At 38.4% G+C, this 72089-nt stretch overlaps 2 protein-coding genes across 11 annotated transcripts; one reads left to right on the top strand and one right to left on the bottom strand.

Annotated features, from left to right (window-relative positions):
- The first annotated feature begins 7633 nt into the window (after positions 1 to 7633).
- On the top strand, positions 7634 to 15042 carry LOC104094422 (probable inactive leucine-rich repeat receptor-like protein kinase At3g03770). Of its 5 annotated transcripts, none has more exons than XM_009600352.4 (9): positions 7647 to 7784; positions 7949 to 8060; positions 8517 to 9979; positions 10391 to 10524; positions 12225 to 12465; positions 12589 to 12794; positions 12907 to 12944; positions 13379 to 13490; positions 14509 to 15042. In XM_009600352.4, exons 3-9 carry the CDS (start codon positions 8644 to 8646, stop codon positions 14782 to 14784), a joined length of 2343 nt encoding a protein of 780 aa, XP_009598647.1. In that variant the 5' UTR covers positions 7647 to 7784; positions 7949 to 8060; positions 8517 to 8643; the 3' UTR covers positions 14785 to 15042. The 5 variants fall into 5 exon arrangements, 4 of the variants coding, with proteins under 4 accessions (XP_009598647.1, XP_009598649.1, XP_070047666.1 ...); XM_009600354.4 differs by having other exon boundaries at positions 7952 to 8060; XM_070191565.1 differs by having other exon boundaries at positions 7647 to 8060.
- A 2115-nt stretch (positions 15043 to 17157) lies between these two features.
- LOC104094423 (histone-lysine N-methyltransferase SUVR3) lies at positions 17158 to 22169 on the bottom strand. 6 transcript variants are annotated; one of them, XR_001968944.3, is made up of 3 exons: positions 21414 to 22169; positions 19052 to 19746; positions 17158 to 18933 (listed from the first exon to the last, which is right to left on the bottom strand). XR_001968944.3 is itself a non-coding variant. In XM_018770191.3 (3 exons), exons 1-2 carry the CDS (start codon positions 22012 to 22014, stop codon positions 19358 to 19360), a joined length of 990 nt encoding a protein of 329 aa, XP_018625707.1. In that variant the 5' UTR covers positions 22015 to 22169; the 3' UTR covers positions 17158 to 18933; positions 19354 to 19357. The 6 variants fall into 6 exon arrangements, 3 of the variants coding, with proteins under 3 accessions (XP_018625707.1, XP_018625706.1, XP_009598650.1); XR_685895.4 differs by having other exon boundaries at positions 17158 to 18062; positions 18358 to 19746; XR_685894.4 differs by having other exon boundaries at positions 17158 to 17817; positions 17855 to 19746.
- Between the last annotated feature and the right edge of the window lie 49920 nt (positions 22170 to 72089).

Below are 72089 nucleotides of genomic sequence, written 5' to 3' on the forward strand. Positions count from 1 at the left end.
AGTCTCCTGATCACAAGATATATTAACCTTGCTCTTCTGGAGAATCTTAGCTAATTCTATAGACTTCCCTGACAAAGTCCATATGTTCCAAGATTTAATTCTCAACCTAATGGCTCCCCTGTGCACCTTACACCCTTGCCCCCTGTCACACCCCCTGCCTAACCCCCGCCCCACCCGAGGACATGTCCTTAATCTACAATCATCAATCATAGACATTATAACCTACGTTTTCTAAGGGCCAGGAAGTAATAAAATAAGTTGTAACTACAAGATCATAATCATTCTAACAACTAAGCACACTAATAAATGCCTAAATTAACACGAAAACAGTTTAAATAACGCGAAATAGAGAAGTGTGTCAGCAAGTGGACAAGAGTTACCAACTCTCGATAATAGAACCTGGAATAGAGTCTTGGTATACATGACGTAGTTGCAGCACCTGACATGTTCACATCCAACTTCCCACTGGCCCTTGCCAACGCCCGCCCTGGCTGCTCTTTTGTGTTTGCGCATGTGCCTCCCACTCGTCTCCAATAGCCATTGAATATTACCTGAAAGACACAAAAAAACACCACGGGACCAAAAAATAGTAGGGGGTTGTCACCGCTACCACTGGTCTTTTGAAGCACTAAAAGGGAGCAAAGTAGTGAAAAAGAGTGGGGGAAGGGATCCAAGCAAGCTTGAACACAAGTACAAAAGAAGAAGAAGAAAAATGGGTCGTCAGACCTGGCTTGTTGGCAACAACCGCAGGTGCTAAAAATCGCACAAGGGAGAAAAAAGAAAAAAGAGGGGGGAGTGGGTTATGTCGACGCCGACCAATAATGAAGAAGAAGAAGAAGAAGAAGAAGAAGAAGAAGAAGAAGAAGAAGAATAAGAAGAAGAAAAAGGGGGAGGAGGGGAGAATAACTCATCACCAGCGGGACAGTAGTTGCCGAAAGTGGCAACTACTGTTAGGTTTAGGGGGGGTGGGAGAAGAGAAAGAAGGGAGAGAAGAGGGATGGGAGAAGACAGAGAAAGAGTATTAGGTGGATGGAATACTTACCCGGTAGGTATGGTGGTCGCCGGCGTCGGCGCTAATGATGTTACCGATCAAAAATCGATTGTCGAAGTCAAAGAGAGAGAAAGAAAGTCGAGGACAGAGGTTAAACGGTCAACGTGGCTTCAGCAAACGTAGTCACATAAGTCAATTAAATCATGAATCAAATGAGCACATAGTCAAAATAAGGCATAAAATATTCCAATTCTACATCGGTCATGATATAAACTCGATAAATGCATATTCGCTTGTCACCACATATATACACTACCCCCAAAATTTTAAACACATAGCAAACAAGTCAAATCCTAGAGGTTTTCCTCCTAACAGGGTTAGCGAAGAGACTTACCTCTTCTCGGGCTAGCTTCAATCATAAATCACGTCAACACTATGCTCTAGCCCTCTAATCATGCAAATACAAGCCAAATATCATCCAAGAAAGTCAAACAATACCATAGGAAGCGATCCCAATTCATAAAGGTTCGATCTTTAAAGAATTCCCAAAAAGTCAATCCGAAGCCGCATGCCCGAATGTATAATTTGTATCCAAATCTAGGTCCAAATGGACGATCAAAACCCCAAAAATATACTCTCTTAAAATGTAGACAAAAGTCCCAATTTTAATTTCGAAATTCCATGTTTTAGGTATAGAAATCCATGGGTAATCAAGATATAAAGACAAATCCAAGTAACAATTGCTTACCTCCAATGTAGTAGTGATATTGCTCTTCAAATTCTTCTCCTCTCGAAGTCTAGGGCTCAAAATATGAAATAATAGGCAAAATTATGAAGTATAACACTTCCTAGTTTGTTCCAGGTAAAACCTTTGATATCGTGTCTCTCCCCTAGCGATCGCGAAGACTAAACAGCCTCCCGTCCATAGTTACACTTCGTGAACGCGAAGCCTTCAGCACGAACGCGAGTCACCTGCTACTAACTCTACGCGAACGTATTACCCCGACCGCAAACGCGGAGCACCAAGCCCCATCCAAACTACACAGCTTCATGAATGCGAACCCAGTCACGCTAACACGACCTTCCTGATTATAACTCTACGCGAATACGAACTCTAGGTCGCGAACGCAATGAACAAAAACCCTGCTGCCTCAATTACCTTCCGCGATCTCAAGGCCACTCCACGATCGCTATGAACCACTGACACCAGCAACTTCAGCAGCTCCAAACTACACACCTGAAACCATGTGGATCACACCCGAGCCCCTCAGGACCCTGTCCAAATATGCCAACAAGTCCATATACATAATTCAAACTTATCCATAGGCTCAAAATAGCATAAATAACATTAAAATCAAGAATCGAAGACTAAATCATTCTTTTAACTTTCAAACATTCAAACTCCGCTTAACTCATCTGAATCACACCTAGACATATCGGATCGCAACCAAACTTTGCACACAAGTCCCAATCAACTAAATGAACCGTCCAAATTCCCGAAATATCAATCCAAGCCCGACAACACCAAAGTAAACTCCCGATCAAACTTATGAACTCACCGATTTTTTAACTTGCCAATTTTTGACAAATAGGGCCAAAATCTTTTAGGAACCTCCAAATCCAAATCGGAATACACTCTCAAGTCCAAAATCATCATAAGAACTTGTTGACCATCAAATCCCGATTCCGAGGTTATTTATTCAAAAGTCAAACCTTGGTCAATTCTTCCAACTTAAGGCTTCCGAATTGAGAATTATTCTTCTAAATCAACTCTGAACTTCTCTAAAATCAAACCCACGATACGCTCAATTCATAAGCATAAAGTGAAACTACTCAAAGTCTCAAATCGCCGAACGAAATGCTAGAGCTCAAAATGACCGATCGGGTCATTACAATTGCCTAACTCTTCGCTCTTCTTATCACAAGAACCAGGACCATCGGACACTAAAGCAAGGACAAGTCTGGGTGCCCGCCCAGCATAGTGATAGCATAGATTTTCAAAACCAGATAAGTTAACATGATACTTTGGCATGGATCACAAACACTCAGGATGACTATTCTTGATTGAAGGCTATAATAATCTATAACATAGATGCAGCCATATTAGGCGAGAATGAGTAGTGTTAAATTTGAGAATCCTTGTGCATCAGTGAGTATGACGATATATTTTGTCATGAGCATTTTTCTTTGTTCTTAAAAATCTAGGGTAAAAGTATTAAATTTCAATTTTTAGTGTGTGGCTTAACTCGCTTGTGTGAGCTAGCTCACCTTGCTAGTCCCAAGTCCAAATAAAGAAAAAGGGTTCAATAGGCTAGCAGCCGACGTAAAACTTGTCAATTCATGATAGATCCTCATATTATTGATATGAGTTGAGCTTAAATAAAGAGGTTAAGATTCATATAGCCGGTCGCAATTTTGGACTTAGGTATAGTTGTTGTAGTACGGTGTGGCTTCCCTGTACCTAAAATTAATACTTCTATGGTCCCGACCAATTATCATCAATGTTGACGATTGGAACGTATGGTTTTCACACACAGTCACACACATACCAAGATTTTATGCTGAAATTGAAAGTAATGGTTCCAGCTTACAAAAGAATAAGATTAACGTATCCTTTCAAGGTTATAGGCAAAATACACTCCGTTAGTACTTTTAGAAATTAGATAATCTGTCGTAGGGAGGGGAGAGTATATATGCATGGGCAAGAATTTGACATCTAAACAAAACTCAAGAAATAAAATACTTTTAATTGCTCCACGCGAAATTGCACACTCCATGAAAATATTTTAAGGTAAATTGAATATTATTTATGCCCAATGAATTCTAGCCATCCAGTGTGGCACCTTTTTCATCAAATTATTTTTTCAAAGACCAATCCAATCCCATGGTTATGTTATGGTTCTCCCTAATGACCTTCTTAAGATTGCATGGTCCAATGTCCTTGTTGTAAATGAGCATGATATTTTTGGGCATAAACGATCTCTTTAATTTGTCCCAAACAACCAGGTAGACATCTCAACCGAACCTACACTTCAAGTCTTTAATAATATAGGCCAACTAAGCATCCGACCTAGTCAGTCTACCTCGCGTGTAATTCACTTTTGGAAATGTACATTGCATGCCTACCTATCACAACGATAATAAACGATAATATATGCGTGAACTTTCAAAAATACCCTTGGTAAAATTTCTAATTTAAACCCCAAACCTGAACCCTAATATTTTTCGGTCAATCCCCACAAAGTTCTATCTCAATAGATCGATGTTTATAATAATGTGATTGCACCGTATGAGGTTCTTGTTGGAAGAAAAGAGCGAAAAGATCCACTACTGAATAGGTTAGTTGGAAGCTATTGTTCACATCTTGTCGCGATTGAAATTTAATTAAAGCCCGTTTTTGAAGAAGTACCGTCACCGAGAAAACAACATAGCAGGAAAACATGGAGATCGCCGAGAATTTTGTTGAAAGATCCAGATTAAAATTTTCTTCCTCTTTCTCTTTTTTTAATGGAGCTTCTTCTTCTTATTCGGATTCAAACCTAACATAGTTGCCGTAAAAAAACTATTGCTAGAGAGTGGGGCTTTTGGGAATCTTCTTTTCCAGCCAACTCCCCCACCCCCCCACCCTCCACCCCCAAACTCTCTCTCTCTCTCTCTCTCGTTGTTTTAGAACTTTGACTTTTCTATCGCCCACATGTCTAACACTAAATATGGTTTTTAAAATATATTCGAGAGTGTATCACACGCAGATGGACTGACTATGTGGGGTATTTAGTTGACCTACATTATTAAAGGTTTGACGTGTCGAACTAGAAATAGACTCAATTGAGATGTCTAACTGGTCGTTAGGGACAACTTAATGGGCCAATTTAGTGGCGTAGCCACATATAGTGAAGGGTGTTCAGTTGAATATCCTTTATTGTAAAATTATACTAAGTATATAATGAATTATACTATATATATATATATATATATATATATATATATATATATATATATATATAGGTTAAAATTACTTTTTATAAATATATATATTAAACCTAGAACACTTTTGCAAATTTTTTGACTTTGCCCAGTGAGGCTGTTTATGTATTTAGCCAAAGTTTTGAGTACATGTCTTCCTTCAATAATTCACATATTGCTTTAGAATAACAGCTAAATAAATGCTACTCCAAGAAGGAAAGGGAAAAAGGGAAAGTGGCAAAGGCAAACTAATAACTATCTGTAGAGGGCCACAAGCTAAGCTATAAGAGGACGATGCTAAAGGCTTAAAGCTCGAAAAGCCAAAGGTGGCCTGAGCTAGAAAGCGAAAGCTCACAGTGCATGGTACAACCTTCTGAGTTACGCTTTTTCTTTTTGTTAAAAAAAGAAAAAGAGAAAAAAAATGAAATAAAATATAAAAGAAAGGACCAAGGTTAATCCATGAGTTTTGTCTCTTTTCGTTTTCCAATGGTGAAAGGAAGTTATCGTTGACCAAAATTTGAAAGCATATCATCATATTGAAATCAAATTTTTTATTGTTTTTTATTACAAGGAAGAAGGAGAAGGGAAAACCACAAATATCGTCGACCAAAATTTGGAAGCATGTATAACAACTATATATTGTGTTAAAATCTATTTTGTATTCCAAAGATTGAGATTATTTTTCGTCCAATATCTTAAGCTTCAAAGAATATGTAAGACAGTCTCAAAAAGTGAAAACATAAATTAGAGTGAAATCCGTATAATTCTTCTTTTTTTTCCTTTTGGTTCGTCATTTTCCCTCTAAGTTAAGGACCATTTGTTCGTTAGCAAAAAGGATAATTTGTTCATCCCAAAGCCAAATAATTCTGAACAGATGTATTGCCAAATAATTCTGAACAGATGTATTGCGTTTATGTTAGGGAAAATGCTTACTTGCCCTTAGAAAGGGTGGTCATGGGGTTCATCTAATCTAATATTAAAACTAGTAAATGTGACATCTCATGTTCACTTGATAAAGTTGAGGGACATCAAATTTAACCTTCGTTTTATTTTACTCCCTCATTTGGTATTCCAATTTTAACCCTTCATGTTATTTTTGTGGAAATTGGTAAGCTTTTAACACATCATTTTTTGGATCATTTTCGAGAGTTTGATGTGACACTAAAGTAGGTGTCATGTAGTAATTATGCGAGGTGTAAGGTAAGATGTATAGAAAATATTTTGCTGATATATCTGAGTATTTAAGGTTAGCAGTATTGCATAAGGGTTGATTGAAACAAGTAAGATTGAATAAGTGTTAGGATATTAGTAGAAGAAGATGACTTCCAAGGAAATGACAGAAAACATTTTTCTCCATTTCCATAGAAAACATTTCCTGGTTCAAGGTAACCAAATGTTGGAAATTTGTGTTCCTTAACAAAAATATTCTTTAGGAAATTATTTTCTATCATACCAAACACACAGTCTTTGTTTGACTTAAGAAAAGTATATATGTATGTATGTATGTATGTATGTATTAAGTATATTTTATGTGTACACAAAATAATCTAAGAGTAAAATGTAATGAAAATTACATAATCAAAATAAATTTACTCCTTTTTAATTCGTTGGCTCCTCTGTGAAAACCGCAAATGCAAATAAAAAAAGGAAAAACAAGTACATGAATAAATAAGTAAATTTAAAGTCTAAAGCAGGCTATTGTTCCTTTAGGCACACAGTGGCAAGCACTAAAAGAGAATAAAGGGTTTCCTTCTGCATCTTTCTTTTTGTTTATTGCTTTACTTCAAAATCCTTTTTTTTTTGTAATGATGTTAGAAAATAATACCACAAATCTTGTACATCTGTTTCAAGCATCTAGTATTCAAGATTTGCTGACCGATTAATTCGGATTCGCACTGGATGGGGTCTTTTTTTTTTCAAGACTCGAGCCCTAAACATGGATAAACATATTTCATCCATGTCAGCACGTCCCTTGAGGGTCACATATCTCATACATAATATGGAAATAATAAGAAAAGAAGATGTGTTTAGGTCCCCATTTCATTCTTGTGTTTTATGTTCTATAATATTACTATATTTTATTGTGCTTTGAGAGTGAAACTGGGGACATCTCTTATAAGATATTGAGATAACACTAAGATGTATAAAATCATAAGAAAACAACACGATGGTGAATTCTAGACAGTGAAGTATTACTAAAAATTATTGAAAATATCCTTGTTCAAGTTATGAGATAAATTAATATATATGATGATGGCGGATCCAGGATTTAAATCTTATGAGTTCAATTTTAAGGTTTTTAACATTGAACCCATTATATTTTTAAAGTTATGGTTCATATCTATTATTTTTATAATTTTAATGAATTTTTACATATAAATTTTTACTCCGCGTCGAAAGTTATGAGTTCAATTGAACCAGTAAATTGTATACTACATCCGCCTCTGATGATGATCATTTAGTGAGAAACATTACTTTCTTTGGGCAATATTGTCTCTACTCACGTTTAGTTGTCATATTAGGCTTTCCGTAATCATTTGACTAGTTCTGACTGCAGTGTTGAACGTCAACTGTTTTGTTTATCAAGTAAAAAACTTACTTTTGAAATTATATGGAACAATAGAAAATTAATTTCTATGTTATGCAACTTGCAACACATATAGTTAAAAAGAAAGAGAATTGAAAAGCTACTTCCTTGAAGATTTGCCCAATATTATAAGATAATCATTTTTAAAAACATTGCGACCCGGCCTTAATCAAAAGAAGTTAAGTGTGGGCAAGAGGATGGCTTCTAACCAACTTTCTTGGTCTTTGAGCTCTGATTTTGTTGGTAATTATAATACAACTGACATTTCTTTTCTGCTTTCATATCTTTAGTCAAGATTCAGGGTGTTTCCCTTCCGTAAAAGCTATCAATATTCTATTTTGCACTACTTTATTCTTGATAAAAATGAAAAGAACTAACTACATAAATTTATTGGTCATTGTTTGAAGAAGACTAGTTGGTGTAAGCCTATGAATTTTTCTGTGAAGAAAAGTTGGTTTTTACTTCATTTGAAGGTTACCATGATTCCTTGAAGTTCCTCAAAGTTCTTCTGTAAAACAGGTAAAGCCTCCATTACTGTGAGCTTTTAAGAATCTCTACTCTTCTATACTAATCTACTACTATAAGTTAAAAGCAGAGATAGTTGTATTTATACTTTATGTAGTTATGTGTCTGATTATACAACTAAATGCAAAATCTTTGCAACATTCATTCATTATTTCTTTTTTCAATTTGGGATGATTATCTCACTATTTTCATATCATATGTTGCACCTCATTCCTTAATGTTGCACTTTGGATCAATTGCTGAAGAATTATCTCTAAGTTTTCCTCTATATGCAGGGTTTTTTTTTTTTTTTTGGGGGGGGGGGGGGGGGGGTTATTGTTTTTGCCACTTACATTTTTACTCCACTTTCTGAAGTGAATTTGCAGGATTTTAAGTTATTATTACTATTAAGTTTCTTATTCTTAACCTTTTAACCTCCTCCCTTTTTCTTTTCAAATTCTATGGATGCAGAGTTTGATTTTGTTGGATTACTGAGTTTGAGCTCTAGAGAGTATTTTACAAGTTCTGATGCAATTGCAGTGTTCTCCAGAAAATTCTCAGTTCTTTTTAAAAGAGTTGTTGAGCCAGTCTTGTGCTGATGGAAAAAGATTTGGGACTTGAAAAGCTACTGGTTTTGTTTTTGGTATTAATCTCAATCAGCTATTCAGAGCAATTACAATCTTCTCAAGTGCAAGGCCTTTTGAGAATTCGACGTCTTTTGAACTATCCAACAGCTTTGAATAGTTGGAACAATGACACTGATTTCTGTAAGATTGAGCCAACTTCAACTGTCACTGTTGTGTGCTATGAAGAAAGCATAACTCAGTTGCACATAATAGGGATAAAGGGGGGTTCCCCTTTACCCAAAAACTTCTCTGTTGGTTCATTCTTCACTGCCCTTGTCAAGCTTCCTAGCTTGAAAGTCCTTAGATTAGTTTCTCTTGGTTTATGGGGGCGCTTGCCTGGAAAACTTTCAAGACTGTCAGCACTGGAGATACTTGACTTAAACTCAAATTACTTTCACAGTGGCATACCCAAAACAATTTCATCATTAACTGACCTCCAAACCTTACTGCTCGATGGAAATAGGTTGACTGGCAGAATTCCGGATGGGCTTGGTTCGCTTTCTGTTTTGGCAGTTTTGAGTATGAAGAACAATTCATTAGATGGACCTTTGCCAGATACACTGCGAGATATGAAAAATCTTCGGATACTTTCACTTTCGAGGAATAATTTTAGTGGGGATGTGCCTGATCTTAGCAGTTTAGGAAACCTTCAAGTTTTAGAATTAGAGGACAACTCTTTTGGACCGAAATTTCCTCAAGTTGGAAGCAAAATAGAAAGCATTGCGCTGAGGAATAATAAGTTCACTGCAAGCATTCCAGAGAAAGTTCAGTCCTATTATCAGCTTGAACATTTTGATATTTCTTCCAACAGATTTATGGGGCCATTTCCTCCATCCTTGCTATCTTTCCCATCCATAACTTACCTGAATGTTGCAGGAAACAAGTTGACAGGAATGCTTTTTGAAGATAATCCATGCAACGCTGCATTAGACTTTGTTGATCTGTCTGCTAATCTGTTGACCGGAACATTACCTAGTTGCCTTCTCTCTAGTTCGAGGAATAGGATTGTGCATTTCTCTAATAACTGTTTAGCAACCGGAGACAGAACTCAACATCCATTTTCTTTCTGTCGAAATGAGGCTTTGGCTGTCGGCGTCTTACCTCATCATCAAAGACAAAAACCTGCTTCTAAAGTGGTTCTTGCCTTGATAATTTGTGGTAGCATCACCGGCGGAGGCATACTAGTATGCCTGACCATCTTGATTGTCAAATCTTTTCTTGCAAAGAAGGCTGCCCAGAAAACCCAATCCAGATTCATTTCAGAAGATGCATCATCCTCATATACCTCAAAGTTGTATACAGATGCAAGTAAGGTTCCTCTCTTCTGTTTCTGCCCATATTCTTTGTATTTCATATACTTTGAAACAAATTACACCTTCTTTCAACTTCCTATATCAATCGGTGGGAGGTGTTAGTCCTATACATTGTTTGTTACCAACACAGATAGAGAAGTTGGAAGCTAAAATATTCTCATATTTAGCTAATTAGGAAATTATGAACGTTTTGGTTGAATCTTCTTAAGTTTATAGTCTTGAGAGATTCTGAATTACAGACCCTTTGCCTCAATAACCAAGTTCCTGTTCAAGCTTGAAGCTTAGGTATATTTGCACCCTGTTTCCTATATGCATAAAGGAAGAAAAGAAAAATTCCCTCGCTCTCTTTGGTTTCCTTTAATTCCTGAGTATAGCTAACTTGATTCCTCGGTATTTCTTGTATAAGGATACATTACTCAAGCAATGAAGCTAGGAGCACTCAGTCTTCCATCTTATCGGACCTTCTCGTTAGAAGAACTTGAGGTGGCTACAAACAACTTTGATACAGAAACTTTTATGGGTGAAATGTCTAATGGCCAGGTATATATATATGAAGTCAGTAATTACTTCCGTCCTTCTTTCGTGCTGTAGCGAGGAAAAGCCGAAAACCATACATGATTTTTGGCTTTAGACTCAAAGTCATACATATTCTTTCACATGAAGCACTAATAGTACATTTACTTTAACAAAGTGGTGCACTTTTAGTCATAACACTGAGAAAAAGCCCAAAAACATACATTATCTTTGGCTTTAGACTCAAAGTCATACATATTCTTCCACATGGAGCACTAATAGTCCATTTACTTTAACAAAGTGGTGCACTTTTAGTCATAACACTAAACACATTTTAATTTTTAACAGAAATCTAAGATCTGACAAAATATCTGTTCCCTTTATTTTCTTGTTTACCGAAAGAAATAAAGATGACAGATTTATCTAGATAACAAATAGTAAATATACATAGAATTTATTTACTATTTATCTATTTACTATACGTAAAATATACATTTTACTAAGATATGTTAAACACCGTTAATTTTTATTTGCAATGATTTTTATCTAGATAACCTCAAATGTTAGCTAGATTTTTTATTATATACATAATATTTACTATACGTTGACATAAAATAAATATATGTAAAATCATTGCTGAGAGTAAATAAATATTTACTATACGTTGGCATAAAATAAATATATATTTATTAGATTTTTTTATTTTATGGGAGTCAACATATAGTAAATATACATAAAATAAAAATAAATATTATGTATATAATAAAAAATCTAGATAACATTTGAGGTTATCTAGATAAAAATCATTGCAAATAAAAATTAACGGTGTTTAACATTTCTTAGTAAAATGTATATTTTACGAATATTAAATAGATAAATAGTAAATAACTTCTATGTATATTTACTATTTGCTATCTAGATAAATCTGTCATCTTTATTTCTTTCGGTAAATAAGAAAATAAAGGGAACAGATATTTTGTCAGATCTTAGGATTTCTGTTAAAAATTAAAATGTGTTTAGCGTTATGACTAAAAGTGCACCCCTTTGTTAAAGTAAATGGACTATTAGTGTTCCATGTGGAAGAATATGTATGGCTTTGAGTCTAAAGCCAAAGATAATGTATGTTTTTGGGCTTTTTCTCAGTGTTATGACTAAAAGTGCACCACTTTGTTAAAGTAAATGTACTATTAGTGCTCCATGTGAAAGAATATGTATGACTTTGAGTCTAAAGCCAAAGATCATGTATGGTTTTGAGCTTTTCCTCTGCTGTAGCATTGATGTCTTTGAGTGTTATACTTGAGAGTTGGTGCTGACTTGTAGTAGTTTCATCCATTCTTTGTCGTTTTGGCACAAAAGAATGAGTGTAACTCTTGAAGTTTTTGACCCCGCCTCTTATTGCTTTAGAATTTTCAATAGATTCTGTTAATATCTTTATCCTAGTCTAAAATATTTTTCCGCACTTAGCTGCTGAGCTAGTTGCTGACCATGCAAAACGGTTTAGTAATTTGTATAGACGTAAGCGTGTCAAATGGTTATGGCATATGGATATAAGTACTCTGTATGGATCATTCAAAATACATCAAAACCCAACTAGAATTCTATGTATGCGTACCCCTATCTGAGAATCACGCCTGAGCTTTTAACAGCTTCCCAAGAGTAAACCCTACTAATATTAGCAGCTGTTTTGGAGGACAAGGGTTCACAAACTTACTCTGATTTGGTTTCAGATGTACAGAGGCCAGATGAGAGATGGTTTAAATGTTACCATTAGATGCCTGATAATGAAAAGAAGCAACACTACTCAAAATTTTATGCATCACATAGAGTTGATATCCAAGCTCAGATATTGTCATTTGGTCAGTGCTCTTGGACACTGCTTTGAGTGTTACTTGGATGATTCAAGTGTTAGCAGAATATTTCTCGTCTTTGAGTACGTACCTAATGGGACCCTAAGGAGCTGGATTTCAGGTAATTACTTAAGAAGCATCAACACTTCTACAGTGTTAGTTGTAATGTGATTAATTCAAATGCTTAGCTGGATTATATGTTTGGAAATTTGATGCTCTTTGTTCCTCACTATCCTATTTGCAGATAGACATGGTAGACAGAAACTAACTTGGACACAACGTATAGCAGCTGCAACAGGGGTAGCAAAGGGCCTACAGTTCTTGCATAATGGAATTGTCCCTGGTATCTTTTCAAATAACTTGAAGATAACAGATATCATGTTGGATCAGAACCTTGTTGCCAAAATTAGCAGCTACAATTTGCCTATTCTGTCGGAGAATGTAGGAAAGGTGTGATGACCAACTTCCCAAAGTTCTATGTTCATTCTTCCACTCACACTTACAAAAGAAGTTTATATATTGCCGTAATATCAATAATTGCCAACACTGTGCATATTTGCAGGAATACTGTCACACTTTTCCAGCTGGTTATAAGGAGAGGTGTGTACAAATTACTGTCAAATTGGAGCAGCATAGTTTAAACAACAAAATCACCTAAGCTTTGTGGTTTTCATGTCTATTATACAGTGGGATTGATTTCAGTTCTGGTTCAATTTTTCCCATGAACCTCTTAGATGCACACAAAGACGTAAACCAACGAAGAAATATAGTATTAGAATAGCTAAAGCAGTTAATTTTGAAATCGTAGTGTTTCCGCATAGCCTTTAGTTACTTAATTTGATTATTAAGCTTACAACTTTTTAATCAATCTGACATTTCAAAACTTATAATTAATTTAGTTGCTTAGCTCAGTAATACAAATATTTATAGGCATTTCCACTTTGTTCAGAACATATTGTATTATTGAATGTAAATAAGCTGTAAGCACGGACATACTTACACTTTGTTTTACTCTTACCTATATTGATTTATAGGGAAAAATATGAAGAGAAGTTGGATGTGTATGACTTTGGAGTTATACTGCTGGAAATCATAACAGGAAGGCAGATAAATACCAGAAATGATATTCTAGTTCTACATAATAAGGTATGACTAACACTTCATCATCTAGCTGTTTTTCATTTCAGATTTTCATTTTGAACTACCAATGAGGTAAAACGTAGTGTGAGTATATGTCTCTTGAAGAAAAAAGAAATAAGATTGAAGTTTATACATGTGTCACCATAATATATGTTAGTGAGAAATCCAGGTAAACCGTAGTCATTGTCCCCGATATTTTTGAAGATTGATATTTCATAATCTAGAAATTAATGACAATTTTGAGACACCCGTAACTTTTCCCACACAAATGCTCCCCCACCCCCAAAAAATGCTACTTATATATTAACTAAAAAAGGATACCCAACTTCTGCCCTATTTACATCAACTTTTTCTGTAAAGGTATATCCTATGGTGTGTTGTCATGTGAATATTGTCAGGTTTCTGTGCATCACCTGAGGATTTAATTTGGTGGGGGAAATGGCTACAAAATTTCAAAACTTTACCTAATTTAATGCTTTTTTACTTGAGTAATTCTCTTAAATTGTATCATTAAGTAATCTTTATTTTTTCACGTAGAATCTCAAGAAAGATGTCTTGGCATTATTTTCCAACATTTTGACTCATTGTAGAAGTATGACATTTTATAAATTACATCCTTCTATAAATGACGACCATATTTAGGCAAAAGTATTGTTAGTATCTAAAGTTAGTACAAGAGGTATATGCAAAAAGTTGGAAGCCACCAAACTTCCAATAGCATGAAGCGATAAGATCTAAAGGAAACTAGTAGCATACTCTGTTTATTGACCTCTCACAAGTATTGTAAGTACTCGTCCTCCATTTCCTCAAATAGACTAAACCATCTATGGAAAATGGATGATGTTAACTTGGGTTTTTAATGTTATTCTCCAGAGTGGCCCAGGATATTATAAACCCTTTTAGAAATCCTTACTCAATCGATGAGGGGCATTTCTCTGTTGCTCAATGAAGATGATATGGCTTCATAAACAAATAATGTAAGCCTTTTGGAAATCCACTCATTTTCTCTTGTTATATTGTATAGTTGCAAGTAAGCATAATGGGCAATGAAGCATCAAGAAGGAATGTGGTTGATCCAGCAATAAGAAGTTCATGCTCGGATGAATCATTGAAGACGATGATAGAGATCTGCTGCAGGTGTTTGTATGAAGATCCAGTGGGCAGGCCTTCGATGGAGGATGTTCTCTGGAATTTGCAGTTTGCAGCTCAAGTTCAGGATGAATGGAGAGATGATTCTTCCAGCAGTTACGGCTCTCCAATTTCGCCTCTACAACCTTCAGGCCAACTCGTCATTCAATAGAGATCATGTTAAATTTATTTCGGAAGATTTTGGCAATAAAATTCTTCAAGTACTCAAGTTGTATTTGTTAGATTTAACCATTATCAAACAAACACAACTTCAAAACTTGAAGGAATTTTTCGCCAAATTTTTTTCCCTCTGCTTTCACCCGTTCTCAGATTTTTCCCGAAGTACTAGTAACTATGATCTTTTACTAATTTCTTGTATCTGAATATACTGAACATTATCATTTGCAAATATTAAAATTATTTATGGCCACACGGGGTCTAAAATTGCTATACACAGAGAAGGGTCTACAATATAATTCTCAAATTCAACCGAACTTAGTAGCTTAAGCTCACCTCGTATATGTGTTAAAAACACATTACACGTAGAAATAATATGTTCTAAACACAGAAAGTCAAATGAAAAGTGTGCTTGACTTACTATTTTCTTGTGTCTTTGTTTCCACTACTAGCTAAGTTGGAGAAAAGGCTGAACAAGTTGAGGAGGGACCTTTTATGGCAAAGGAACAGGAGGAAAAAACATTTCACTTAGTAAAGTGGTCCACAACAACAATTAACATAAAAAGGAAGTGGGCCCAGGAATAAGACCCGAAGAAACACAAGAGTAGTTTGATGATGAAATGTGATAAGTCGTGGTTCTAATGATTTGTCAAACTTCGTGGAAGAACCATATATGAACTTGATACGATCAGTTCTCTTGTGCTTATTGTAACATACTCAGTTGTCTGGTTTAATTCTCAAGGAAATCATATAAGAGAACTGCAAAGGGAACAAATAGGATCAGGTCTTCAAGTCATTGCGCAAGTCAACTATATAGTTGTTAAAGCTGTTGCACTGTACTTGCAATAATACATCATCACAGTTGTAGTTTGCTAGAATGGGAAATGCCCTTGTATCTTCTCTCTTGATCTCACATATATAAACAACATGATACAAGGTTTTGACCTAAAACTTGCAAACCCAAAAAACACATATTCTCCCAAGTGTGCAGCCGCCTCTGTTTTCCTCAAGGGCATTGAAGAACAAATCTGCTACAAACCAAGGACCACATCCCAACATTGAATATGTCTTGAGTCATTTAGTTTGTTGTGTCTTTGTCTTTTGTTATTACTTGTATTCCTACACGGCATTTTAGAAGTATTTAGTAGGACATCATTTAATCATTATTGCTTTGGTTGTTTGACTAGAGTTAGTCAAGAATGTGGCTTTGTAATAGAATTATTACAAAGAGCTTAGAATAGAGTTATTGTAAGAGGTGGAGGATTAAGAGTTTAATTCCTAGATTGCAATAGGTTGTAATACGAAGTTATGCTAAAATAAAAATGAATATAATATAAAAGTACTAAGTCGTGCTAAAATAAGTACGACTAACAAGTATTATTAATTGCATAACTAAACACTAAAGAAAAATAAAAATAGGTTATGTATTTTTATCTAGATCATTGCAAAACTAAAAAATAGATGTCCAATACATTATCATTCCTAGTCTTGAATTGAATGTCTTTGGTTAGCATTACTATTGATTTGATTTTGGTTTGAACTTTTGTTAGCATTATTTGAGTTACTAACATTTATGGGCTATAAAACTTATTGGAGCATTCAAAAGTTCTAAGTTCAACCTTGAAATAATAGGTTAAAAGATAAAACTATGAAAAAGATAAGAAATATTTATAAATTACATTACAATAAGTATTTTTATGTATTAGATATATTTGAAATTTCTATACATGTAACGTCGGGTTAGTTTGGTTTCGGTTTAACTTTTTTTAGTTAAAACCAAATCAAACCAATTATGGTTGGATTTTTTTTTTCAACACCAAACCAAATCAAACTGAATCATAGTCGGATTTTTTTCTCGATTTAACTCGGTTATCGACTTGGTGCGATTTATCGGTTTGCTTTCTAGCTACTGCTAGAAGGTGAATTTCCGTAGTGGTAATCAATTTTATTTTTAGTTGATAGTATGTGCTCTTGGCTTGCACGCAACTTGAGGTCTTGGGTTTGATATATCGTTAATTGCTAGTTGGTTCCATATCGTTAATTGCTAGTTGGTTCCATATCTTGGATATAAGCTCCTTATTTGCCTTTTTGTTCTTGTTATTTCATCTTTATTGCGGTAATATCAAACTCTCTATAACAACTACTTTGGTATTTCCTATCTTTCACTCTTAAATCTAATCTTGAGTTGAATTATTCGTAGGTGTTGGTTTCCGCATTAGTAAAGGAAGTCTGGACTTCAACAGTTAGGTTCCTGCATCCTCTGCCTTTGTTTTTATATAAAAACAAAAGAAAAAGATGAGAAATATTAAGATGATGCTATGTGTTGCATGATAACCTAATGTCTGGAGGTTTGACCTTCTTATTACAGTAACTCAAAATTAAACGGATATATTAGAATTGTTCTTTCATCGCTATTACAATCTGAAAATAAAAGTCAAGAGACAATTTTGTTAGAAGTCAAATAAATACTCTTTCTTTTGACAGGGAATAGAGACATTTGCAGAGGTAAAAGAACATTTACACAAAAGCTCTTACAAGTACAAATAATTGTAAAAGAGAGATCGATCAAAGCAAAACTAACCATACACCCAAAAGAATCATCCTTAAGCAATCAATTTTTAACCCTCAAAACAATTCCTTGCTGTTGCTCTATGTCATGCTGGGATTCATTCTTCAGATTTCCACTAGTAAATTTTAGGCAATGTCCTTGTTTTCTCCTTCCAGGTCTTTGATCTTTCTTCTTCTCTTTAGCACTAACTTTTCCCCAATCTAAAGGACCAGAACTGGTTACTTCTTTTGCTTTCTCTTTGTCTAATCTGAATTCCCAAGTGATATGTTTAAAACTACACAAGCTCCACCAGTTAGTCCCTTCCAGAATGTGCTTCAATGTATTCCTCCACTTATTTGAGTCAGCAGTTGTAATTGGTCAAACACTTCCATGAACTCCAATCAAAGAATGCTTAAACAACACCAGCATATTTTTTCAGCTTCGGAGGCATGTGCCAAATGGTTCCTGCTTCACAATCACCTCTACATGTGCCAAATGGTTCCTGCTTCACAATCACCTCTACATGTACCCTTTTAGCTTTCTTCTTTATTATCATAATCATCTGCTTAGAAGTGTCTATTTTTTCTTCAACTATTCAATCAACTATTTCTAGTGACTCCTCTTGGCATCACTTCTTTGATAAGGTCCTCTTGGCATCACTTCTTGTTGACTTGCAAAACCAAGGAGAATGCTATTATTCCTTTCCCCAACTTTATCTCCCTCAGCTGTAGAATTTAGCAAGTATAATAGCTAACAGCAGCAAATACTTATATTAAAATCGAATTAATCAACAGAGACCCTAGTCAACCACCATAAGTTTGGTTTCTGTCATGCTTCGGATTTTGAATAAAAGTCGGTAAATTCAAGAAATTCTCAAAATTCTTGTCAAGTTCATGTTTGTTTTACCACAAAATGGATTTTTTTCTTTTACTTGATCCAACCACAGAAGATGCTTTTCTTTCCTTCTTTATTTCATGTATGAAGAACCTGTTGGAATTGAATCTGAATTTCGATAGTTACCTTCTCAGTGGTCCCTTAATTTCTGAATATTCGCAAATCATTAGCATTGTCTCTTTCTTTGTCCATTAGAGTTCAACTTTGGGTAGCTGCCATTCTTCAAATCTTCCAACGACGAAGTCCACATTGAGACGGATAATACCATTTCAACAAGTAAAATAGCCAAATAAGTCTTTTCCTAGCAATTGTGTCAGACCTTTTTATATGGTTTACATCTGCATCGGTGTAATGCAATACCCTGTCATTATGGTGCTTTTTCCAAGGTCGTTTTTCATTTGACAGTAGTACGTGAACATTTTCTTTGCTGGCTTACATCTTTTTAACTTTCCCAAATATATAAATCCTAAATAACCTGCCAATTCCATTGTTCTGTCCATGCTCTTCTTCAGTCATCAAAGTGATCACAAAAGTGCCAAATATTTTGCCTCGTCCACCGCTCCCTTTTCTTGTCCACCTAGTGCCTTCTTATCCATTAGCTTTGTCTAGCAACTTGACAAACACAACATCTTCTCCTTGACGAGATAAATTCCAACAACACAATATCCTCCCTTATCAATTGAATATGAATCTAGCTTGCATCTTTCGTCACAGAACGTCATATCAGGCACAGAAAAAAAAACATTTAATTGCCGGACTGACTCTTCAAATTTTTCTTTTCTTTTTTATTCAAATCATCCGGTGTTCAAAACTCACTAACCCGACTTATCCGGATTCACACCGCTGAAAGCTCGCTATGGGAAGTTTTTAGCATCCCTACCAAAGCGGACTCCATTCCCAGGGCACGAACCAAAGAAAGTCACTGGTTAAGATTGAAGGAATCTTAATATTCCACCACACCCTTCGATGGCCTCTTCAATCTTTTCTGGATTACAGCATTGTATGCTCAACGCCATGTGCTTTAGAGCTGAACTTGATAGTGGCATGCATTGCCCCCATGTAGGAATGCACCTCGAAGTATAAATGTACCACAATGTTTAAAGCAATGGAATGTTACCTTACCACATCATGTGTGCTCTGATGGAAGGATCCCAGAACAACATGCACTACCGCAAAAGCATTGAGAGCCTGTTGGGTTAAGCGTAGTATCCCCATAACTGAAACTGAGCTCTTCATTCTCCAAAATATCTCTGGAAGAGAAAAAGCAAACTCGGGGTAGCAGTGCTCCCGAACTTCGAACTATCATTGTACAAAGGTTACCACCATCGCAGGAATGATTAATGAAACGTGCAATATTGCCAATTCTGGTAGCATCAATGTTGATTCTCATGCACACGTTTCCAGATGGAAGGTGCTCCTTCACAACCAGCAGTGCAGGCGGAAAGCGGCTACTCTTTGAAATTTTGTCATATAGTTTCTGGCGATTTCTTGCTTCCTCGGTGGTCAAAAGTTCCCCTGCAAAAAGAAAAAGAAAATCACGCTCAAAAAGGACCTTGCACATGATAAAACATTAAACTGAATTTTATAGGTCTTCAGATGGCAAAAAGCTTTTGAAATTATCATTCATAAGTAAACTGAATTTATCAAAATTTATCCTAGTAGTATGCACAAAAAGAAAACTACTAAACCCTATTGTCCTTTCATTACTTCACCTGAAAACTTTGAACTGCCTCCCTAATTCAAGTTGTTTAACCATTTAATCTTTTCACAAAACCAAAAGCATGAGCCTTATCTGCTGATTTCAACCTCCAACTCTTAGGCTCAGAAAGCCTTTCGAAAGAAAGTTCTAGGCTTATACACACGTCTGTGCTTTTGTGTATAAGCAAGAAACGGACGGAGTTAAAATCTTCCAGAGTTCACACTTCAACATGTCGTCTTTCCACCACAAGTACAACCATTACCCTCATTTAAAACCAAGGAATTTAAAAAAGATCCTACCAAAGATTCAAAATTTCTCCATAAATCACAACCACAAACTGGAAAATCAATTGCCTTAGACCATAACATTGGATCATTGGTATTCACTACAAACCCAAATTCAGTTTCCTCACTTCTGCACCTTAAGCAGCATATGGCCAGAACCGTGAGAATATTTAGTTTTTCTTGGTGTCACCTTTTTGACTTAACTCCCCTATTTCTTTATATCACAACATCTTGTTTATTGGCCCGATGTTTTTCACTGCTCAATATATGTCATATCAATTATGCATCAATTCTAAATAGTCGGAGTTGACTATATGAATCATTTGTGTTCATTCCACTTATTTCGGGCCAGTTTATTCCAATACCAATAAATTAATTTCTTTTTCTTCTCTCTCTATTTTGTTTTAAGAATTTTTTTGTGAATTGGATTTCTTTAAAACTAAAGATTCTCTAAATCTCACACTTATCCCTACACTGTGATACAAGTTTTTAAGGAGAAAAACTCCTAGCAAACAACAAAACTAGCATAAGTGTGATAACAACTGGTCCCTGTATAGAGCCTTTGTTATTATTATATTAAGAAACCAATGGTTTAATCAATATAGCTATTAATTAACAAACTCTTTCAATGATGCTCCATACTGATCAGTAAGTAAGTTTGCCTGAGATAAGAATCAATCTGAAACCTTGGGTTGGTTAAACTTTGTACCCTGGGAACATCAGCCTTGAAAAAGTTTGAACAGATTGCCCCACCAACTGAGCATTGCATGACAATCTTTATCGATTTGTCAATGTTACCATCCACATAAGCAACTGAAGAGGCATATTAGATGCAGTATCTTAAATCTAACTATCTAAAACCTTGTAATCCGCTTAATGGGAGTTCATGCGAGCATATTGTTCTGTGCCAACAGTCAATTATATCAGACTACAACTATAAACAGAAAAAGGAAAACCGTAAACCATTCCTCGATAATCCAAGGAAAAGCCTAACAAAGATCAGTTACCAACAAATAACAATTTATTTCAGAGTAATGAGCTATCAATTTACTCTCGGAATTCATTTAGCTATGGAGTACAAGTAAGGGTAGCTTACTCTAAAAATTCATTTAATACCTTGCAAAAAAACCCAAAGAAAAAAAATTTCTATTAAACAACAACAATAATAATAATAATAATAGAAATAATAACAGAAATACCTGTGTACTCGCATATGAACTTCCCTTTTGGAGTGAAATCAGCAGCAACCAAACTCCACCCTTTTATCCTATCCTTCACAACCTTCAGCTTCGCTGATACTCCTTTCTGAGTTAACCTGTTCCCGCACTCTGACCCGCACTGGCAACTCGGCCCGCATTCTCGGGTCGGCAACCCGGAAGAAAAATCCATGCACGGGCAATCCAAGTCGCAACTTTCACACCCGCACCCGTTAGAACCTTCCACCCGGATTAGGAACGGGTCCTGCCTAACCCGACCTGAACCTCCAATTTCTCCTCCCCAGCATAGACCGGCGATGGATGGGAAGGTGGGTAAGGTCTGAACAGGGGAGTAGATGAAGTAGGCGTAAAGTTCGGAGTCGACGGAGTTGAAGAAAGAAATGGGGTAAGTCTCCATGGCTCTAGAAGCGTCGGAGATTCTTCTGGAAGTAATAGATTTGGAAACTACACGTAACGCCTTGCAGGTTGCTGAGACGGACGCTAGATCTGCAGGTTCTAAGTATGGCAACACGAGATGGGCAAACCGGCAAAGTAATCCGCCGTCGTATTGTTCCCCTTCGCCGGTCCTTTGTTGTTTGTCCATTGCGTTGCACTTTCCAAGCTTGGAGAGCTCTCAGTGGATCTGACTTGTGTTTCTATGCCCTTACACTCTGTTTGGATATATTGTATTGGGATCCAACTCCTCCATCTTCCCCAAGTTCTAGCTTAGCTTTAGGATACATAGCACAAGTAAGAATAAATGGTTAAGATTTAATTAACCAAAGTAATGCCCCAACCATGGTTTAAATAATTAATAATTTGTCCATAAATATATTAATAACTTTTCTCTCTCTTCCTACTTTTTCTTTTCCTACACAGTATCTATTTGCTTGCTTATCACTTTACCCGATTATTTTATCTCTTTTCTCCCTCTACTGTAATTTTCTTTATTACAATTACAGTGACACCGTGTAATTGTTTTTTGTGGAGTCCAAGTAAAAAACAAACGTCAAATTGCTTTATCCAAAAAAAATTCACTACTTGAAGAGGTTGTTCATTGTATTTTTTTTTTGTTGGAATCAAAGTTAAAAACTTCTTTGTAGACGATGTAATAATCATAATAGGGATTTTGTCTTGTCGGAATATGAAATGAGTTAAAATATAATATTAGATGTATAATAGTTCAGATTCAAAAGTAAATGGAATGAATTGTAGATACGTTATAATGTTTGTTTTTCACTTGGACTCTATAAAAGAACAAAAATACAGGGATTATTTTTTAACTTTGATTCCCAAAAAAATACACTGAACAACTTCAACAAGAGAGAGAAAGTTTTTAATATATTTATGGACAAGTTATTAATTATTTAAATTATGGTTAGGGTTTTGCTTTAATCAATTAAATCTTAGCCATTAATTTTAACTTATGCCATGTGCCCCTAATTTAAGTTAGAACTTTGAGGAAATTGAGAGGATTCCGGATCCATTGTATTGTATTGTTTTATAAATACAATACTTGGATAGATAGTATGTTTACTATTGTTAAACAAACTTTTATGTGCAGAATATTAATATAATCTAACAACAGGAAAATAAAGGAAATAAGTGACAACTAAGTAATTTATCAAACCAAGCTAACAACGGAAATTAACGTAATAAAGGACGACAAAGATAGAGCATATGATAAAAGCAACAATGATCAAATACAGTAAAAATATGAGTGAGATGAATTTAAGGAAAACAATGCAATAACCGTTCAAATCAATGAACCTTTCCAATTTAGAATGTACAACAAAAATCACACCGAGGTATCACACCTCATGTTTTCATCTCACAAATCACAATCACAATCTTACTTATATCACCGCATGATCCTTGTATTTATTTTAAAAATAATTTTCCGAAATAGCTACACATGTTTTAGCTCCATTATCTCACCATGTGGCTTCAAGTAATTCTCTTACTAACAACACGCGTATAAATCCTACCTTATCTTACCGCAGGCATTTCAATACACACCCTTATACCACCGCATGCGTATCAATATCATAATACAATAATCAAATCGCACCTCACGTGCTCATATGTCTCAACATTGCCAAATCAACAATACCAATGTTACCACAACACATAGCCCATGACTCAACCACAATATGTACAAGAATTTCAATAACAACAAAGTGAACGAGAAATAACTCAACAAGGAGAGGTATTCCAATAACCAATAATTTCAACCACAAACGTATTGATAGCTCTCAACAACTACAACTTCAATAACTCAAAAATGAAGATATTTCCATGAAATGACACCTCCGAGTTCTAATGCATAACATAAGCTTAACAATGAAAGAGATAGCATGAAATAGCAACTACAACTAAATGTATGAGAATAACTCGACAATGAAAATATTATCATGTGACAACAACTATTAGTAAATGCATGTAAGAGTAACCTCGACAATGGAAACTAGAACATGTAATGACAACTTCAATTAAAGCATGTAAGGATAAACTTGACAACGTAAGATAAAGCATAAAATAATAACTTCAATTAAATGCTTATAAGTAACCTCAGAGTCTAAGCCGGTTAAATATCACATATAAGCCTGTGTACATACTCGTCACCTCATGTACACGTCTTCCGCATAAATTAAGTAGCACAATCAAACAAAATCCAGAGAAGTAGTTTCTCCCACACAAAGTTAGGCAAGATACTTACCTCAACTAGGCCAAAACAACACTCAAAAATAGATTTTCCCTTAAAGTTCGCCTCCACACGACTCAAATCTAACAAAAAATGACTTAATATCATCAAACAATGTAAGAGAAACCAATTACGATTAATAAAGCTATGATCTTTATACAATTTTTCAAAAGTCAACCCTGGGCCCGCCCGGTCAAAATCCGAGTCCAAGGGTAGATCTCGACTACCCATAACCCCATGAGTCCATATATGTATTTTATTTTTAAATCCGAGTCAAATTCGATTCTCAAATTCTAAATTTTCATTTGTCAAAACATAGACAGAATTACCCAAATTTTCTCTTAGATTCTTATGAATATGATGTTAAATCTGATGTATAATAATGTAATATAATTGAAAATAGATCAAAATCACTTACCCTATCGTATGTGAAAATCCCCTCTCCAAATCCTCTTCTAACGAGTCGAGGGTTCAAAGATATGAAAATGAGGCTAAAATCCCGTCTTCCAACCCTTTTGTTCTTGTAGATGTCGCAAATACGCCCTTGGGTTCTCATTTTTGAACCATCGCAATTGCGGAATATGGATCGCAAAAGTAAACCCTGACAACCCACATAGATGTCGCAATTGGGACAAAGGCTTCGCAATTGCAACGATAGTCTTCTTCGCAAAAGCGACACAATGGTCGCAATATGACCCAACCCAATCCTATATTGTCTTCGTAAATGTGAAAAGGGAGTTGCATTTGTGAAATCTGGACCTCCCCTGACCTCTTTGCAATTTGATACTGGTGCTCGCAATTGCGACAACTGCAGCACCAGCACACCAGTAACTTGTAACGATCCAACCGGTCATTTTGAGCATTTTCATTCCGTTCAGTTATTTGAAGTCTTGATCAGTATCGTATGATGTATTATGACTTCTGTGAATCATCGGTTTTGGTTTTCAGGTTATATGGAATTGATTTGGAAGAATAAATTTCATGATTGAAGCTTTAGAGTTGGAAGAGTTGACCAAGTTTGACTCTTTAGTATTTGACCTCGGATTGGAGTTTTTGAGTGTTCCGTTAGGTCCAGGTGGTGATTTTGGACTTGGGCGTATGCTCGGAATTTCATTTGGATATTTCTAGAAGGTTTCGACACTAATTGGCGAAAGTTGAAAATTTGAAGGTTTGGAAAGTTCATAAGTTTGACTGAGAGTTGACTTTGAGAACATCGAATTCGGATTATGTTTTTGGGGGATTGGAATAGCTTCGTTATGTCATTTGGGACTTGTGTGCAAAATTTGAGTTTATTCTGAGTTGATTTGATAAGGTTCGGCACGAGTTTTGGAAGTTGAAAGATTCAAAGTTCATTATGTTTGATTTGAGGTGCGATTCATCGTTTCGATGTTGTTATGCATGATTTGAGGCCTCGAATAGGTCCGTGTTATGTTATGGGACTTGTTGGTATATTTGGACGGGGTCCTGAGGGGCTCGTGTGAGTTTCGGACGAGGTTCGGATCATTTTTATCCCATGTTGCATTGCTGAAGAGGAGCTAGTTTTGATGTTGCGCACCTTTGATTGGTTTTGCACAGGTGCGGTGGTCGCAGAAGCGAGGGAATTGGTGCACCTGCGAAGAAGGCTAGGCTGGGGAACCATCGCAGATGCGAAGCAGGAAGCGTATCTGTGAGCGTGCAGAAGCGAGATCATTGGCGTATGAGCGAATTCTTGGCCTGGGAGCAGAGTCTACAGGTGCGGAAGTTGGGCGCTGAAGCGGGTCCGCAAGTGCGGACATTTTGATCGCATGAGCGGATATGGACTGTGGGCGAGAGGGTCGCAAATGCGATGAATTTAACGCAGAAGCGCGACTGCAGAAGTGGTGGCTGCTGAGTTTGGGCATGTTCGTAGAAGCGAAGGCTGGGTTGCACATGCGAGTCCGCAGAAGCGGGAATTTGTTCGCAAATGCAAAAATTGCTAGGCAGAAGCTATAAAATTGAGGGTTGTCCACTTTTATCATATTTGGAGCTATGGAGCTTGGATTAAGACGATATTTGAGGCGATTTTAACCACATGGATTGAGGTAAGTGTTCTCTACTTGATTTTAATTTTATTTTATGAATCTATCGTTATTTTTGGCATTTGATTGAGGATTTCAAGAGAAAAATTAGGGGTTTTGTCTAATATTTCATAGAGTGAATTTTTGAGTTTTGAACGTTGATTCGGAGTCGGATTTGAGTAAAACTAGTATGGTTGGATTCGTAATCGAATGAGTTATCGTATTTTGTAAGTTTTGTCGGGTTCCGAGGTGTGGGCCCGGGTTTGACTTTTTGGTTGACTTTGCACTTTTAATTAAAGATTCCACCTTTATCGATTGGGTTTGTTTCCTTAGGCATTATTTTATGTATTTGAGTTGCGTTTGGCTAGTTTCGAGCAGTTCGGAGGTTGATATGCACGGTATGGCATTTTTGGAGCATCATTTGGCTTGCTCGGTATTGGATTTGGCTTGTTCGAGGTAAGTAGCACTTCTAAATTTGGCGCTGAGGGTATGAATTCTTGAATATACGTGATATGTGTTTGGTGTTGAAGTGACGCACATGTTAGGTGACGGACGTGTGGGCGTGCACCATGTGAATTATGACTCGATTGATTCTGCGGTACTGTGTAGTGACCTAATCTTGTTTATATTCATGAAATTTCTACGTGCTAGAATAATTGAGATGTCATCCATGTTAGAAACCATGTCTAGGCTATATGCTTATCCTATTGAGACCCACTGAGGTCATTTCTGTTGTTGAATTATTTGCTTACATTGCAATTACATACTCATTCATTTGCATATCATATCTCAGTCTCTGCTGCCATTTATTGATATATCATATCATCATTTTTGGGCTAATTTTCATGATATTGTGAGCCCGAGAGACTGGAGAGATTGATGACCGAGTTGAGGCCGAGCCTGATTATGAGTGATATTGATGGGATCGTGCTGCACGCTGCATCAGGTATTATTGGTTCATGATAGGATCGGGTTGCACGCCGCAGCAGGCTTTATTGATTCATGCCATGATTGGCTTATTATAGCGCTTGGGCTGGATCTGCCCCTCCGGAGTCTGCACACCCACAGTGAGCATAGTTGTTATTGATTCACGATGGGATCGGGCTACGCGCCGTAGCAGGATTTATTAGTATTTGGGCTGGATCTGCCCTGTACAGTGCTGAGTGACTGAGTGTCTGAGTGATTGAGCGTGATGAGTGGGAGTGTGAAACTGTGATATTGAATACTCTAAGAGTGTGAGTACATGAATTCACCACTGTAGGCATAGAGATGCATTTCCTCATGTTACACGGTTTTGTGACATTTATGACTACACATACACATTGACATGTAGGCATAGAGATGTACTTTTCTCATGCTATCTGAAATTGAATCATCTTATCTGTTGTTGAAAGTTTTCGGGAAAAATCAAAGGTTTCTGACTTACTCATATTTTGGTGATTTCGGTGAAGGATTTGGGTTTTACTGTTATAACTGGAAAGCATGACTATTTTTCGTAACTGTGAATGAGCTGAACACCAAATCTCTGAGTTATTTCTTTTATCACTTTTATTATATTGTTATGAACTGTTGTTGGCTATTGGTGTTGGACTCCGACCTTTGTCCCAGCTCCTCACTACTTTCAACCTAAGGTTAGGTTTGTTACTTATTGAGTACATGGGGTCGGTTGTACTCATAATACACTTCTGCACCTTGCATGTAGATTTTTGATGCTGATGTTGCTGTGTATGGCGGGAGCTGGCATTGAAGACGTACCTGCATTCCGGTCATTGCTGCCTTTTTGTTCTTGGTAGCTTTAGAATTATTAATCTGTTCATGTATATTTCAAATATATGATGTATTTATTTCATACCAGCTTTGTACTCTAAATCTTAGAAGCTCATGATTTGTACTACCAGTCCTTGGGAATTCTTTGTATGAAAGCACAATTGTATTATCATTACTTATCTTAATGAATCTCATTGGAATTGGTTTATTGTTAATTGGCTTACCTAGCGGGTTGGGGTTAAGTGTCATCACGACTAGTTAGATTTTGGGTCGTGACACAACCTATAACCAGCTCAAACCAATCCGAAACACATCCGAAACTCACCCGAGCCCTCGGGGCTCCAAACCAAACATCCATACAAGTCTAAGAACATCATACAAACTCGCTCGCTCACATAATTCAAAACACCAAAATAACATCTAGAACCACGAATCGGATATCAAAACGCATGAAATTCAAAAAAGAAACTCAAGAACCTCTAGAATTGCAACCAAACGTCTGAATGCTATCAAACTAACTATGAATTGCATCAAATTTTGCAGACAAGTTTCAAATAGCAAAATGGACCCATTTCATGTCCCTAAACCAAAATCCGAACCCAATAGCCATAAATTCAACCTACGGTCAAACCTAAGAAAATTTCTAAACCACAAATTGCCAACTTTCGGCAAAACAAGTCAAGTCAACCTAGGAACCTCGGAATTAAATTTCGGGTATACGCCCAAGTCCAAAATCATGATACGAACCAAGCGGAGTGTCACTGACCCAATTTCCCTTTGTAGGATGTCATGATGACACCTAGTCTCTAAGACTAGGTAAGCCTAACATATATGCAAAATTTAACTAAAATAGTAATAAAACATTCAATTTAACCAATAGCTATCATAAAGGACTCCGCAACTCAAGTGAACATAACTCCCAAAATCCGGTGATACGAAGTCACAAGCTCTATATGAGTATACTGAACATCCTTATACAATAGTATCTAATAAAAGGACAATGAAATAGAACTAGATAGAGGGTGACTCCGAGGCCTGCGGACGCCGACAGGTATATCTTGAAATCTCCGATCCAAGCTCGACTCATTGGTGCCTACGCTGATATGAAGTACCTAGATCTGCACAAAATGATATACAAAAGCGTAGTATGAGTACACCACAATGGTACCCGGTAAGTATCGAGCCTAACCTCTGTAGAGTAGTGACGAGGTCGGGTCAAGACACCTACTGGAATAAATAAAGAAACTGAGCAGGTAAAGTATAGTAGGAAAATGAAAATAAGGGAAATGATACAAGGAAGAGATATAACAAGAATAGCTACACTGAGACTAAGATAATTAAGACATCACGAAAGAAACACATAATAAGAATGCCAAGGAAATGATGCAACCAAAACACAAGTGATGTAAATGAAAGGTATCAACAAGAATCACTACCGAGGTACCGCCTCGTATTCTCATTTCACAAATCAAATCAAAATCTTTCCTTATATCACCGCGGGAGCCTTACATTTAGTTTTGAAAATCATTTTCCCGAAATAGCTCCCCATCCCACCTTATCACACCGCGTGGCTTCAAGTAGTTCCCCTACTAGCAATACGTGTATCAAGCCCACATTATCTCACCGCATGCGTATCAACCACTATCCTTATACCACCGCATATGTATCAATATCACAACATAACACAAATCGCACCTCAAGTGCCTAATACCACAACTTGCCAAAGAAGTCAACAATAATAGTGTTTCCGCCATAAATAGTCCATGGCTCAACCACAACAAGAACAAAAGTCTCAACAATAGCAACCGAAAGTGAATAACTCAACAAGAATGGTTTTTCAACAAATTTATAACTTTGCCTCGATGTGAATCACAACCTTTATAACTTCAACTCCATAATTCAACAATAAGATATTCCAAGAAATAACAACTTCAGTAAAGGAACTCAATAGTTAAATAATGAATAAGGAATTGAGAGAACAATAACTTCAACTAAGCATGTAAAGGCAATTAGCAAGTAAGAGATAAGACAAGTATTAACCATGTCAAGTAAAACATGTGAAGATAGACAAATGATGATGAATATAACATGTTATGGCAACTCAATTAAAGGCATGGAAAGAATCTACATAGCTAAAACCGGTCAATTACCATATTTAGCCCGTGTATACACACATCACCTTGCGTACACGTCCTCCACATACCACAATTAACACAAAACAACACCAATCCTAAGGGGTAATTCCCCCACACAAAGTTAGGCAAGACACTTACCTCAAAACACGCTAACTCAATCCACTAGTAAGCCCTTTCCCGATTATCCAACTCCGAACAGCTCGAATCTAGACAAAACAACTTCATACCATAAATATAAACCATAGGAAGCTATTCTGAACAATAAAGTTGCAATCTTTAAAGAGAAACAAAAAGTCAACTAAAAACGTCAACCCCGAGCTCGCGTCTCAGACCCGACAAAACTTACAAAATCCGAACACCCATTCAATAACGAGTCCAACCATACTAAAATTACTCAAATCCGACCTCAAATCGCCTTCCAAATCTCCAAATTTTGGTCTATGAAGTTTCACAATTTTCCCCAAAATTTTCAACTCAAATCATTAATTAAATGATAAAAATAAAGACGGATTTATATATAATATCCAAATCCGAGTTAGAATCACTTACCCCGATGATTTTCTTAAAAATCCTTTGAAACATCGCCACAAACCGAGCTCTCTAGGTTTAAAAGATAAAATATTAGATAAAACCCTCGTGTTGGAAACTTAACACTACTGCCAAGTTATCCTCTTTCGCGATCGCAAACAAACACACGCGATCGCGGAGAGCAAATCTCCCCAGCTCATAAAACCTTCTTCACGATTGCCTAAATCCAATCGCGAACGCGATGACCAGCTTCCTCAACTTACGCAATCGCATCCAAAGCCACACGAACACGAAGAACATCGCGTACCTCAACCCCAACCTCACTTTCCTTATACGCAAATACGGTCCATCTCACGCGTTCGTGATGTACAATCTCCTCAAACACTGAGATCGCGAGCCATACTTTGCGAACACGAAGAATAAAATTCCATCCACCATAAACTACTCTATGCGATCGCGGCAGCTCCTCTACAAACGCGATGAAGGAAACCAAGCTCAGACAAACCAGCAATCCCATATCAAGAACATTTGGTCCGAACTCAATCCCAAACACACCCGGGGGCCCCGTGACCCCGTCCGAACATACCAACAAGTCCTAAATCATGATACGAACTCGCTCAAAGGCTCAAATCACATCAAACAACACTAAAACTATGAATCGCACATCGATTCACGTCTAAGGAACTTATACTTCTAACTTCTAAAACTAATGCCGAAACATACCAAACCAACTACGATTGACCTCAAATTTTGGAAACAATTCATAATTGACACAACAGACCTATTCCATCTTCCGAAACCGAAATCCGGACCTGATATTAATAAAGTCAACTTCCGGTCAAACTTCTCAACCTTCCAAACCTTCAACTTTCTAATTTTTGCCAATTCAAGCCAAAACGACCTACGGACCTCCAAATCAACATCCGAACACGATCCTAAGTCCAAAATTACCATACGGAGCTATTGGAATAGTCAAAACTCCATTCCGGAGTCGTTTACACAAAATTCAAACTCCCATTTCATTTTGAAACTCACTCGAACCAAAACCAAACACCCTGGTTAGTCACATAACCATAATATAACATAGAGGAGGCAATAAATAGGGGAACGAGGCTAAAATACTCAAAACGACCGTCCGGATCGTTACATCTTCCCCCTCTAAAAACATACGTTCGTCCTCGAACGAGTATAGAGACATACCTGAAGTGATGAAAAGACGAGGATAATGGCTACGTATATCATGCTCGGTCTCCCAAGTTGCCTCCTCGACTAGTTGACCCCTCAATTGAACCTTCACTGAAGCAATGCTCTTTGACCTTAACTTTCGGACCTGCCTGTCCAAGATGGCCACCGGCTCCTCAACATAAGACAAATCCTTGTCCAATTAGACTGAGCTAAAATCCAACACATGGGACGGATCACTGTGATACTTTCGGAGCATAGAAACATGGAATACCTGATGAACTACAACTAGACTAGGTAGCAATGCAAGCTTGTAGGCCACCTCACCAATCCTCTCAAGAATCTCAAAGGGTCCGATATACCTAAGGCTTAACTTGCCTTCTTTTCGAACCTCATAACACCCTTCATAGGAGAAACCCGTGTCACGCCTCCAAATCGGGGAGCACGACCGGCGCTCAACTGAGTGAACCAGGCCGAGCAAGCCTGTTAGATTTCCTTCTACCCAAACTCATCCATGAATAAAGAGGAGATGAACTCCATTAATCAAACATTGAAAAGATTTTTATTAACAATTCCCATTCCAGTTTCATTAGAGTATAGATATAATGAAAAACATGTTTACCAAATACCAACATTTCTATTTCAATTCCCCACGTCAAACACTACCCACAACTTGTCTATGGAGCCTCTAAGTACAATAGAAGAGGAGTATGGAAGTGCCGGCAACAAGGCCCTAGGTATACCTTAAAACACAATGTACAACTCAAATGACATCAGGCCCAGAATAGAGTAGGGCTCACCTAATTCTACTGGATAGAGAGTGACTGCTAACGAGGACTAAAGTTGCCCGCTGATGAACCACCTGCATCCATTGAAGATGCAGCGCCCCCGGCAAAAGGGACGTTAGTACATATGGAATAGTACTAGTATGTAAAGCTAACTGTCCTCTTTCAAAATAGAATGCCAATGTAAGAAAGGGAAATCCATAGAAACCACAATCAACAATCAATGATATCCAAAAGCCAAGTTAAAACATAGTAATATTCAAGATACGAAGATAATATTATATATTTTTGATTGGGAGATCTTTAGCACCGATATATCACTGTTCACAATACCACTGTTCACAATACCAATGTTCACAATACCAATACCACCGTACTTTTAGCACAAAGTCCGATCACGACCCGATCGGCTAGGCCGTCTCATCCGAGACATCAACCACAATCACAATTTCAATTACAATTTCCAGCACAATCACCACTGTGTGTGCAGCATGGTGTCCGATCACAACCCGATCGGCTAGGCCATCTCACCACAATGCCGTGTGGATCAGCATCATCCTTTTCTATCAATCATCTCATCCCAAGTAAGGGGAATAATTTTATCACATCAATCTCATCCCAAATAGGAGAAATAAATACAATCCACTCCTATACCGGTACGTGTAGTTTCGGGGTTAGGTTATTTCAACCTACCCTTCCTCGGTGACTATCGATACTCCCAAAAATATTATTTTTGTTTTTGCATACAAAGGTAACATCAATACAAATTCCTTTACCTCATAACCTTTCATACCATATATGGCCTCATTGGCACTTTCAACAACTTTCAACATCATTATTTCATTGGCTCTCTTGGTCATACATATGGTTCTTCATTCATGGCACAATGGCCGTATTTCATATTCCACACTTTCATTCTTTCCTTTCATGGATTATCATCACAAATATCAACATATATAATATTTCGAAAACCACAACTTTAGGTTAATTAGTAATGAAGACTTTAAACACAGTGGATTTCTTTCCAAGAAATGGAGTAAAATGATTGGCAATCGAAGCGCAAGTTAAAATCGTAAACAAGTAACACACCATTTATTCTTGAAATACTTTTCCCCAAAAAGGGCAATACACCATTTCAACTCATGAATATATAAGAGCTCAAAACACGTTGGAAATACTTACAAAGCATAGCATTAGTTGAAACAACCACATATGGGCATCACTTGAGTTCATAAGCTTTTAGGCAATTCTATTTTCGAAGTCAATTTTGGAACAGTAGAATCAAATCTCATTTCATAATCTTTCTCACATCATCTTATTTCATTGGAACTATTGGCCATAAGTATAAGTTTCACTCTTGGCACGTTGGCCACACTTTATACCCCCAATTCACTTATTCCACTTCCAACTATCTTCATAGATTATCAACAATAAGATATTTCCAATCAAGACTTTAGGTACACATATGAGCAATTAAGAGTCTTAAGCATATTGAGATTTTCTCACACAATTTGGCATCATAGACTTCATTTGAAACATGACTCAAAGACATAGCATTTTAATACATATATCATTCTTGAACACATTCCCAAAGGATAATATAATGTGATAGGAACATTCGTGACACATTTTGAATATATAATTATCGACACTTTTCTTATTCGGGACAATCGAATTTATTGGGAACATCTCGGAATATAGAATAAGGAACTTGAGTCAACCATACTTGAAACTTATGGGAATATCATGGAATTCAATTCTAAGTGAGTAGTTTAGCCAACATACCTCGATTTGAACTTTTCTTAAATTACTACAATATTTCGAAGAATCCTAGCAATCCCAATCTCAACCTTCAACCTCCGAAAATAATACAATGCTCCAATTGATTAAAATGTCCAAATATCACCCACAATTCAATACCTACCATTAGATATGCCAACTACATTAAAATAAATACGAAAAGATTCATAAATATCCATTTAGGCTTCACAATTCGGCAACAAGCCTTCAACCATCCCAAATTATCCAATAGGCTCATCCATTAGCCTATTCAATTTAATTCTTATCATTTAATAATCATTTGGAGTCATTAATAATACTATGTTAATTACCCAACATCATCAAGTCACTATTCATTGTCTTCTCCAACAAAACTCTAGGTTCAAGAACATGCATTTCAAGAACTAGTATTGTATCTTATCCAAATGGTGATTCCCAATTAAATTCGTTCATCAATTAAGTTATCAAGTCTATTGGAATCATTAGAAACTCAAGACATATGTATTTATATCAATTCATCACTATTCATCTTCTTATAGGGTTCATACAATATCCCATTATAACTTCAAATGAAACTCATAAACATGCTACCCATACTCCAATATGACATATATTCAGCTCAAGTGAAGGGATTACCTTTTGGTGGAAGAATCTCACTTTTTCTCTTTTTGGTGTTCTGGAAGATTCAACCCATTTTCTATGGATTTGATCCATAATAATGTTAGTGTTATCACTAAATGATGTTATATAATCATCCTTATGCCAAAAAAACTTACCTTGAAGTGTATCAATCGTGGAAGAGCTCCTCATTCTCTCTAGAAATCCATTCCAAGATGAAGAACTAACACATTCTCTCTCAAAACCCACGTTTTCAGCTCTTTAAAATGACCCTTGAAGCTGCGTAGCCTCCTGCGTAGGCTACGCACAAAGGCTACGCAGGGTGGACTTTCATTCCCCTTCAATTGGAAGTTGCTGGATTTGCCTACGCAATGGTGTGCAGGCTACACTGCTATGGTGCGTAGGCTACGCTGCTATGGTGTATAGGCTACACAAGACTTGTGTAGCTGTTCTGTCACCCTTTAGTAAAAAGGTCATAACTTCTTGTAGGAATCTCCAAATGACGAACAGTTTGAAGCATTAGAAACTAGACACATAGATATTTAGTTTGAAAGGTCATAAACCATATAAAACTTTATATCTTGAGAGTTATGCTCGTTTGAATTTAGATCTTGTGCGAACTCACTTGAAACTTTACCCCATCGTATAATTTCCAACTTGACTTAGCCTTGGGGCTCTTCTTAGACCATAAATCATTCTTAATGCACCTCAAACATATATTATCATGATCAATTGATATCATTCATATTATTAGTCTTGTTCATACCTGAATTAATATAATTAGTACCTGCCAATCTTCTAAATGGTCTTAAAACACTTCAAAAAATTTTGGGGTGTTACAGCCCGGAGTAAGACCCGCTCTCTAGCCATGAATGCAACATCACGAACCTTCCGATCAGCATAACTCTTCTATCTAGATTGGGCTTTAAGAATCCGATCCTAGATCTTGACCTTCTCCAAGGCATCTCGAACCAGATCCGTGCCTAATAACTTAGCCTCTCCCGGCTCAAACCAACCAACTGGGGAACAACACCGTTTCCTATATAGGGCCTCATAAGGAGCCATCTGGATACTCGATTAGTAACTGTTATTGTAGGCAAACTCCGCAAGCGGCAAGAACTGATCCCAAGAACCCCCAAACTCCATAACACAGGTATGAAGCATATCCTCCAATATCTTAATAGTACACTCGGACTGTCCATCCGTCTGAGGTGGAATGCTGTATCAACTCAACCCGTGTGTCTAACTCACACTACACGGCCCTCCAGAATCATGATGTAAACTGCGTACCCCGGCTAGAAATGATGGATACCGGCATGCCATGAAGTCGGACAATTTGTGAATGTAGACCTGAGCCAGCTGCTTTGAAGAGTAAGTAGTCACCACTGGTATGAAATGAGCTGACTTGGTCAACCTATCCACAACCACCCTTACTGCGTCAAATTTCTTTTGAGTCCGTGGGAGCCCAACAACAAAGTCCATGGTAATTCGCTTCCATTTCCACTCAGGAATCTCAAGCCTGTGAAGCCACCCACCTGGCCTCTGGTGCTCATACTTCACCTTCTGACAATTTAGGCACCGAGCTACATACTCCACTATGTCTTTATTCATCCTCCTCAACTAATAGTGGTGCCTCAAATCCTGATATATCTTAGCGGCACCCGGATGAATGAAGTATCACAAACTGTGGGCCTCCTAAAGAATCAACTCACGCAACCCATCCACATTAGGCACACATAATCGGCCCTACATTCGCAACACACCATCATCTCCAATAGACACCTCCTTGGTATCGCCATGCTGTACCGTGTCCTTAAGGACAAGTAATGGGGAACGTCATACTGACGCTCTCTGATACGATCATATAGAGAAGACTGAGAAACCATGCAAGCCAGAACTCGACTCAGCTTCGAAACATCCAGTCTAACAAACTGGTTGGCCAAGGCCTCAACATCCAATGCTAATGGCCTCTCCGCTGCCGGTAGATATGCTAAACTGCCCAAGCTCTCCGCCTTTCGACTAAAGGCATCGACCACCACATTAACCTTCCCGGGATGATATAGAATAATGATATCATAGTCCTTAAGCAACTCTAACCATCTCCGCTGCCGCAAGTTAAGATCCTTCTATTTGAACAAATGCTGTAGCCTCCGATGGTTGGTGTAGACCTCACAAGGGACACCGTACAAATAGTGCCACAAAATCTTCAAGGCATGAACAATAGCTGCTAATTCCAGGTCATGGACAGGATAATTCTTCTCATGAACCTTCAGCTGTGTAGATGTGTAGGCAATCACCCTACCGTTTTATATCAACACCATGCCAAGGCCAACACGTGACACATCACAGTACACATTGTAAGACCCCGAACCCGTAGGTAACACCAACACTGGGGCTTTAGTCAATGCAGTCTTGAGCTTTTGAAAGCTCTACTCACACTCCTCGATCCATCTGAACGGAGCACCCTTCTGGGTCAATCTGGTCATAGGTGCAGCAATAGATGAGAAACTCTCTATGAAATGATGGTAAAACCTTACCAAACCAAGAAAACTCCGGATCTCAGTAGCTGAAGACGGTCTGGGCCAACTCTGCACTATTTCAATCTTCTTCGGATCTACCTTGATCCCTTCACTCGACACCACATAACCCAAAGACGCCACCGAATCAAGCCAGATGTCACATTTGAAAATTTTACATATAACTTCTTTACTCTCAAGGTCTGGAGCATGATCCTCAAGTGCTGCTCATGATCCTCCCGACTCCGGGATTACACCAAGATGTCGTCAATAAACACAATGATGAATGAATCAAGATAGGGCTAGAATACACTGTTCATCAAGTGCATGAATGTTGCGAGGTGTTGGTCAGCCCGAATATATCACAAGGAACTCGTAGTGACCATACCGAGTCCTAAAAGTAGTCTTTGGAATATCTGGATCCCGAATCTTTAGCCGATGATAGCCTGACCGTAAATCAATCTTTGGTAACACTCTGACACCCTGTAGCTGATCAAATAGGTCATCAATGCGTGGTAATGGATACGTGTTATTCACTGTAACCTTGTTTAACTGCCGATAATCAATACACATGCGCATAGAACCATCCTTCTTCTTTACAAACAAGACCGGAGCACCCCAAGGTGACACACTAGGCCGAATGAAACCCTTATCAAGCAACTCTTGCAACTACTCCTTCAACTCCGCTGGAACCATACGATATGGTGGAATAGAAATGGGCTGAGTGCCCGGCAATAAGTCAATACCAAAATCGATATCCTATCGGGCGGCATGCCCAAAAGCGCCGAAAATACATCTGGATAGTCTCTCACTATTGGATTTGACTCAACGGTAGGATTATCCATACTGACATCTCTCACAAAGGCTAGATATGCATCATACCCCTTCCTAACCATCCGTTGTGCTTTAAGGAAGGACACAACCCTGCTAGGAACATAATCCAAAGTACCTCTCCACTCAAATTGCGTAAATCTAGCATAGCCAATGTCACCGTCTTGGCGTGGCAATCAAGAATAACATGATAGAGTGACAACCAGTACATGCCCAAATAACATCAAAGTCTACCATACTGAGCAACAATAGATCAGCTCTAGTCTCAAAATCACCAATAAAAAACTAAACACGACCGATACACACGATCAACAATAATAGAATCTCCCACAGGCGTGGAAACATAAACAAGAGAACTCAAAGAATCACGAGATATACCGAAATATGGAGTAAAGTGATGTTATATATGAATAAGTGGAGTCTGGATAAATAAGACTGATGCTTCTCTATGACAAATCAGAACAATACCTGTGATAACTGCGTCTGATGCACCGCCTCCGTCCTATCCGGAAAAGCATATCATCTGGCCTGGCCTCCCCTCTAGGGCGACCCCTACCTACCTGACCTCCACACTTAGCTGGTTGTGCAGGTGGAGCGACAACTGGTGTGGTAACCATGGCCTGAGAAGTCTGGGGACCCTTTGGGATACATAGAGCCTGAGTAGTCTGTGGAGGTGCACCCCTTCTCAGTCTAGGGTAGTCCCTCACCATATGACGAGTAGTACAACACTCAAAGAAAGCTCTCGGAGGACGTGTCTGCTGGAACTGGCTCGGGCCTGGTTGGCTGGACTGACCGCTGAAAGCACCACTTGCAGGAGGTACACTAGACAGTGGCGGTGCATAATGAGCAACTTGAGGCCTGGGAGTAGCCGGAGCACCACTAGAAGCTGGAAGTGCTGAATGAATTGGACGGCTCACGTTGCCTCTACCATGACAGGCTGTAACAGGGGCACGTGCACCACTGTATTCGCTAGAATCACGAGGCCTATTGGCCTTCCTGTCATCCATCTCCCGGCTCCGCATACCCTCCAATCTCCGAGCGATCTCTACCACCTGCTTATATGGAGTATCTCTCTCCAGCTCTTGAGCCATGCTGAATCTAATACCATAGTTGAGCCCTTCAATAAATCGACGGACTCGCTCTCTGACTGTGGACACCAAGGCAGGTGCATGTTTGGACAATTCACTGAACCTGACAACATACTCTGACACGGTCATATTACCTTGGCGGAACTGCTCAAACTCCGCGAGCCATGTATCCCGAAGGCTCTGAGGAACAAACTTTCTCAGGAGCATCTCTGAAAATTGAGCCCATGTGAGTGAACCTGCCTCGACCGGGCTACCCTCCTTATAAGCCCGCCACCACAGGTATGCTAATCCCAACAACTAGAAAGTAGTGAAAGCAACCCCGCTCGTCTCCACTATACCCATGGTACGGAGAATACAACGGTACTTCTCAAGAAAACCCTGTGCATCCTCTGTAGCTAGGCTGCTGAAAGTAGGAGGGTGGTGTATCTTGTACCTCTCGAGTTTGAGGTGCTCCTCCTTAGATGCTGCTGCCCTAACCTGGGGCTGAATTGGGACAACCGGTTGTACCGGTATAACCTCTGGGACCTAATCAACATGGACCAACTGCTCTGGGGTACGTGCCACGGGAGTCAGTGCTCCTCCCCCTTCCTGAGATATGACTGGTGCAAGTGAAATCAACCCCGCCTGAGCTAGAGTACCAAACATGCTCAGGAACTGTGCGAGGGTTTCTTGAAGTGCAGGGGTGGCAATAGGTGCCTCAGGTTCCTACCCCGTAACTGGAGCTACTGTGGCTCCTCTGTCGCAGCTCAGGCAGGTGCTCTAGCTACACTACGTGCCCCTCATCGGCCTCTGCCCCTACCTCTCGTGGCTCTAGTATGGGGCACGGGTGTCTGATCGTCAGATCCGGCGGTATGTGTCCTTACCATCTGTGAGAGAATAGAGAGACAAAGTTTCAGCATTCGAAGTCAACAAACTCGCACGATAAGGAATCAAAGAAATGAAGTTTCCTAACAGTTCCATAGCCTTTCTAAGATAAGTACAGACGTCTCTGTACCGATCCGCAAGACTCTACTACACCTACTTGTGACTCATAACACCTATGAACTTAGAGCTCTGATGCCAACTTGTCAAGACCCAATTTCCCTCCGTAGGATGTCATGATGGCACCTACTCTCTTAGACTAGGTAAGCCTAACATACATATAGAATTTAACTGAAATAGTAATAAAACTTTCAATTTAACCAATAACTATCATAAAAGGACTCCGCATAACTCCCAAAATCCGGTGATACCGAGTCACAAGCACTATATGAATATACTGAACATCCCTATATAATAGTATCTAATAAAAGGAGAGTGAAATAGAACTAGATAGAGGGTGACTCCGAGGCTTGCGGACGCTGGCAGGTATACCTTAAAGTCTCTAATCCAAGATCGACTTACTGGTGCCTAGGCTAATATGAAGTATATGGATCTGCACAAAAAGATGTGCAAAAGCGTAGTATGAGTACACGTCAACGGTACCCAGTAAGTATCAAGCCTAACCTCGATAGAGTAGTAATGAGGTTGAGTCAAGACACCTACTGGAATAAATAAAAAACTAAGTAGGTAAAGTATAGTAGGCTAATGAAAACAAGGGAGATGATACAAGGAAGAGATATAACAAGAATAGCTACATTGAGACTAAGGAAATTAAGACATTACAGAGGAAACACATAATACGAATGCCAAGGAAATGATGCAACCAAAACACAAGTGATGTAAAATGAAAGGTATCAATAAGAATCACTACCGAGGTACCGCCTCGTAGTATCATTTCACAAATCAAATCAAAATCCTTCCTTATATCACCGCGGGAGCCTTATATTTAGTTTTGAAAATCATTTTCCCGAAATAGCTGCCCATCCCACCTTATCACACAGTGTGGCTTCTAGTAGTTCCCCTACTAGCAACACGTGTATCAAACCTACCTTATCTCACCGCATGCGTATCAACCCCTATCCTTATACCACCGCATGCGTATCAATATCACAACATAACAAAAATCGCACCTCAAGTGCCCAATACCACAACTTGCCAAAGAAGTCAACAATAATAGTGTTTCCGCCATAAATAGCCCATGGCTCAACCATAACAAGAACAAGAGTCTCAACAATAGCAACCGAAAGTGAATAAATCAACAAGAATGGTTTTTCAATAAATTTACAACTTTGCCTCGATGTGAATCACGACCTTTATAACTTCAACTCCATAATTCAACAATAAGATATTCCAAGAAATAACAACTTCAAGTAAAGGAACTCAATAGTTAAATAATGAATAAGGAATTGAGAAAATAATAACTTCAACTAAGCATGCAAAGCTAATTAGCACGTAAGAGATAAGACAAGTATTAACAATGTCAAGTAAAGCATGTGAAGATAGACAAATGATGATAAATATAACATGTTATGGCAACTCAATTAAAGGCATGGAAAGAATCTACATAGCTAAAGCCGGTCAATTACCACATTTTGCCCGTGTACACACTTGTCACCTTGCATACATGGCCTCAACATACCACAATTAATACAAAATAACACCAATCCTAAAGGGTAATTCCCCCCCCCCCCACAAAGTTAGGCAAGACACCTACCTCAAAACACACTAACTCAATCCACTAGCAAGCCCTTTCCGCAATTATCCAACTCCGAACGGCTCGAATCTAGCCAAAATAACTTCATTCCATAAATACAAACCATAGGAAGCTATTCCAAATAATAAAGTTGCAATCTTTAAAGACAAACAAAAAGTCAACTCAAAAAGTCAACCCCGGGCGCATCTCGGAACCCGACCAAACATACAAAAATCCGAACACCTATTCGATAACGAGTCCAACCATATTAAAATTACTCAAATCCGACCTTAAATCGCATTTGAAATACCCAAAGTTTGGTCTATGAAGTTTGACAATTTTTCCTCAAATTTTTCAACTCAAATCACTAATTAAATGACAAAAATAAAGATGGATTCATGTATAATAGCCAAATCCGAGTTAGAATCACTTATCCCGGTGATTTCCTTGAAAATCTGTTGAAACATTGCCACAAACCGAGCTCTCTAGGACCAAAAGATGAAAAATGAGATAAAACCCTCATTTTGGAAATGTTACACTACTGCTCAGTTATCCTCTTTCACGATCGCAAACAAACACACGCGATCGCGGAGAACAAATCTCCCCATCTCATAAAGCCTTCTTTGCGATCGCATGAAGCAAGTCGTGAATGCGATGAGCAGCTTTCTCAACTTACACGATCACGTCCAAGGACACGCGAACGTGAAGAACACCGCGTGTGTCAACCCCAACCTCACTTTCCTTATACGCGAACACGGTCCACCTCTTGCGTTTGTGATACAAAATCTCCTCAAACACTGCGATTGCAAGCCATACTTTACGAACGCAAAGAGTAAATTCCATTTGCCACAAAATACTCTACGCGATCGCGATAGCTCCTCCACGAACGCGATGCAGGAAACGAGACTCAGAAAAACCAGCAATCCCATATCTTGAACATTTGGTCCGAACTCAATCCGAAATACACCCGGGGTCCCCGGGACCCCGTCTGAACATACCAAAAAGTCCTAAAATATGATACAAACTCGCTCAAAGCCTCAAATCACATCAAACAACACTAAAATCATGAATCACGCATCGATTCAAGCCTAAGAAACTTATGAACTTCTAACTTCTAAAATTAATGCCGAAACATTCCAAACCAACTCCAATTGACCTCAAATTTCATACACAATTCATAATTGACACAACGGACCTATTCCAACTTCAGGATCCAAAATCCGGACCCGATATCAATAAAGTCAACTCCTAGTCAAACTTCTCAACCTTCCAAACCTTCAACTTTCTAATTTTTGCCAATTCAAGCCGAAACGACCTACGGACCTACAATTAAATATGCGGACAAGCTCCTAAGTCCAAAATCACCATACAGAGCTATTGAAACAGTCAAAACTCCATTTCGGAGTCGTCTACAAAAAAGTCAAACTCCGGTAAACTCTTTTAACTTAAAGTTCCAACTTTAGGATTAAGTGTCCTATCTCACTCAGGAACTCACCCGAACCAAACCCAAATACCCCGGTAAGTCACATAACCACAATATAATATAGAGGAGGCAATAAATAGGAGAACGGGGCTTAAATACTCAAAATGACCGGCCAGATTGTTACACTGAGCCATCAAAATACCATTCCGAGGTCATTTTCACAAAAGTCAAACCTAGGTCAACATTTCTAACCTTCTAAAACAAGAAACAAAGGGTCCAAATCAACCCAAAACCTTCCCGGAACATAACTAACCATCCCCGCAAGTCGTAAAACCACAAATGCACATGCGTGAAGCATCAAAAGGGGAAACAAGGCTCAACTATACAAAATGACCGGTCGGGTCATTACAAAAACAAAAGGCCAGGATCTGCCCCAAGTTCCCTACAACTCTAATGCAATAAAATTGTTGTCGGAAAACGACAATCTACTGTCTAGATGCTTCTTCTTTTGGCTATGAATATAAATTGCTCATAAATAGGGGTGACAAATAGATTGTTTGGACTGGTCAAGATGGGATGACTCATTAAATGGGTCATTGCCCAACCTTGCCCAAAGTTTACTTGGGTTAAGATGGCTTGGGTCAAGATGGGATGAACAATGGGTTGTAACCCAACCCGCCCGAATTGACCTAAATTTTAGCAATATTCTCAACGCTTAATCAAGCATATATAAAATATTCTCACATATATAACAATATTTTTTGTTTTTATTTTTCATAAATATCATCCTTCAATGGTTTATGATGATGAATTTTTTTTCTTTTTTCCTGTTACTTATCTTATATTTTGGAAACAAAATGTCAATTCATGCATAATGATTGCTTTCCTCAATTTAGATATAGTAATTTATTTTACAGTTCTTTATCTTATAATACTAACAAAGATAAAAATAATAAAAAAAGTAGTAAAATTAGAACTTCCCACCCACCCCCAACTCACCTTCCACCACCCTCAACCCCCATCCCCACCCTAAATAGAAATATTATTTAGAGTACTTCTTTTTCATATTATAGATGGAGTATTTACTTTTTTATTTTAATGAAATGAGTGATTTCTTTTTATGATGTAGAAAAAGTATTTTCTTTCATGTCAACAAAATACGTATTTTCTTTTCATGATGTAGTTTTTTTTTCTTTTTCACAAAATGAGTACTTTATTTTCATATTGTAGAAAAAGTATTCTCTTTTATTTCAACCAAATAAGTACTTTCTTTTTATGATGTAGAAAAAGTATTTGTTTTTTCACAAAATGAGTACTTTCTTTTCATGTTGTAGAGAAAATATTTTCTTTTATTTTAACAAAATAAGAACTTTCTTTTCATGATGTAGAAAACGTATTTTCTTTTTTTACAAAATGAGTACTTGCTTTTCATATTATAGAAAAAGTATTTTCTCTTATTTAACAAAACAATACTTTCTTTTCATGTTATAGAAAAAGTATTTTCTTTCATTTCTATAAAATGAGTACTTTTTTTTCATGTTGCAGAAATAGTACTTTTATTTTGTTTCAACAAGAAAATAGTATTTTCTTTTCAGTAATGAAGCTTAAATTTTAACGTTGTTCTTGTGTGAAAAAATAAAGTAGCATATTAGTTCCTTTGGGTTTGTGTGAAGTTTTAAAAGAATAATTGAATTCTTGAAAAAAATAGAGTCTTGAAAATTTGGGGGAGGGGAAGGGGCACAAGAAACATTGGGATTTGGGTGGAAGGGGGTTGAGGAGAGTATCATAGAAAATTATTTTCCTAAAAACTATTTTCGACTTTCTACTCAAACACTAAAAAAGATTTTCTTGAAAAAGGTTTTTCAAGAAAAATATTTTCCTTCATGCTAAACACACCTTAGAAATTTTATAGGCAAGTGCTATTCATGGGTCAGTTTGGGATGAAATCATAGGTTGATTTGGGCTATTGAAAATAAATGGATTTAGTTGGGTTATGCCCAAATTTAGCCCATCATTAAAGTAGCCCATGCCCAACTCATTAAAATTTGGACGGGTTGGGCGGGTCAAATGGTTTGGACCACTTTTGCCACCCCTACTCATAAATCTGAAAGCAATTGGTTGGAAATATTGAAAGCTGGAACCTGGGTTACATCTCCTTCTCCATACGTCTTCTGCGCAGTTCTTTCTCCAGCACTTGTTTTTGCGTTTCAATTGCTTTGTTCTGTTGTCTGATTTATGAGATTCAAATATTTTCTTCTCTCGATCTGGTCGCTTTATTGAGCAAACAATCTTTTTTTCTCTTTGAGTTTTACTAATTTGATGGTTTCAGAGACCCCATTATTCTCAAGCTCGGAACTTTCGAATATTTCCATATCAGCGCGGGACCTTCAGCTTCACCATGGTGGATTTCAAAGAAATGGTTAGCTACAGAGATAATTTCTAATTTTCCTTCTGTACTATCTTGGCAGAACATTTTAATTAAACTTTGCAACAAAAACAAAATGTGGTTTTTGTTGGTGAAAATGTTCAGGTAGTGTTATCGCTGGCAGATGGTGTTGAAAATGGGTGGTGAATAGTGTTTATGGACTATTGAATGAGAAGTTGAGGACAATGAAAATGGCAGAATAAGTTGAGATGATGAGGAAGGGGTGGTCATTGTGTTCGCCGGTGTATTTTTTGATCAAATAGATATATAGTGTAACGACCCGACCGATCCTTTTGAGCTATAGCGCGTCATTCGACGATTTGAGGCCTTTAGTAGCTTCACTTCATGTATTATAACTTGCACGTGTGGTTGGTTTCAATTTTTGAGAAGTTCGGAGTTGATTTGGAAGAAAAATACTCAATTCTAAAGCCTTTAAGTTGGAAGAATTGACCAAGGTTTGACTTTTGAGTAAACGACCTTGGAATTGGGATTTAAAGGTTCCTATAGGTTCGTAAGGTGCTGTCGGACTTGGGCGTATGTTCGAGTGAGTATCAGATGGTCCAGGAGCGTTTCGGCGTTTAATATTGGAAGTTGGTATTTTGAAGGTTTTGAAATTTATTAAGTTTGACTTGGAATGGATTTGAGTGTTATCGGACTCCAGGCGGTGTTCCAAAACCTTGGATAGGTTCATTTTATTGATTGAAACTTGTGTGTGAAGTTTGGTTGTTATTTTGAATGTCTAAATGTGATTAAGATGCATTCGACGAAATTTGAATGTTTGAAAGTTAAAAGAAGGATTTCTATTGTCGATTTGTGATTTTGATGTTTTTCGTGGCGTTTCGAGCTTTGGAAAAGTTTGGATAAGGTATTGGGACTGGCTTGTATGATTGGACGGGGTCCTCCCGGGTGTGTTTCGGGATGATTTCGGACCACGTTTGGTTGATTTGCTATTGCTGGTACTGGTTTGTGGTGTTGTTCTTCGCGAATGCGAAGGTATGCACGCGATCGCGAAAAAGGATTTGTGGCTGCTGGGAATTTGTGCTACACGTTCGCGATGGAAGTCTCACGTTCGCGAAGGTTTGGGACAGAGGTGTATCCCGTTCGCAACAAGGGCGTCGCGTTCGCGTAGGTAAGGCTGGGTCTGGGGAATGGCCTTCATGTTCGTGAAGGAGAAGACACTTTCGCGATGGTCAGGGACGGTAAGGCATTGCATTCGTGAGCCTGCTCTCACGATCGCGAAGAAGGATTAGAGCTGGAGCTGACTTTGTGCTTCGCGAATGCGAGGCACATGCCGTGTTTGAGAAGAAGGACGCCTGGGCAGATTATATGTTAGTCAGGTCGGGATTTTCTCATTTCAACTCATTTCTCTCTTGCTTGGGCGATTTTTGGGCGATTTGGAGGAGCCATTTTCATCATCGATCATGAGGTTGTCACGACCCCAACTTCTCACCTTAGGATGTTGTGATGACACCTAGTCTCTAAGACTAGGTAATCCTAACATTAATAATAACTTAACAGAAATAGTCAAACTGAAATACTAAAGCAAGACTGATAAACTCATATGAATATAGGATCTCAACCACAACTCTCCCAAAACCGGTGGAACTGAGTCATAAGCTCTATAGAATAATCTATAATGTTTACTACAACACTGTCTGAATGAGAAATACAACAGAATGAAAGATAAGGGAAGGTGACTCCGAGGCCTGCGAACACCGAGCAGGTATACCTTGAAGTCTCTAAAACGCAGCTAACAATCAATCACTAACGTCGAGCACGAGCAGGCATACCTGGATTTGCACAAAAAGATGTGCAGAAGCATAATATGAGTACACTACAACGGTACCCAGTAAGTATCAAGCCTAATCTCGGTAGAGTAGTGACGAGGCCAGGTCAAGACACCTATTAGGAAATAATAAATAGAATGGAATATATTAACGAGAAGTAATGGAAAGCAGAGAAATAAGTGATACGAAACAAGTTAATAACATATGCTAATGACAGAATTTTAAGCATAATGATAACATTAAGGAAGAAATTAAAGAGAATCTCATTAGTCAGATACAGGCAAAATTGATAAACAAGAAGAATAAAAACAACAAGAAATGTTCCGCCAATAACTCTTTACAACATGAGATAAACAATAAGAATCACAAACGGGGTACCGCCTCGTATACAACAAGAATCACAACCGAAGTACCGCCTCGTATATATCAAGAATCACCACCGAGTGACCACCTCGTATTCATATTTCTCAATTTCAATCACAATCTTTACTTATACCGCTGCATGAGCCTTACATTTAAATAGTTTTGAAAATATTTTTCCGAAATGGCTACACGCACTATAGCCAACCTTATGACGTCGAGTGGCTTCAAGTAATTCCCTTACTAGCAACATGCACATAAGTCCCACCTTAGGCCGCCACATGCACATTAATCCATATCCTTATACCGCCGCATGCACATCAATATCACATCACATTAATACTCGCACCACAGGTGCCCATATGCTACAACTTACCAATAATCAACAACATCAATATTTTCATAACAATAGCCCATGGCTCAACCACAATGTGTACAAGAATATCAATAATAACAATAAATAAAAATATCTCAACAAGAAAGATGTCTCAACAATTAACACTTCACCTCAATGTTATGACAGCTGTTGCGGCCAAACGCACACGCAAGTATATGTGATCGTCAAGTAATAAAGTGACTAGAAGTCGGATGTCGAACCTACGAGGACTTATGATTAACTATTAACTAAATTAGACTATCCTAATTATCTAATCAAGAATTAATCCTAGAAGTATTTGATTCTAAACTAATTAAAATAAAAAATAAATAAATAATGAACTCTGAACAAAGGAAGAATAGATTTTTATGTATCAATGTAATGAAAACGATCTTGGGTTATGGGCTATCTAACATTCCTATTGTATTCTTCAATTGAATTGACTAACTAATTCATCTAGCTTATTGGTTGACATGGTTAATATTGCTCATAAGAATCAGTCGAGTTCTTACTCGGCTATTCAAGCTAACCTAACGCCTATATGTCTATGGAGTTAGAACTAGCAAGAACACATTTATAATTCCTGTACATCAACCAAGCAAGGCAATTAGGTATATGTCTATCCTAACCGCGAATCTGTTCCCCGATGCCCAGGTTCAAGAACTTGCTCTACTCAATCCTATATGCAATCTAGAATTCCCACTTTCAAGTTCAATTCTAGATTCGTAGATAGTATTTAATTGGTGATCAAGAAATTAAATAATTAAGCGCAAGATTGAATAAATAAACCAATATGATAAATAAGAAATCAAGATCAATATCAATATCCGAATAACAATAGTCATGAAAGAACCACAATCCTAGAACGTGAAGTTTGGCTCCACATAAACATGGCAGCCAAACGACAAATCATACAAAACAACATAAAAATTACTAAGTTTGGTAGAAGAAAGATGAAACTCGGCCTCTACGGCTACTCTGTGCTTATGTTTTCCTCTCCAAAAACGTTCTACCCTCTCATAAAATAGGACATGTTCATATTTTGAGCGTCCAGAGTAGCGTGGGACACTGGCCCTGGCGCTTAACTTTTCGGCATTCTGTTTTGTGCACCACAGGTAGCGCCTCACACTGCCTGTGGCCCTCAAATGTGCACTTTGCCTTTTCTTCCCATTTTCGCTCCAATTCGTGCATTTTTGTCCCAAATCTCATCCGAATGATTCCTACACATAGAAATACCATAAATTAGCACAAATTATTATATTATACATCCGAAATCTACGAGACTTGAGCATAATGCGAGGCAATATACATCAAAATAAGCATACATTATGCCGAATATCAACACCCCACACTTAAAAGTTGTTCGTCCTCGAGTCAACGAACAAATTACTCTATCTTTGAGCACTCTACTCCAATGATCATGGTTGATAGTAACAATTAAACTCTAGCATATACAATCACATACACTTCCCTTTACTTATGTCATTCTTCAAAAATATTCAAATAAAGATAAGCATGCTCACAATAATCCTAGCCTCAAAAACCAACTCAATATCCCAATGCACTCATGGCTTGACCACTCAACATCCTAGAGAAGTCTAATAATGTTACCTATACCTCGTGAAATCATGTACCCTCACAACAAAAGTAAAGAGAGTAAGTTAAATCCACACATCCGAATCTCATGATCAAATATAGTTTAAGGACTCACTTGTATATAAAAGAAATCTCTCACTCTCACAAAGAAGTCACATGCATGCAATTGGTACCATAGGCTTGCCCTTAATGTAAATCTCTACTAATGTAGGATCGCTCGATCTAAAATCAATTAGGACTTTTTTGTGATTGTAATGTGGGCTAAGGGATGGGTAGGATATATTTAGGAATAGTGGTTCACCCCCCTAAGCACTTTAACACATCACCAAATAACTTAAGCGCAAATTCTTCAATCCACTTCAATTTCACAAACAATATCATCCTAAAAAAATATACCCTTTTTTCTTTAAGCAATATCTTTCTTTACACTCCACTAGCAAAATCAAGATATTTATTCATCTACATTTTTTTTTCTCAGATTTGTTTTTCTCTTTTTTTTTCTCCAGATTTTTCTTCTTTTTTTTCCCTTTTTCAATTTTCGGTAGTGGTGTATTATTTAACAAAACAAGTACACCCTTCTTTCTTTCATTGGTTCAACTCAAAAGCCACCCCACACTTAGTCCCTTCTTACTTCATTTAGCGCTTATTTCACAATTAAATTTCTTTAAGAGGTAAAAGGATCAAAATAATATCAATTAAGAACAAAAGGGTATAGGCTCGTAATGTGGGTGCCACAAAAAAGTCTATATGCTCAAAAGGGTTAACTAGGGATAAATTTTATTTGTGATAAGCACTAAGCTCAAAAAGATCAAATAAGGCCTAAAATCATTTTTCAAACCGAGCATCACCTAAAATTTCGCTTCAACTCACATACCGGGCAAGTTCTAGACACAACTACAATACCTAGACTACACAAAAACTTTATCACACATGGCACATGACTCACTAAGGACGGTCCCATTCTGACTGTCAAACAATGCAAGTTTTCACGGAGTCACAAGATATTAAACATTAAGTACAAAGTGAATATAAGTCAAGTAAATGAGACATAAGCGCCACAAAACATGCTATCCAATTTATAAAGGCATCATGACCAACTTTAAAACATAGGTAAGGTACTACACATGCCAAAGCCTAAATATGCTACTATCAAACAAGCCAAGAGCGCCTAGGAATCTCATATTTCTTCCTCCATTTATTTTCTAAATTCTAATCTACTCTAAAAATTTAAAAACTACTACCCGGTTCAAAATACATCCCATAGAAAAGAACCGAGGCACAAAGAAAATCCACGGGAGATTATTGCTACCTAAGGAAAACTAAAAGACATATTTTTTTGTTGTTTTTTTCTATTTTTTTTTTGTTTAGACTTTAATCCCTCAAGAAAACTATCTAGGAGATCCATCGTCAAGAAAAGTCCAATCTATTTTTCAATTTTTTCTTTTTTTTAATTAATCACCTAAAATACTACACTACTCTAAAAAAACAAAAATACTAAATTGAAAAAAAATAAGAAATTAACATACTAATATAATACTTCTAATGAACTAAATGAATTCTCTCACCCCACACTTAAAAGAGTGCAGTGTCCCCAATGCACAAATAAAGCAAAAAAAAAATAACGAGGGTAGACAAGAAACTCCCTGAAAGGCCATAGGCTGAAGCACTAGCAGCTCACGGGGTACTCAGACTTCTCCCAAGGATGGTCCTTTGTGCGGGTACCTCACACTAGTTCCAACCATCTGGCTCGCTTTTGCACGCTTCTAGTGACTTTTCTTCCTATGCTCATAATCCTACAAAACAAAACGACCCTACAAAAATAATAAAATAAACAAAAATAAATAAAGCAGTAAAGCTGGGTTGCTTCCCAACAAGCGCCTAATTTAACCTCGCGGCACGACGTGAACCACTTTTTGCCTCCACCTCAAACTTATGAATTGAGCCCCTAACATGGCATCCAGTTTGCGGCTATGCTCCAGTGGTGGGGCTACAAAGATAACCAGGCCAAGTAATAAAATTTTTACTCTATACTTCTCGACCTTTAGATGAGGAATGTAATTTTTGCTTTTTGACACGACAAATTCAAGAATATAGGCACTCTCATCCTCACTCTTTGACTCCCCCATAGGCTCAGATGGCTTGATTACTATCTTAATATCTAAACACAATATGGAAAAATGATTGGAATGAGGACCAATATGCCCTAACTCTAGAATTGTATTACTCTTTACATCCTTATATTTACATACACAAGAGTCTTCAAATATAACATTATCTGCTTCCTCACATGGCTCTAGTGTACTTTTCTCAACATGGGTATCATCAACAAAAATGTGCTCGAGTGATTGGCTCTCCACTTTTAGCTCCTCAATTTGGCGTGTAAGCTCCTTTTCAGCTTTACACAACTCATTACTATTTTGTTGGGCGTTAGACGCATCAACCTTTATATTCAATTGAGCCTCTAAGTCGTGAATAGTAGTGCCAAATTTCTCGCTCTCTTGTCCCAATTCGGACCTTCTTTCTATGAAGTATCTCATCTCATTTGTAATTTTCTCACGTTGAGCCTCATATATTTCTAATCTTTCAGATTGTTCCACCATCGACATATGGCTCAAAATCTCCACTTTTTCAAAATTGTCTTCTTGCTGGAACTCGCTCTCTTCATTCAATTGTTCCATATTAGCCTTTATTCTTGTGATTATTGCCCTCATTCTTTTCATATCGTTTGTGAGTTCATCTTGCTGCTCTGCTACTTGCCTCAAAATATCCCTAATATATGCATCACGTTCCATATCTTGCACTTCATTGCCCCTATCAAACTCACAAACGCTATTAGAAAGATCATAATATGGGATTAGAGAAGGATAAAAAGAATTAGGACAGCTATTCCAATGACCACCTTGACCACCACATATATTACAAATATTCCACTCAAAGGATTGAGATTGTGCACACAACTCGCTCCCGGGAATATTCTGACAATTTTTCTACCAGTGGGGTCCTCCACAATATGGACAACGATCATCAAAATAAGAATAACCATCATTCAAACAATTTTTATTCCAAGATGCCATGCTAAAATAAATAAAAAATACTAACTAAACTAAAACAAAAAAAACATGAATAGATAAAATAAATAAATAAATATCTAATCTAGAAAAATAGCTAATTTCTAAGTCCCCGACAACGACGCCAAAAACTTGTTGCGGACAAACGCACACGCAAGTATACGCAGTCGTCAAGTAATAAAGTGACTAGAAGTCGGATGTCGAACCCACGAAGACTTGTGATCAACTATTAACTAAATTAGAATATCCTAATGATCTAAACAAGAATTAAACCTAGAAGTATTTGATTCTAAACTAATTAAAATAAAAAGAAAACAAATAATGAACTCTGAACAAAGGAAGAATAGATTTTTATGTATCAATGTAATGAAAATGATCTAGGGTTATGGGCTATCTAACATTCCTATTGTATTCTTCAATTGAATTGACTAACTAATTCATCTAGCTTATTGGTTGACAGGGTTAATATTGCTCATAAGAATATGTCGAGTTCTTACTCGCCTATTCAAGCTAACCTAACACCTATATGTCTATGGAGTTAGAACTAGCAAGAACGCATTTATAATTCCTATACATCAACCAAGCAAGGCAATTAGGTATATGTCTATCCTAACCACGAACCCATTCCCCGATGCCCAGGTTCAAGAACTTGCTCTACTCAATCCTATATGCAATCCAGAATTCTCACTTTCGAGTTCAATTCTAGATTCGTAGATAGTATTTAATTGGTATCAAGCAATTAAATAATTAAGTACAAAATTGAATAAATAAACCAATATGATAAATAAGAAATCAAAATCAATATCCGAATAACAATAGTCATGAAAGAACCACAACCCTAGAACGTGAAGTTTAGCTCCACATTAACATGGTAGCCAAACGACAAATCATACAAAGAAACATAAAAATTACTAAGTTTGGTAGAAGAAAGATGAAACTCGGCCTCTACGACGGCTCTGTGCTTATGTTTTCCTCTCTAAAAACGTTCTCCCCTCTCAAAATAGGTTTAGGTTGTCTTTTATAGGAGTTGGGGTGGTGTCTTGGGGTTGAAATAACCGAGTCCCGGCTGAAATAGGACATGTTCACGTTTTGAGCATCCAGGGTAGCGTGGGGCGCTGGCCCTGGCGCTCAACTTTTCAGCATTCTGCTTTGTGCGCCACAGGTAGCGCCCTACGTTGCATGTGGCCCTCAAATGTGCACTTTTGCCTTTTCTTCCCATTTTCGCTCCAATTCGCGTACTTTCATCCCAAATCTTATCTGAATGATTCCTACACATAGAAATAACACAAATTAGCACAAATCATTATATTATACATCCGAAATTTACGAGAGATGAGCATAATGCGAGGCAATATACATCAAAATAAGCATATATTAAGCCAAATAACAACGGCTTTCACAACTTCAACACCAATATTCAAATGAGAGAGATAATGTGTAACCATGATATTGAATAAGAATAAATCACAATGAGAGAGGTAACATTTAATAATGACTTCAAATAGGGATAAATCAACAATGGAAGAGATAATATGTAACAATGACTTCAAGTAAGGATAAATCAACAATGGAAGAGATAACATGTAGCAATGGCTTCAAATAAGAATAAATCAACAATGGAAGAGATAACATGTAGCAATGGCTTCAAATAAGAATAAATCAATAATGGAAGAGATAATATGTAACAATGAAAGAGGCAACAACTTCAACTAAAGCATAAGAGCAAAATATCAAGTAAGATGTAGAACAAGTGTTAACAAAGTCAAACAAGGCATGTAAGAATAGACTAACACAAGTAAGAGTAGGTTGACTATGAGAATTTAAAACATGATATGATAATTCAACTAAGGCATGGAAAGAGTCTAAGTAGCCTAAATCGACCAAATATCACATACAACCCGTGTACCCACTTGTCACCTTGCGTACACGGCATTCACATAGCATAAATAAAACAATCAATCCCAAATCCTAAGGGGTAGGTCCCCAACACAAAGTTAGGCAAGATACTTACCTCAACTAGGCCAACTCAACCCTCGAAAATAGCCTTTTCCCAAAAATTCGCCTCCACATGGCTCAAATCTAAACCAAAATTGACTTAATATCATCAAACAATGTAAGGACAAAAAATTACCATGGATTAAGCAATGATATATACACTTTTCCCAAAAATCAAGAAAAGTCAACATGGGGCTCGTCCGGTCTGGGTAGATTCCGACTACCCATAACCCTATGAGTCCATATATGTGATTAGTTTCAAAAATCCGAGTCCAAATCGACTCTCAAAACTCAATTTCAAATTTTTCAAAACTTGACTAAACTTCCCAATTTTTCCTCTTTGATTCACATGATTTTGATGTTAAATCTAAGATAGAGTATTGATGAAATATAGTTGGAAATTGATTAGAATCACTTACCCAATGTTTGTGGATGAAAATCCCCTCTTCAAGTCGCCTCCTACCGAGTCTAGGGGTTCTAAAATGAGAGTATGTTGAAAACCCCCGACTCCTAGCCCTTTTGATCAGCTGCAGATGTCGCAATTGCAACATGGGTTTACAATTGCGAACCCTCGCAATTGCAAAGGAAAACCTGGCAAATGCGGTCACTGACAGCCTAAGAGGAGGTCGCAAATGCGACATTGGCTTTGCATTTGCGAAGCCTGTCCTCATCGCAAATGCGACTAATTTGTCGCAAATGCGAACTACCCATCTACCAAAGCTACTTCACAATTGTGAGCATTGCGATACCTGAGGCTCCCTGCTAAGCTTGCAATTGCGAACCCGGTGTTCGCAAATGTGACACTAGAGGCATCAGCACACTAGATCATGTTTTTTAATCCAAACCATTGCGAATCATGTCCGAAACTTATCCGAGCCCTCCGGGCTCCAAATCAAACATCTACACAAGTATAAAAACTTCATATGAACTTGCTCGCGCGATCAAAACACAAAAATAATGTCTAGAACAACGAATCAGACAACAAAATACATGAATTCCAAAGTAAATTTCAAGAACCTCTAGAATTCCAACTAAGCGTCCGAATCCTATCAATTCAACTCCAAATGATACCAAATTTTGCAGACAATTTCTAAATAGCATAACAGACCTATTCCAAGTCCCAAAATAAAATTCCGAACTCGATAGTTAAAAGTCAACATACAATTAAACTTTTCAACTTCAAATTGCAAAACTTCGGCAAAACAACACAAATCAACCTACGAACTTCCGAATTCAATTCCGGGCATACGCCCAAGTCTAAAATTATGATATGAAGCTATCAGAGATATCAAAACACCGTTCCGGGGTCGTTTTCACAAAAGTCAAAGTTTGGTCAATATTTCTAACTTAAGCTTCTAAGTCTAGAACCAAAGGGTCCAAAACAACCCGAAATCTTCCCGGAACAAAACTAATCAACCCCTTAAGTCATAAAACTATAAACATACATGTGTGACGCATCAAAAGTGGTAATGGGGAGCAATTACACAAAACGACCGGTCGAGTCGTCACATTCTCCCAGGGGCGAAGCTACGTTCCTCCAAGGGTGGTCAACGGATCACCCTTCGTCGGAAAATTATACTCCGTATAAGGTAAAATATTACTTGTTATTGATTAAAAATAGACTTTGAACACCCTTGCATAGCCCATTGGCAAAGGTTTGAACACCCTTGTTGAATTTTCTGGCTTCGCCACTGCATTCTCTCCCTCGTATCCTCGAACGTGCATAAGGACATACTTGAAGTGATAAATAGATGAGGATAATGACTTCACATGTCGTGCTCGGTCTCCTAGGTCACCTCCTTCACCAGATGACCCCTCCATTGAACCTTCACAAAAAATATATTCTTTGATCTCAATTTACGGATCTGTCTATCCAAGATAGACACTGGCTCCTCAATATACGTCAAATCCTTGTCTAATTGGATTGAGCTGAAGTCTAAATCATGAGACGGATCACCATAATTCTTCCAGAGCATAGAAATATGGAACACTGGATGAACTACAGATAAGTTAGGTGGCAATGCAAACTTGTAAGCCACCTCATCGACTCTCTTAAGGATCTCAAAAAAACTGATATACCTAAGGCTCAACTTGCCTTCACGAACCTCATCACACTCTTCATGGGTAAAACACAGAGCAAAACCTACTCTTCAACCATGAATGCAACATCATAAATTCTCCGATCGGTATAACTCTTCTGCCTAGATAGGGCTGTACGAAGACGATCCTATATCAACTTGACCTTCTCCAAGGCATCTCGAACTAAATCCGTGCCTAACAACCTAGCCTCTTCCTGCTCAAACCAACTGGAGAACGACATCGTCTCCCATATAGGGCCTCATAATGAGCCATCTGAATACTCGATTGGTAGCTATTGCTGTAGGCAGACTCTGCAAGCGGCAAGAACTGATCCCAAGAACCCCCGAAGTCCATAACACAGGCATGAAGCATATCCTCCAATATCTGAATCGTGCGCTCGGACTGTCCGTCCCTCTGGGGGTGAAATGCTATGCTCAACTCAACCCGTGTTCCTAACTCACACTGCATAGGTATCCAAAAACGCGATGTAAATTGCGTTCCCCGATTAGAGATGATGGATACCGGCACTCCATGAAGTCGAACAATATCACGGATATAGATCTGAGCTAGTTGCTCTGAAGAATAGGTGTTCACCACCGAAAAGAAATGAGCCGACTTGGTTAACCTATCCATAATCACCCAAACATCCAACAACGAAGTCCATGGTGACATGCTCCCACTTCCTCTCGGGAATCTCAAGTCTCTGAAGTAAACCGCCCGACCTCTGATGCTCATACTTTACTTGCTGACAATTTAGGCACCGAGCAATATACTCCACTATGTCTTTCTTCATTCTCCTCTACCAATAATACTGTCTCAAATCCTGATACATCTTAGCGGCACCCGGATAAATGGAGTACTGCGAACTGTGAGCCTCCTCAAGGATCATCTCATGCTACCCATCCACATTGGGCACAGATAATCGTCCATGCATCCGCAACACACTATCATCTCCAATAGAAGCCTCCTTGTCATCGCCGTGCTGTACCGTGTCCTTAAGGACAAGCAAATGGGGTTCGTCATATTGACTCTCTCTGATGTGATCATATAAAGAAGATTGAGAAACCACGCAAGCAAGAACTCGATTGTGCTATGAGATATCCAATCTAACAAACTAGTTAGCCAAGGCCTGAACATCCATGGCTAGTGGCCTCTCTACTGCTGGTAGATATGCTAAACTACCCAAGCTCTCCCCCTTTCGACTCAAGGCATCGGCCACCACATTAGCCTTCTCGGTATGATATAGAATAGTGATATCATAGTCTTTAAGCAAATCTAACCATCCCCGCTACCACAAATTAAGATCTTTCTATTTGAACAGATGTTGGAGACTCCGGTGGTTGGTATAGACCTCACAAGGATACCGTACAAATAGTTTCGCCAAATCTTCAATGCTTAAACAATAGATGAAAATTCCAAGTTGTGGACCGGATAATTCTTCTCATGGACCTTCAACTGCAGAGACGCGTAGGCAATCACCCTAACGTCTTGCATCAACACCGTGCCAAGCCCAACACGTGATAATTCACAATACACAGCGTAAGACCCCGAACCCGTAGACACTACCAATATTGGGGCTGTAGTCAAAGAAGTCTTGAGCTTTTGAAAGCTCGCCTCACACTTCTCGGACCATATGAAAGGAGCACACCCTTCTGGGTCAATCTAGTCATAGGGGCAACAATGGATGAGAAACCCTCTACAAAACAACAATAATACCCGGCCAAACCAAGAAAACTTCGAAGCTCAATAGCTGAAGACAGCCTAGACCAATTCTGAATTGCTTCAATCTTCTTCAGATCTACCTTGATCCCCTCACTCGACACCACATGTGTCACGACCCAATTTCCCTCCGTATGACGTCGTGACAACACCTATTCTCTACAACTAGGTAAGCCTAATATTTTGCGGAATAATGAAATAAAATATAAATTTAACCAACTATTCAAAAATACACAACAAATCCCAAAACCCGAAACATCGTGAATCACAAACTACAGAAGGAAAAATCTAGTGTCTATACATCAGAGCCTAACAAGAAAAAATACAGAAGATAATGGACATGAGAGAGAGTAGAAGGGGACTCTGAGGTCTGCGGACGCGGCAGATATACCTTGAAGTCTCCAAAGCTGTCCCGGCTCACTAATAGTGCGGCTGATAAGGTGCACCTGGATCTACACACAAAAAATATGTGTAGAGAGAAGCATGAGTACACCACAATCGGTACCCAGTAAGTGTCAAGCCTAACCTCGGTCGAGTAGTGACGAGGTCAGGTCAGGGCCCTACTGGAAAATATATAATGAAAACAATATAGAGTGTAATACCGCAATAAAATAAAGGCTGAAATTTAACAACAATGAAATCATAGAAGGTAACAGCTCAGTACACAGAAAACACAACAGGGGATCTCCCGAGATACTGTCTCGTAGTCCCAAACGTAAATATGCAGGGGGATCTCCCGAAATACCGTTCCGTAGTCCCAAAGTAAATATACAGTACAAGGGGATCTCCCGGAATACTGTTCCGTAGTCCCAAAGTAAACATGCAGTACAGGGGGATCTCCTGGAATACCGTTCCGTAGTCCCAAAGTAAATATGCAGCGCGAACGATAGAAATACAACTACATCACGAAATTCTTACAATTTAGACTAAGTACCAGTCAGGGAAGAAGCAGGAAATTCACTAAGCATGCTGCACAGAATTCACATAAACAATTAAGACACGTAGACATGTTGTATTAGACTAAACATGATAGCTACACATATTGGAATAACTCAATTAAGAATGAAAATAGATTAGTACTCATTAAAATGGTATAACTCAAAATAACAGGAAAATATGTTGCTGCTCAGTAAGAAAATCGGGTTTTACCACAACTAGCCCATGTACGTACTCGTCACCTCACGTGCACGGCGCTCATATATCACAATAGTTCCAAATCTTAAGGGGATTTCTCCCACACAAAGTTAGGCAATTCACTTACCTCAAACCAAGCTCAATCAATCAGTCACAATGCCTTTCCCACGAATATCCGGCTCCGAATGGCCCAATTCTAGCCAAAAGCAATTACATATCATAAATACAACCATAATAGACTCATCTAATTAATGAATTCAACACTTTAACAAAAATTCCGAAGTTAACTCAAAAATCGCTCGTGGTGCCCACGTCTCGGAATCGGGTAAAAGTCACAAAATACGAACACCCATTCACTCACGAGTCTAACCATATAAAAATTTCTCAAATCCGACCACAAATCCCCTTTCAAAACTTGAAATCTTTGTTGAAGAAGTTCTTCCAAATATTTCCCAATTTCAACCCCAAAATCTGGAATTAAATGATGAAATCAACCATACATTGGTGGAATATAACCATAAAGGAGTTAGGAATCATTACCCAAAAACTTCCTCCGAAAATCTCTCCAAATTTCGCCTTCTACCGAGCTCTCAATCAAATTTTTATGTTATAAACTCAACCCTCGTTTTTGAACCTTAAATTCTGCCCAGGTGCGTTCTTCTTCGCGAACACGACATCACGATCGCGATGAACAATCTTCCACTGGCCCAAAATTCCACCTTCGCGAACGCGAGGGGACTCTCGCGAACGTGTACCTTCCACTGACGGACCCTTCACGAACGCGGGAACCTCTTCGCGAATGCGTAGGCTTAATGCCCGAAGCTTCCTCTGCCCCGTTCCTCTACGCGAACGCGAGGACCATATCCCTAACGCGTAGGCTTAAGGCCCCACACCTTCGCGAATGCGGGAACAACATCGCGAACGCAAAGAACAACTTACCTACCTTTCCAAGATGCTCTACGCGATTGCAAGGCACCTCTCGCGAACGCGATGAAGGATTTTTCTGCAATAAAACACCATAAATCTGCTACTTCTCTAAGTCCAAAAATGACCCGTTGAGCATCCGAAACACACCCGAGACTTCCGAAACCTCAAACCAATACACCAACAAGTCCTAAAACACCATACAAACTTAGTCTAGCCCTCAAATCACATCAAACAACGCTAAAATAACGAATCACCCTCCAATTCAAACTTAAAGAACTTAAAACTTCAAAATTCTACAACCGATGCCGAAATCTATCAAACCACGTCCAATTGACCCCAAATTTTGCACACAAGTCATATTCAACATTACAGACCTACTCCAACTTTCGGAATTGGAAAACAACCCCGATATCAAAAATTCCACTGCCGGTCCAAAACTCCAAAAATTTGACTTTCGCCATTCCAAGCCTAAATGAGCTACGGACCTCCAAAACACAATCCGGACACGCCCCTAAACCCAAATTCACCTAACGGAGCTAAAGGAACCGACAGAATTCCATTCCGGAGTCGTCTTCACATAGTTCCGACTACGGTCCAAATCCTAAGGCTTAAACCTCCATTTAGGGACTAAGTGTCCCAAAACACTCCGAAACCAAAAATAAAACCTCTCAGCAAGTCACCTAAGCCGAAAAGGGTACGGGGAAAACAGTAAATAGGGGATCAGTGCTATTACTCTCAAAATAACCGGTCGGGTCGTTACAACATGACCCAAAAATGTTACCGAATCAAGCTAGAATTAACACTTTGAGAATTTTGCATACAACTTCTTCTCTCTCAAGGTCTAGAGCACGGTCCTCAGGTGCTGCTCACGATCATCCCGACTACGGGAGTACACAAAGATGTCGTCAATAAACGCAATGACGATTGAATCAAGATATGGCTAGAATACATTGTTCATCAATGCATAAATGCTGCCGGGGCATTGGTCAGCCCAAATAACATCACAAAGAACTTGTAGTGACCATACCGAGTCCTAAAGGCAGTCTTCAGAATATCCGGATCCCGAATCTTCAGCTGATGATACCTTGACTGCAAATCATTCTTTGATAATACTCTGGCACCCTGTAACTGATCAAATAAGTCATCAATGCGCGACAAGGGGTACCTGTTCTTCACTGTAACCTTGTTCAATTGCCGATAATCAATACACATACGCATAGAACCATCCTTCTTCTTCACGAACAAAACCGGTACACCCTAAGGTGACATACTAGGCCGAATGAAACCCTTATCAAGCAACTCTTGCAACTTCTCCTTCAACTCCTTTAACTATATTGGGGCCATATGATATGGTGGAACAGAAATGGGATGAGTGTATGGTAACAAGTCAATACCAAAATCGATATCCCTATCGGGCGAAATGCCCAGAAGATCTACTGGAAATACATCTAGGAAGTCCCGCACTACCAGAACTAGCTGAACGATAGGAGTATCAGCACTGACATCTCTCACAAAGGCTAGATATGCACCATACACCTTCTCAACCATCCGATGTGCCTTTAGAAATGATACGACCCTGCTAGGGACATAATCCAAAGTACCCCTCCACTCTAACCTTGGTAAACCTGGCATAGCCAATGTCACAGTCTTGGCGTGAAAACCAAGAATAACATGGTAGGGTGATAACCAATCCATGCCCAAAATCGCATCAAAGTCTACCATATTGAGTAGCAATACATCAACTCTGGTCTCAAAACCACCATTAACAACTAAACACGACTGATATACACGATCCACAATAATAGAATCTCCCACAGGCGTGGACACATAAATAGGAGAACCAAAAAAAATCACGAGATATATCCAAATACAGAGCAAATTAAGATGACACATATGAATAAGTGGATCCCGAATCAAATAAGACTGATGCATCTCTATGACAAACCGGAATCATACCTGTAATGACTTCTTCTGAAGTGACTGCCTCCGCCCTACCCGAAAAAGCATAGAATCTGGCCTGGCCTCCCCCTCTAGGGCGACCTCTACCCGCCCATCCCCCACCCCTAGTGGCTGTATGGGTGGAGTAGCAACTGGAGCATCAACCATGGCCTGTGACGTTTATGGACCTGACTGAATCTGTGGAGCCTGAGTGGTTTGTAGAGGTGCACCCCTACTGAGTCTGGGGTAGTCCCTCACCATTTGATGGGTATCACCATACTCGAAGCAAGATTTCGGTCGGCGTAGGTGCTGGGACTAGCTCGGGCCTGGTCGGTTGAACTGATCGTTGAAGGCACCCCGTGCAGGAGGTACACTAGAAAGGGCTGAGAAAAGTGTGCAACCTGAGACCTCAAAATATCTAGAGCACCACTAGAAGCAGGAAGTGCTGAGTGAATTGGACGACTCACATAGCCTCTACCATGACGGGCTGTTGCTGTAGCGTGGCCACCACTAAATCCTCCAGTACCTCGACGCCTTTTGGCCTCCCTGTCCTCTCTCTCACGGCCCCGCATGCCCTCCAACCTCCGTACGATCTCTACCAACTGATGATATGGGGTATATGACTCCAACTCCTGGGCCATGCTGAACCTAATACCATAGTTGAGCCCCTTGATGAATCAGCGGACTCGCTCCCTAACTGTAGAATCCAAAGTAGGTGCATGTCTGGACAAATAACTGAATCTGACAACATACTCTGACACTAACATAGTACCCTAGCACAGCTGCTCAAACTCCGCGCGCCACGCATCCCGAAGGGTCTGGGGAATAAACTCTCTCAAGAACATCTCTAAAAACTGAGCCCATGTAAGTGAAGATGCATCAGCTGGGCTACCCTCCTCGCAAACCCATCACCACTGATATGCTTCTCCTGACAGCTGGAATCTAGTGAAAGTAACTTCGCTCGTCTCCACAATACTTATGGTGCGGAGAATACAATGGCACTTCTTTAGAAAATCTTATGCATCCTCTAAATCTAAGCCACTGAAAGTTGTAGGATGATATTTCTTGAACCTTTTAAGTCTAAGATTCTCCTCCTCAGATGTCACTACCATAACCTCAGGCTGAACCAGAATAATAGGCTGTGCTGGCATAACCTCTGGGACCTGATCAACATGGATCCGCTGCTCTGGAGTATGGGCTGCAGGAGTCTGAGCTCCTCCCCCCAGCCTGAGATGTGGCTGGTGCTAGTGGAATCATCCCCGCCTGAGCTAGAGTACCAAACATGCTCAAGAACTGTGTGAGGGTCTCCTGAAGTGTAGGGGTGGCAACATGTGCCTTGGGTGCCTGTCCCCCAACTGGAGCAACTGGTGGCTCCTCTGTTGCAGCTGGGGTAGGTGCTCTAGCTGCACAATGTACCCTTCCTCGGCCTCTACCCCGACCCTGACCTCTCGCGGCTCTATCAGGGGGCGCGGGTGTCTGATCGTCTGATCCAGTAGTGTGTGTCCTCACCATATGTGAGAGAATAGAAAGAAAAAGTTTCAAAATTCGAAGTCAACAAATTCGCACGATAAGGAATCAAAGAAGTGAAGTTTCCTTACAGTTCCATACCCTCTCGAAGATAAGTACAGACGTCTCCGTACCGATCCGCGAGACTCTACTACACCTGCTTGTGAGTCGTAACACCTATTAACCTAGAGCTCTGATACCAACTTGTCACGACCCCAACTTCCCACCTTAGGATGTCGTGATGGCACCTAGTCTCTAAGATTAGGTAAGCCTAACATTAATAATAACTTAACATAAATACTAAAGCAAGACTGCTAAACTCATATGAACTTCCAATATACGATCTCAACCATAATTCTCCCAAAACCAGTAGAACTGGGTCATAAGCTCTACAGAATAATCTAGAATGTCTACTCCAACATTGTCTGAATGAGAAATACAACAAATGCAAGATATGGGAAGGTAACTACGAGGCATGCAGACACCGAGCATGTATACCTTGAAGTCTCCAGAAAGCAGCTAACAGTCCATTACTAACGTTGAGCACGAGCAGACATACCTGGATCTGCATAAAAAGATATGCAGAAGCGTAGTATGAGTACACTACAATGGTACCCAGTAAGTATCAAGCCTAACCTCGGTAGAGTTGTGACGATGTTAGATCAAGACACCTACTATGACATAATAAATAGAACAAAATATAATAACAAAAAGTAATGGAAAGTGGAGAAATTAGTGATACAAAACAAGTTATTAACATATGCTAACGACATAATTATAAGCATAGAGATAACATAAAGGAAACAATTAAAGAAAACCTCATTAGTCAGATACGTGCAAAACTTATAAACAAGAAGAATAAAAACAACAAAAAATGTTCCGCCAATAAATCTTTACAATATGAGATAAACAACAAGAATCACAAACGAGGTACCGCCTCTATGGAACAAGAATCACAATCGAGGTACCGCCTCGTATATAACAAGAATCACCATCGAGGTACTACCTCGTATTCCCATCTCTCAATTTCAATCACAATCTTTCCTTATACCGCGGCGTGTACATTTAAATAGTTTTGAAAACATTTTTCCCGAAATAGATACCCCGACTTTAGCCCACCTTATGACGCCACGTGGCTTCAAATAATTCCCTTACTAGCAACACGCACATAAGTCCCACCTTATGCCGCCGCATGTACATTAACCCCTATGCTTATACCGCCGCATGCGCATCAATATCACATCACATTAATACTCGCAACACAGGTGCCCATATTCCACAACTTGCCAATAATCAACAATATCAATGTTTTCACAACAATAGCCCATGGCTCAACCACAATGTGTACAAGAATATCAACAAAAACAATGAATGAAAATTTCTCAACAAGAAAGATATCTCAACAATTAACACTTCGCCTCAATGTGATAACAACTTTCACAACTTTAACACCAATACTCAACAATGAGAGAGATAATGTGTAACCACGTTCGAATAAAAATAAATCACAATGGAAGAGGAAACATATAACAATGACTTCAAAAAGGGATAAAGAAATAATGGAAGAGATAATATGTATCAATGACGTCAAGTAAGGATAAATCAACAATGGAAGAGATAACATGTAGCAATGGCTTCAAATAAGAATAAATCAACAACGGAAGAGATAATATGTAGCAATGGCTTCAAATAAGAATAAATCAACAATGGAAGAGATAACATGTAGCAATGACTTCAAATAAAAATAAATCAACAATGGAAGAGATAAAATGTACAATGAAAGAGGCAACAACTTCAACTAAAGCATAAGAGCAAAATATCCAGTAAGATGTAGAACAAATGTTAACAAGGTCAAACAAGGCATGTAAGGATAGATTAACACAAGTAAGAGTAGGTTGACTATGAGAATTTAAAACATGATATGATAATTTAACTACGGGATAGAAAGAGTCTAAGCAGTATAAACCGGCCAAATACCACATACAACCCGTGTACCCACTCGTCACCTTGCGTACACGGCTTTCACATAGCACAAATAAAACAATCAATCCCAAATTCTAATGGGTAGTTCCCCCACACAAAGTTAGTCAAGCTACTTACCTCAACTAGGCCAACTCAACCCTTGAAAATAGCTTTTCCCCTAAAATTCGTCTCCACATGGCTCAAATCTAACCAAAATTGACTTAATATCATCAAACAATGTAAGGGAAAACAATTACGATGGATAAAGAAATGATCTTTACACTTTTTCCAAAAGTCAAGAAAAGTTAACCCGGGGCTCACCCGGTCAAAACCCGAGTTAAATGGTAGATTCCGGCCACCCATAACCCCACGAGTCCATATATGTGATTAGTTTCAATGATCCGAGTCCATATCGACAGTCAAAACTCAATTTCTCAATTTTCAAAAACTTGACAAAATTTTCCCAATTTTTCCTCTTTGATTCACATGATTATGATGTTAAATCTAAGATATATTGATGAAATATAGTTGGAAATTGATTAGAATCATTTATCCAATGTTTGTACATGAAAATCCCCTCTCCAAGTCGCCTCCTACAAAGTCTAGGGTTCTAAAATGAGAGTATGTTTAAAAATCCCGACTCATAGCCCTTTTGATCAGCTACAGATGTCGCAATTGCGATATGGGTTCAAAATTGCAAAGAAAAACCTCGCAAATATGGCCACTGGCAGCCTAAGAGGAGGTCTCAAATGCGACATTGGCTTCACATTTGCGAAGCCTGTCCTCATCGCAAATGCGACTATTTTGTTGCAAATGCGAACTACCCAGCTACCTGAGCTACTTTGCAATTGCAAGCTAGGTATTGCAATTACGATACCTGAGGCCTCCCTGCTAAGCTCGCAATTGCGAACCTGGTGTTCGCAAATGCGAAACCAGAGGCATCAGCACACCAGATTCTGTTTTCAGTCCAAAACATTACGAAACATGTACGAAACTCATCTGAGCCCTCGGGGCTCCAAACCAAATATCTACAGAAGTCTAAAAATATCATACGAACTTGTTCGCGCGATAAAAACACAAAAATAATATCTAGAACTATGAATCGAAGACCAAAATCCATGAATTTCAAAGTAAATTTCAAGAACCTCTTGAAGTGCAACCAAGCGCCCGAATCCTATCAATTCAACTCCAAAGGATCCCAAATTTTGTAGACAAGTTCTAGATAGCATAACGGACCTATTCCAAGTCTCAAAATCAAATTCCGAACTCGATTGCTAAAAATCAACCTACGATCAAAATTTTCAACTTCAAATATCCAAACTTCGGCAAAACAACACAAATCAACCTACGGACTTCCGAATTCAATTTCGCGCATACACCTAAGTCCAAAATCACGGCACAAAGCTATTGGAGCCATCAAAACACCATTCTGGGGTCGTTTTCATAAAAGTCAAAGTTTGGTCAATATTTCTAACTTAAGCTTCTCAGTCAAGAACCAAAGGGTCCAAAACAACTCGAAATCTTCTTGAAACGAAACTAATCAGCCCCGTAAGTCATAAAACCATAAACACACATGTGTGAAGCATCAAATGGGGTAACAGGGCATAATTACATAAAATGATCAGTCGGGTCGTCACAGAGGTATGTTATTCCCACTTGTTGCAAGTTAAATACATAGATTATATATGGATTTAAACATGAAATTTTTTAGAAATTGTGGGATATTAGAAGAAAACCTAGAATTGGTATTTTTGAATTTTGATCACTAAATTGACATGGAATTAGGAATAAATTACATATTTGAGTTTGTGGTATTATGGGTAGTATTTATCTTCGAGAATTTTCGGAATTGGGGCACGTGGGACCGTGGATTGACTTTGTTGACTTTTCGAGTAGAGTTGGGAATTGTTATACATTGTTATATTATGAGTATTGGAGTATATTTTAATTGGTTTGCACATTGTTTTACTAGTTTCGTATCGTTTGGCATTGGTTGAGGAGCTAGAGAGGCATTGGAGCCGGTTATCAGAATTCGGAGCGAGGTAAGTCTCTTGTCTAACCTTGTCAGGGGCAAACCACCCCGTAGGTATTAAATTGTTATTTTCTACTAGTTGTGGGTTCTATGTACGCACAAGGTGACGAGAGCCCATATGTAGCTAAAATCATATTTATGTCCGGGTAGACTTAGGACTTTTTCATGCAATATTTGTATTATTTGAACTCAACTTATTAGTTTAATTACTTAAACTTCTAATTAAAATTTGATTAGGGATTACGTTAGGCCGAGCTTCATTACCTTTAGAGTTTTGGCGGAATACTTGATTGCTGGTAAAAATTATGCTGTCTTTATGTGCCCACCCTTGTGTTGTAATTGTTTGATCCGTAGTTGGTAGAGTTTCTCTATTCCCGTGGATCGGGCCGTATGCCTCGTAGTGCTATGAAATAGCATCATGGATCGGGTCGTACGACCTCAGCAGTATATTTGAGATACATCCATGTATCGAGCCGTACGACCTTGGACGTGTATGTACACAACTGTTATGGATCAGGCCGTACGACCTCGACATAATTCGTGAGTAATATCGCTAGGAGTCCGAATATTCATGAGAATTCCCTTTTTATTTGAGACTCGACATTTAAATGATATTTCTCATCTGTTTGAGATAACACATGATATTTGATGAGTTCATACTGTCATTATGTTGGAGGATTATGCTAGTTACAGTTTCTTAGCTCATCATTACCGTTGTGTTTCATATCTATTTATAATTTATTGTACTGATTTATTGGACCACTAGTAAGTGTCGATGTCGACCCTTCGTCACTACTTCTCCAAGTTTAGGCTAGATACTGAGTACGCTTTGATTTACATACTCATACTACACTTCTGCACTGATTGTGCAAGTACCGAGACACGTACTTTTGGTGGTCATTTGGGTGCATGTGCGTAGCTGTTGAGGGGACTTTACTGTGAGCTGCATTCCATGTTACGATCCGCAGCACACGCAATCTCCATCTTATTCATTTATTTTGTCATGTTTATTTTACATTCCAGACAGATGTCGTATTAGTATCGTACTTCCTAGTAGATTATCATGCACTTATGACACCAGGTTTTAGGAATTCCTAGTAGATGTTTATGGTATTTATCTAGTATTGTCACCTTTTCCTTTTATGTTTTTATTAATAATTTATATCTCCATGTTTTTGGTACGCCTAATTAATTTACTTAATAAAACCCATAATTTCAAAATAATAAAATGAGTTATTAGGTCTCATGAGTCATGAGCAAGTATAGTAGAGTCTTGTGAATCGGTACGGAGACGTCTGTACTTATCTTCGAGAGGCTACAGGGCTATTAGGAGAAATTTTCTTTCTTGATTCCTCCTCATGTGATTTGATTTCATTGAAGCTAATGTCTTCATTTCCTTCCTACTCATTCTTACGCGATGCCAAGCATTCGATCTCAGTTAGGCACCAACGAGTTGTGAAGATGCTACAAATATGGTGTAGGATGTCTTTCCTTACATATGCGGGCGGATTATTATCGTCGCCTTGTGGAGGGGTGTTCTGTCGTTTCAGCCCAGAGTTAGTGTTGCCCATTGTTTCGAGGTTATACACAGTGTGTTGTGATGATCATGCATTGTTATCGTGCAGTGTTGCTGTGAATGGTAGGATGCTTGCTTATGTGTCGCGACAGTGAATGATTCGGGGGGAGGATTATTTGGTTCATGCGTGGGAGATTCGAAATTGAATTCTAGTGGAGGAGAAGCAAGAGGACTATGGATATTTAGGTTTTGGTTGGTGGAGTATCTAGACTTGATATTTCTAAACTTGGTGGAAGTTTTGTTTGTGTTGTGGTGATGTCGTCCTTGTTTGAATGTATTAAGGCTCGTCGGTATAGTGGTATTCATTTGTTTTCCTTTAGGGCATGGTTTTGTGAAAATGGTACCTAAGTAACGGTTATTAGATGTGGCGGTATGTGGCGGCTTTGGGGTCAAATCGGTGTCTCCATTGCCGATGGCTCGAGGGAGATGATCCTAGAGGAGGCTCGGAGGTTGTGGTACTTTATTCGTTCGCGTGTTACCGAGATGGATCATAATTAGAGGCAGCATTTTTTGTAGTGAAGGATGAGAAAGAATATGGTAGGCAGAAGACTAAGTCTATGTAATTCGTTTGAGATGGTGGCATCTATACTTAGGAAGTTTGAATATGATGGAAAGTAGTTTTCTTGGGATGAAGAGGGATAGGAATGCTTGATTGTCGTTTTGGTATGCAATATAACTTTGAGTATCAAACATATTGTCGGACCTTTAATTGATGTTAATGGAATGAACGGATTCTTACGGTTGGCAAGTAAATATGGACTATCACGACCCAACTCCCACCGGAGCCATGATGACGCCTAACACTACTTGCCAGGCAAGCTAATAACCACATAATACTATGTATCTGAATAAAACATGATTTAATAAACTTAGCAACGGAAATATCATAATAAACTAATGAAAACAGTAACAATACTGATACAACAATCCCAAAATCTACTGTCAACGAGTACATGAGCACTATAGAGTATCAAACTATAAACCAAATCCTTAGTACTACTGTCTGGACAATAGAGCAGTAATTAAGGAAAATAAAAGGAAGAGAGCCAAGGTCTGCCAAGCAGCTACCTCGAAGTCTCCAAATACTGGTACCGACACGGATGTGGAAATCACTACATCCAGATGTACTTGGATATGCACACGAAGTTCATAGTGTAGTATGAGTACAAATAACCCCATGTACTTGACACGGCCCAAACCAAACGGTCGCGACGGGCACCCAGTGCCTTACTCAACCGGGTACAACCGTAATGTATTTTTATTATCATAATGTCATGGGTAAATAATCCAGAAAGGCCGTCGTTAGATAACTAGAATAAAACATAAGGGAATACTTGGCATAGGATGACCCAACATGATATACAAATTTATACATGTGACATACGGGCCTATAAGGCCGAAATGATCATTTTTACACTCAAAACATAGGCCAACAAGGCCAAACAATCATCCATATACATGACATCTGTCTACAAGCCTCTAAGAGCACATAAACATCATAAAGGTCGGGACAGAGTCCCGCCATACCAATCAATACATGTCTAAAGCATACAGACCAAATAGGCAACTCCGGAGCAAGTGGAGTGCGCGAACACCTTCCGTTGAGCTGATAGCCTACAAGGAAGACTGTCAACCTGTCTATCGGGACCTGCAGGCATGAAATGCATCACCCCCAGGCAAAAAGGACGCCGGTATGAATAAATTACCGAGTATGTAAGGTAGGAAAACATAAATAAGAGCAGTAATGTAAAGAGAGATTGAGAAGATATAACCTATAACATCTGAGTGCCTCTGGGGGTTACTGACATGAAATGCATAATACATATATATACACATAAACTTTTAAAAACATACGCCTCTGTGGGAATCATCATCATCATATCGTACCCGGCCTCGAAGAGGACAGGGTAAAAATGTACCCGACCATTATAAGGCTCGGTAGAATCGTACCCGGCCACGTGGGGCTCGGTAAAACCCAACTGATCATGGTTGCATAATAGGTGCCGTACCCGGCCGACTATAGCATGACTCAGTAGAGTAAAATAGATACATATATATAATGCATGCTGGACTCACTGAATCACGTTCTAAACCTTTTGATGTAAGGTCGTCGCACCTTCGATTAACATTATGGACATCCATACCATCAATATGAACCTCAACAGGATTCAAGGATCATACATACTTTCTTAGAATAACTTCATAAGTAAAGAACAACATGGACAACCTTAGTTGCTAGGAGTAGATGCGTTA

This window comes from Nicotiana tomentosiformis, chromosome 1 (genome assembly GCF_000390325.3).
Source record: "Nicotiana tomentosiformis chromosome 1, ASM39032v3, whole genome shotgun sequence".
In the NCBI taxonomy this organism is placed as follows: Eukaryota; Viridiplantae; Streptophyta; class Magnoliopsida; order Solanales; family Solanaceae; genus Nicotiana; species Nicotiana tomentosiformis.

What these genes read in the sequence shown, in the direction of transcription:
- LOC104094422 (XM_070191565.1), top strand. Translation starts at nt 8,644, where the DNA reads ATGGAAAAAGATTTGGGACTTGAAAAGCTACTGGTTTTGTTTTTGGTA. An exon ending in AAAGTTGTATACAGATGCAA is followed by an intron (nt 9,980 to 10,390) that starts GTAAGGTTCCTC and finishes TTCTTGTATAAG; the next exon opens with GATACATTACTCAAGCAATG. An exon ending in TGTCGGAGAATGTAGGAAAG is followed by an intron (nt 12,795 to 12,906) that starts GTGTGATGACCA and finishes GCATATTTGCAG; the next exon opens with GAATACTGTCACACTTTTCC.
- LOC104094423 (XM_018770191.3), bottom strand. Translation starts at nt 22,014, where the DNA reads ATGGACAAACAACAAAGGACCGGCGAAGGGGAACAATACGACGGCGGA. An exon ending in GTTCATATGCGAGTACACAG is followed by an intron (nt 19,747 to 21,413) that starts GTATTTCTGTTA and finishes TTCTTTTTGCAG; the next exon opens with GGGAACTTTTGACCACCGAG.